At 36.2% G+C, this 72,089-nt stretch overlaps 1 protein-coding gene across 2 annotated transcripts; it reads right to left on the bottom strand.

Annotated features, from left to right (window-relative positions):
• Window positions 1-28,301: 28,301 nt before the first annotated feature.
• Window positions 28,302-71,264, bottom strand: LOC140168478 (uncharacterized). 2 transcript variants are annotated; one of them, XM_072191876.1, is made up of 20 exons: window positions 71,136-71,264; window positions 65,525-65,689; window positions 56,383-56,436; window positions 55,022-55,345; window positions 52,855-52,908; window positions 52,562-52,606; window positions 50,618-50,665; window positions 49,997-50,044; window positions 48,509-48,562; window positions 48,212-48,256; window positions 45,071-45,118; window positions 44,254-44,301; window positions 42,804-42,851; window positions 39,998-40,072; window positions 38,417-38,455; window positions 37,298-37,371; window positions 35,956-36,085; window positions 31,916-32,124; window positions 31,097-31,271; window positions 28,302-30,364 (listed from the first exon to the last, which is right to left on the bottom strand). In XM_072191876.1, the coding sequence occupies exons 1-20, from the start codon at window positions 71,146-71,148 to the stop codon at window positions 30,150-30,152; spliced, it is 1,911 nt and encodes a 636-aa protein (XP_072047977.1). In that variant the 5' UTR covers window positions 71,149-71,264; the 3' UTR covers window positions 28,302-30,149. The 2 variants fall into 2 exon arrangements, with proteins under 2 accessions (XP_072047977.1, XP_072047978.1); XM_072191877.1 differs by lacking the exons at window positions 45,071-45,118; window positions 48,212-48,256; window positions 48,509-48,562; window positions 49,997-50,044.
• Between the last annotated feature and the right edge of the window lie 825 nt (window positions 71,265-72,089).

The raw sequence follows: 72,089 nt of genomic DNA, 5'->3' as shown, positions 1-72,089 counted from the left end.
TATCCTTAACGTTTAACTGGCCTACGCGTAAAACTAGCATTAGTATAAGTATCATAATCTCTCATTAATAAGCAAAAGAATCCTGTGATGATCATGATGATGACTTTTTTTCAATGCATCCACTAAAGCCATTTTTTTTTCGAATGCCCGTTGGTGGATTTCTATGTTTTTCCCCGCGCGTCTATGCCATACAGTCATGTTATATTTTTGGAGGAAGAAAGAGTGCAAAACGTATTTAGTTTGAATTGTGAAATTAAGTAGGAGTTGCTTTTAATGTTGCTTACTTGATATTCTTTACCTCATTAATGAACGCAATACGTGCGATCCAATTACATTTAGTTATTTGTGAAAACTCGAACGCAAATCGAGGTCATTAATGTCTCACAGTTGACCGCAAAATGCGTAATTGTTCCAATGTCGCACACAATTGACAGGCGTTGGCGTGTTGTTGTGCGTCGAACAAACTGCGCGCGCCCTGGCTGCCGTATTTGGATTGAGCGCTATCATATTTGCACGGATTGTGATACGCACTTTTGTTATTGGTCGTCCTGTTTTAGCCTGATTGATTTTTGGAAAGGGAAGATGTAAAAATCATCTATTTTTATAAACTTTTGAACAAATTTTTGATTATTTTGTAAGGTGAAGAGATTAAAGTGACGGTTATGAATGAGGTTAATAACTGTGCATCGGTAATATGTCGGGCATTGTATAACGGGAATATTCCTCTTGGGCTACGCCCCTCGGGATATTCCTCTGTTCCAAAAGCAAACTGTTTAGATTTTTCACAATGCCCTCCAAATACTCGATGCGCAGTTATTAGCCTCTAAATGTAATGGTTATGGAATGTGTATATTAAAAAAGAAATGACTTACAAACTATCTAACAATATGAGGCTTTCAAACGCGTCCTTTTGTAAAGACGTCAAATTCACGTTGTACGATAAATCACTGAAAAACAATCATAGCATTAAAAGGTTAGAATAAGAAAAAAAAAATATGAAACATATTCTGCACCCATTATTTTAAGTATCACTTAAAACGACAGCCATATCCTATAAAGGCTTATGGATAAACGTCTAGGCGTTGTGCCTGTGCGTAGCGCACTATAAATCACTGCACCTTTCTTAAGACAATAAAATCTAACTTGCAAAATAAAGTAATGTGATGAATTTTGATCTGCGTACTCTGACACCTTATATAACACGACTTTATCCCACTATAAGCTATACTCATTTGAATAACAAATGGTCGTGTTTCAAACGTGATAAATTTAGATACTTTCTCCTTCAAGGCAAGTATTTACTACTACTCTTTGTTACGGGTTCAATAAAGGCTTTCGGATAAACGCTTACTCCGTTGTGAACAATACCTGCGTGCTTCGAGGGGAAAATAAATGCAAAATGGTTGTCACTTTCGAAAAGCTCTCTTTTTTATTCAATTGCTTTAAGCATATATTAATTTTTGATAATTTTAAATGAAATTTTTGACATTCAGAATGTAATTTAATGTATCGGATGTGCTTTGATATCCGGTCCGTTAAGGTAATAACCTATTTGTGAATGCAAAACAAAGGTACATATTAAATTGAACAATATACTATAGCTATAGATATTGATTATAATTATTATAATATATTTTAATAACTTACAGCCAGGTTAAGTTTGTGGGCGTATCAAAAGCACCAGTCTCAATAAGAAAGAAGGCATTACGTATCAATGATCTGTCAAAATAATAGCAATAATATGATTGGCTGAATTAAAATAGCTTTAATCTCGTCCAACATGTTTAATAAAAAACACCCAAAACCCCAAAACAAACAAACAGGTAAAACTATTGATATATCCGGAAAACAGTTGTTTGGCAAATCGGAAAGTGACATTTTAAATACATGTACAAGTACCCCGTTCTTAGTTAAGTAATGAGTAACCCCAGATATGTGACAATTTAGATGACATTATAATCAGGAAATTTGGAGGAACTGATAAAGTGACAGTGACATCGACACTGAAAAAAGCAAACATATATTTCTATATTCATCATAATACTTTGAGAAAACTCTTATTGATAAAAGACATACAACTTACAGTGTTCTTAAATCTGGTACCCCTTTGAATGTACCTGTTTGCAGAGTAGGCTCCTGACCACCGGAAAGAGTCCTGTAAATGAAAAAAACAAAAAACAAAAAACAAACACGGCATCATATCTTATTACTTTCTAAACGGTACTTGTATCTTGAGATTTTCCGCTACCTGCTTGGCGTGATCTGCAGGAACGTTTTTAAAGGACGTGCATAGTCTAGAAAATATATATATATTAGTATTAGCAAGCTCAGGTTAATGAGTCTACTATGGTGGGTTGAGCGCATTATTCCCGGGAACTTTATATTCTCTTATGACATCAAAAAAGTTTTTGATATCTCTGGTAGTTTTAGGTTGCGCTTTGTTGTCAACTTTTGTTGATTTTTTAAACATTTTTTGAAGCAGTATGAATAAAAAAAAGGAAATAAAATAAAAATAAAAGCAAATGAATAAAATAAAAATAAAAGCAAACGAACAACAATAAATTGAAATAACGCCTGGATGCAAAACATTATAACCAAGCGCATCTTTGTTCAACTACCAGGGAAATGGAGGGGCATGAGGGGCGGGGGGGGGGCAGAGTAGCCCGCTGACAAAAATGAAAGAAAAAAGTGCCCCTCTGACAGATAATCTGGAGGGCAAAGGAAAAGAAAAAGGGCAAAAGGAGGCCTTTTTCTACCAAAATTCACCCCAATCATGGGCCAAAATAGTGTAAAATACAAACAAATTTCGCGCTGCGAGCGCACATTGTTGTAATAGAGCCCCTTTTATCCTGATAATGGGCAAAATAGTGTCAAATGCAAAGTTTTGCGCGCAACGCGCGGACATTACCCAATACAACCTTTTGGGAAGCTCGAAGACACGTACAGTCTTTATCAAAAACAAAACCGACATATATATTGTATGATGCAACTACATATTTTTTGGTCTGTGACCCCGACATTTTATTTTGCCACCCCTGACCAAGAAAGCTGGCTACGCCTCTGAGTGATACCAAAAACCATCGTTATGTGTAATTCGTCCATGTTTGTAATTCACTTCGGTTAGAACATAATTATCAAGTTTAAAATCTTACATTGACGTTGTTATTCGAGACACATCAAGTAGTGCAGCTTTCGTCCATGGTATGTCGCATCTAAGCTGAGCAATTGCATCCACAAATGTGCATCGACATCCTTCAGGACACTTTTTCAAGTCTGTGAATAGGTGTAGATTAAGGAGACAGAGTGGACAAAAGCTCAAGAACGGGCATGTAGATTATCTTCGTCGTTATGAATCATTTTCGAATAAGCCCCAGAAATATTGACTGATGGAAACCATTCATAATAGGGGTTAAAAAGTTCACATGGATGGGGTTAACTGATTAAAATGTATTTCTTAGGTCACAGGGGCTCAGACAGAAAAAAGTATAGTTTAACCAGAGCCATGTTCTGACCTCCATGGTGGTACTAGTTGAAATATCCTCCAATGTTTACCAAAACTGGTTCAAGTTGCTTCTCTTAACATAACAACGAAGATCCTATTAAAGTTTATTTGACCATGACCTATTCTGTGATATTAAGTTAGAATAACGTACCCTAGATATCTAATGAATAGTTAATACGTTAAGAATATTTCGCAATTTTCGATACCTGTTGAGTCCAAATTCCCGGGAATCATGGGATAACACTGTCTGTCATTGAATGATTTGCCCAGAGTTGATAAAGAAATTTAAAAAGAATAATAACCAAATGCAATTTGTCATAGTGATCACCCTTTAGCCAATGACCTTTGTGGAATGAGTAGGATTTTAAGTGAAAACCACGTTTTTGGTCCCTAAATGACCCCAATTCTGTGTACAACTTTCAGACACTGGCTATAAATGACGGATGTGTGCAAATAACGTCACGCTGCTCTGTATTATGTGGAAGGATTAGTATTTTTAGTGAAAATCCCGTTTTTGGCCATTAACCGGAGGTCGATACCCTTTGACCAGAATTTGGACATTTGTCCCCCACCTAATGGTCTTAGTGACCAGATATTGGCACAATGGCTTGAAGCATATGCCTACGATGGCTCATTTTGCGGTTGTCAAAAGAAGAAGAACGCGGCAAAAACAGACCTTAGCAAAGACCTTCTCAAATACTGTGCATTGGCTAAGGAATACAAAAAAGTCACGTCATAAGACTAGTATGCTTACGACAGTCAACCTCGTCATCACCAGCTGGGCATTGAATACTGCCATCACATACTTGATAGAGTCGAACACATGATCTGATGGCCACTCCTGGTTTATCATCACATGTGTAGGATCCAGGACAAGAAACAGAGTCTATAAGGATTAGCAATAGTTAAGAAGATGTGTTAGGGTAACTAGCATTTGAAATCCACACATGACCTATGGAATACATGACTTTAGTATTCTCCCACACAGGGCTTGTACATTTCGAATGGCCTCACCCTTCCAGGTAGCCCCATTTAAAAGTTACACTCCCTGTGTGGTAGACTTAATGCAGTGTCTTCTATGGGAGTTTATGGATTTCAAACAGAATACCTCATTGATTGCATGTTGATGTTTCATGTTGATATTAAGTAAAAATACAACATTTCCATGAAACAAGTTCCCACAAAATGTTGGTTTTGATATTCCTTAAATGCAAGTCAAACTAATAAGGTAAAAGAAACAAAATACACCAATGCGTTTATCCGACCGTCGATCGGAGCATATTATTATGAACATGACGTAGATTCACATGGATGTATAGACAAGTTGTACAGTATAGCATATGAACCAACTATGTAATATATATAGAGTATTCCCAGCAAACACAAAAACTGTTTTAAAAACGTTTTAGATAAGTTATATGTTGGCTTTTGGTTTAGGTAAAAACGTTTTAATAACATTAAAATGTCGGGTTATATAAAGGGCATGATAACGTTTGAAAACGTTTTGTATGAAAACACACTACAACAATATTTTTAAATGTTTTCAAAAATGTTATTGTATACTATTTTTGCAAACATTTTTTTGCCAAATATTGTGTCAATACTTAAATAACATTGTGTTAAAATATTTGAACCCAGCAAACACAGAAATGTTCTTAAAATGTTTTTTCAAAACCTTTTAATAACATTTAAATATCGGGTTATATAAAGGTCATGAAAACGTTTTTAAAACGTTATTGAAAATATTTTGGGCAAACATTTTTCGCAAAATATTTTGTCAACGCCAAAATAACATTTTGTTTAGAATGTTTTGTATCAAGTTTTCAAGAATGTTTTTGGGATGTCATTAAAACGTTTTTATACCCTTTATATAACCCGACATTTAAACGGTTTCTGTAAAACATTTTTTTTTTTGCTGAGCAGCAGATTATCAAAAATGTTTTTTAAGGTTATGAAAACGGTTTATACTCTTAATATACCCTTTATATAACCCGACATTTAAACGTTTTCTGATAACCTTTTATAACCTTTAGCGAATGATGTCAAAAACGTTTTGTGTTTGCTGGGTTATTACATAAATGATTCGTACAAAAAAAGAGATTGTTCAAGTTCGACTAATACTATTAATCATGTAATTAATGAATCAATGTGTTCTGTCGTTTGATTAAACATCTCAGACATGCGGCACCTAAGGCCTTCATTCTTGCAGGATGTTAGGTCATCGAAGTACTTCAAACAAAATGAAGGCGCCCTCCTCAGCAAAGTTCACATTATTACTCTAAGACTTATTTAGATGGAGGGTGAGATCATACTTCGATCCATTAAAAAATTGTACAATTAACGTGTGAAGAGTATATGAAATAAAGCATCATGCTTTTAAAGCTATGGCTATAGTAATTCTAAAAAAAAATATATATACGAAGTCGTACCACATTCCATCTCATCAGCTAAATTAAGACAGTCGTCAAATCCATTGCAAAGTGCTTCCACAGCTACGCAGACTCCAATACCGCAGTCGTAATCAGTTGCTCGGCAAATATCTACAAAAACAAGCGAAAGGTGTGGATTAGAGCGACCACGATTATGCACACTAGGTTGAGTGCGACTCATTTTCATGCAAAATCAATCGTTACAGCGGCGGCATTTGGTATACATACCTTGAAGTTGTACATTGTCTCCTGTGTTATCTCAATGTTAAAACCAGTACCATATCCAGAAGAATCCGTCGTAAAGGTAACCCACATACTGGACAACCTTGATGCTAAGTTCCTTATCATAATATCTCCAGTGAGTCTTGCGATTGTTGTTCTTTCAATAGCCGAGTTTGTTCCCTCGCCGAATTTTAGGAAATCAAACCCCTCTTCTATATACGAATTAGAGTCAATTTTCATAATGATTATCTCGTTGGTAGATCCGTAAATATTCCAGACGCATGTCAGATCGTTAGGATATTCGTACGGATAATACGGAGACACCAAGGTGAAGACTTCTAAACTATGTCCGAGGTTTATATTCCTGGATTGACATATTCCTAGAATAAAAATATAGAAAAAAATAAAGCATTTCAATAGGACCCTGTGCTCAATCTCGCCGACTAACTCGTCGACGTGCCCGGCACCCAAGACGCTGACATAAGCCGATGCACTATGTTGAGAAGCAAAAAAATATACTGTTGCGATATGCACAAAATGTGTATCTGCCCGATTAAAACCACATTCAGTCACTCGTTCAATGGCTTCATCCGTTGACAATCAGCGATTAACGACAGCTGTTCACATCAACGGTAGCATTGAGAAAGATAGCTGGTAGCTATCGAAATATCTGCACGTGAATGTGCTTAATCTGGACTATGAAAAAATATACAGTTTTATGGAACAGACCTGATGAATTTGTTCAAGAGACTAGAAATTATATTCAAATGGTTTAAGCTACAATTAGTTAATCATATATCCTTCCCTTGCGATTATTTTAGTGAGCAGTCCAACACCATACACGGGGTAAAGGCCCACAGTCAGATATTGGAGACATTGGGAGATTTGTAAAAGCCCATTTCTAAAGTAAAATCAATAGCTTGTTTTTTATAATTAGCAGAAAATCTGGTGAAAATTGCATAAAATCAGATGAAATTTTGATCATTTGGGAAGTCAACCTTCTACTCTGAAATGATAATAATGTGTGAACTTTATGTGTCAACTTTTAACCAATCCATGAACAAGAATAATAATAAAAAGGCTACGTCTTGGCGTTCGTCGGGCGTAAGTGTAAAATTATCTCTTGATTCATATCCCTTCCCCGGTCTGCATTTTGATGCCTCTGCCTGAGAATTAAACCTACCACAGTTTTCTTCGTCAGAGTGATCAGTACACAGAGGAGTGTCATCGCAGATGTGTTTTGCATGGAGACAAACGTAGGCATACTTTGAATCTTCACATTGAAATTGTCCTGTTTCACACCAATCTGAAACTAGAAATATAGCGCGAGAATGTCATAGTCTTTTTATATTACTTAAAATGTTTCCAAACTGAATCTTTAAGGAGACTTGGATGGTAGAAACCACATCTTTCTAAAATAAACAAAGAATAGTTTACCAACCCAATATATTCCAATCACTAGTGTGTATTGTGTGGGTATACAATGTACACAAAACAAATCTTACTCAAGTACACAAGTACAGGAGATCGTTACTGATGCTTACACAAATCCCGACAGGCACACAACCCACCTTAAAATAGCAAAGGAGAGGAATATACCCACGCGGAATTCGAACTCACGACCTGCCTATCACTAGACGGATGCCCTCACCATTTGGCCATCAGCTCCCACTGATAAACAGTGATTTGAAACTGGGCGCTAATGTAGGCAGTCGAGGTATATAATATACCCAATATATATTTGAACTGACTGAACCCCCGGAAGGCGCAGTGGTGTGGTGCATGTATTTCATGGTCATATTTTGTACAGACAGTTTTGGTGAAATTGGTGGGCAAACTTCAAATTCTAGCTAAAGCCCTGCAAATAATTTTCTTCTAATTCACATAAACGAGTGCAATTAGAAACAATGCCATTTTGACATTGATAATCATAACTTACCTTCGTTATTTACCCATGACACAGCCACGAGTAGCCTTCTCCGTCCAGTAACCGTCTCCGCGTGAGCTGGTACGTAAACAAGGTGTGTATAATTGTATTTGGACGTAATCGAAATTGGAATGTTTGTCCCGGTCAAGTATTGATTCTCGCCATAAAATCTGACCGCTGGTTCTGCATGGGTCAACGTATTCAACAAAAGCACGTAGATGTAATCATAGGAGAGAAGGTTAGTTCGTAGTCCAGGAATTCGATACGTACGTGTCCTCCTGGTTCTGCGCTGAAAATCCAAGAGCATTGGTCGTTTGATACTTGAGGATAATTCGCAGTAGATACATTATAGGAGATGCTTTCAGACACCAGATATAACATTTCTTCATCACAAACTTCAAGGAAAAAAATACACATACATTTAAAAACAGTCTCTAAGCGTTATGGTTTTAAGAGATAGAACACATCATTACAGATTAATTTCTGTAAAATTGCCTTATTTTGCTCAAATAGTATAATCAACATCTAATTGCTTGCAGATGGTACAGTTTTACTGGGCGTCGTGTCTTTTGCTCACCAAAACCGATACATGTTCAGATTAGCCTTCATCATATTTACCATTTTCCATAGGTTGGTGATTTCGATCGGGTGAGCACTTGTTGGTTCAAGTCGTTGTAATTGGGTCATAAGTTAAAATTAATTAAGTCGTTTTCACGTTATTTGTATTTTGTAAGTATGTACCAGGTTATTAACAAATTGTTCATCTTTTTTCTACGTCAAGTTGCTTCCATTGCTTGTGATCTAGTGGAAATTTCACTGACATTTGTGTGTTTGTTGAACCTTTCAATGTTTTCTTCTCATTTAAAAGGTGTTTTATTTTGCTTTGAAGTCCCCCAGGCAATTCTCGCTATTCGCAATAAGGGCGCCGCCAGCGGTTTGCGATGTAATCGTGATGTATCATGGGAAAGGTCGACATCCAAGTCCGCGCAATACGAATATTACCATGCTATTACATAGGAACACGTGACAATATTTTTTAGTTTGTCAAAATAAAGGTGTTACACGCGAATCGATACTCATTAATACTTAATAATGTGATTTGAAATGTGCACAATTAATTTTTTCTCTATCGATTTGCGTGTAATACCGTTATATTGACAAACTAAAAATATTGTCACGTGTTCCTATGTAATAGCATGGTAATATTCGTATTGCGCGGACTTGATGTCGACCTTTCCCATGATACATCACGATTTTCCCATGATACATCACGATTACATCGCAAACCGCTGGCGGCGCCCTTATTGCGAATAGCGAGAATTCATGGAATTCTAAAAGGAACAAAATGTTTATCCTCAGTAAGCAGTTGGTCAACAGCATCTTACAACATTTTTGTGGATATCCAAAGCTACAATAGGATGCTTACTAAACTTTTGGCTTCGGTTTTTAACCGTTTCCGACGTACCAAATCTGAATTAGTTTTAACAAAATATATCTAAACAACCAACAATCATAATTTCATCATCATTTAAGAGTAGAGTCATGGGCAATTTCAATATCCTGACACGTAAGATTAGAGATGTGATAAATATTATTGATCAACTTCACCAAAATATTTAGAAATTGGGTAAAAATCAGGTTTTTTATGTTTTTGACCATTTGAAAACCATTTTTGGTGAAATTTCTCTAAGTTTTTTTTAATTAATACTAAAAACTGTGTTTTTGTCGACGTTGCCCGAAAAAATGGCTCAAAAAACGGTTTTGTTTGAGATTTTCTCCAAAGCTGAGCATTTTGCCCAAATTTAACCTCACAGATGGATTTGAAAACCCTTTGCAAATCTAAACATGTATACTTCTATAATTATACTTTAGACCAACAATTTAGCAGTTATTAGGCCAAACATTTCTATATTTTCAAGGGTTAAGACAACGCTCAGAAATTTACAAAATGCTAAATACGTTCATAATTAATATTATTGTAATCTAAGTTGATGAGATTCAACAATGAGCCTCACTTTCAACTTAATTAAATGCAGTAAGAATTTCACAATTATTAGCTTGTGATCAGGTTTTCCCGAAAATACAAATCGGCGTTCCTAGTGTATGGCAAGTACCATGATCAATAGAAGTGAGGAAAGAAATTTGTTGAAACAACGTTTTTTTGGACAAATAGGGGCTTTTTAACCGTTACCTTCTTGATTGCAATTTTCCTCATCCGTGTCATCTAAACACTGACGAATGGTATCACATAACACAGACAAATCATCGAAACAGCCATAACCTGAGGCGCACACAAATTCCCCCGACACACATCCCGCCGCCCAACGAGAAATTAATACAAATATAAAAAGAAATGAACGTACAACCTATGATGGTACTACAGTGAAGGTGACAAAAATAACGTTTACACCCCCTCCCCCCGCAAAAAAAAACAGAAATTACAAAATGCAACGCCAACTTTGGTAAAATAAAACCTATTGACAGCCTTACATATCGCTTAAGGCGTAAATTTCATAACAACTTTTTGGGGTTTAACACCAGTTATACGAAGGATTTGTGTCCAGCTAAAGTGTGTGTTGCCCGGGTGTGTTACACAAATGGCTCAGTAGGACGATGGTATATGAGAAAAGAAATCAGTGTTTTCATTATTCTTTTTGGACAGGTGAGTCCGTCTCCTTTTGTAAATGTATTTTGTTTGCCAATCGATTGTCGAATTGATTCTGAAGATAACACTCACCAAAAGTTTCTTGGAATGTCACTTCTATTACATAGCCCCACCATCGAGTAAAATCATCAGAGACAAAAGTGGCCCAAGCTTCCGAAGAGTTGAGAGTCAAAACACGAGGTGCTTTTTTCCAATCCAAATGGAGGACACGTGACTCATCATTATCGACGTCACTTCCGTAACCAATAGTAAAAAAGTCATAGCCAGGTTCAAGATGAAATTTGATGAATTTAAACTCTATGAAGCCGTCACTTGGTGCCTTGATATGCCAAATACAGTGTTGCAAATTTTGATAATTGTATGGATAAGGTGGTATTGAATTAATGTGTTGCACATCGTTAAGCTGAAGTTCAATATCAGAAGGACCGCAGAAATCTAGACAAGGAGAATGTGAAAACGGACTACTTAAAAATCCATACACATCTTATGGAAGATATGACTTGACCCCATTCATAGCGCCGGCAAGATGATTTATTACGTAAGAAAATGCATTACATGTGATTTTTTGAAATATCGTTATGAATTAGGCATAGTGCCGAATACGCAAAAGTACTGTTCTGATTAAACTACGTTTGTTAATATTGGTACCATTCCATTTCTCAATTAAAAATTTGAGAACATTTTATTATTTGATCAAATATGTTTATAAAATTTCAATTAATGGCAGTAATAATCACATACCCCTTACAAATAAAGAAATATGATTTAGAATAATAGCGCCATCTATAGTTTGCATTTAGTTAATACTGAAGCCAATTCTATATACATCAAACAACTGTGCAGTTGTACGGCCGAATTCATAACGGTATTACGTATAATAAATTTAGACATACCACATTGTTCTTCATCTGAAAAGTCGAAGCATTGAGGGATAGCAGAGCAGTGAAGACTAGCATCGACACAATCATAATCAGAATGACACTGGAAGTCGGACGCGTGGCAGGCCACTGCGTGAAGTAGAATAGAAAAAATGAATATGAATGAACAAATTTAACAGGATCGGTAGAGTAAACTCTGTTAGTTGTATCTGATTTACGTTCTACCGTGTGTGCTGGTACATATTTTGCGCACGCGTTTGCAGGGATAAACTCGTTTTTGTACCAAGATGGCGGATCCGTAAAAAGGGAGAATTGCCCTTTTCGGTAAATCCCATAAGACTTTTCAAGTACACCTGAGATCTCGTTAGTTGACGACACGCCGACTTGCAATGCGCAGTTACGATGTTCGATAAACGATGTTCACTTTGGCGCAGATCGACGTGACATCAAATGACGAGCTCTCACGTGTACTCGCAAAGGCTTATGGGATTTACCGAAAAAGTGAATAGCATACTGCATGTATATTTCGGATTTTCGGTTTTTGAACGGTTTACGACCAAAACTGATTAATTATTTTTTAGTTTGTGCTAGGTTTAACAGGACTAACCTTTAGCGCTTGAGCGTTCTATCTGAAGGAAAAAGCCATCACCTTCATACCAGATATCAGTAACAAATTTAACCCATATCAGCCGTTCTCTTATAACGATCAAATTTGGTTGCACAAACCATTGATAATAACCAATTAGTGTAGAATTTGCAGCATTCCCTATTCCAAATGCTATGACGTCCCGGTTGCCATTTGGAATATCAAGTCGGAGAAGATTGATGATGTATGATCCCGCCTCATCATCTGATGATATGTACCAGAGACAGTAGAGATTCTTGGCGTATAGTTGGGGATAGTTTGGCGATGTAATGTAAGTTGTTTCATTTTGGTTTAGATGAAGCCATTGTGTACCACACGTTTCTGTTAAAAATAGTTTCAAAACAGGTTTTGAATGTTTAAGGTTAGTCCGAGAGGAGCATGACATAGCAGTAATTGCACTCAACAAATAAAACTGATATACAAAGCAGTGTGGATTCCATAAATGACATCACAAGGCTTGATTTAAGGGTAACCATTTCTGACACATAAGATTTTTTCTCGGAAGGGGAAACACTATTTGATTTAATGTTGCCTTTAATATATTTTGTTAGATGTGAAATCAGTGACTTGGATTTAAACGTGTTACTATACCTGTTGGCTTCTTACAGACAATAGCAGCATCTAAATCACAAGCGATGTCTTCCCATTCGTAGTCCAACTCTGCGTTAATTGCAACGCAATCTTCATTATTGTCATTGTTTGGTTCTCCGTCATGCCAGTTTAAATAGTTAACCTACACAGAGACCAGGGAATAGAAAACTTATGTTATGGTACAATGGAAGAGAATATTAAAAGAGGTTCTGAAATCATCCAAAATCCTGCCACAAATAAAATAGCAAAATTATTTTTAAAAAATCAATCAATAAAAATCAGGATTTTTAATACTTTGTGATACTTTCCTTAGATAAAAGCAGTAATTTAACTTCGACTGCACTTGGACAGATGTGTAATATGTCTTATTATTATTATCAATAAAAGCAAATCAGTTCGATATTTCGATCTATTGTTAGAATCTTTGCATATCAGAGCTATTTAGTAGAGCAGATGGAGATAAGCTTAACTTTTCTAAGAGCTCCATTTTGATTGGTTACTTAGATGATTATATCACCTGAATAGCCAATTAGGGACACTATAAGAACGAATGTACTGACCATGGGGTTTTAAACTTACCACAGTGGCATCCAACCATCTATAGACGCCTTCTCTAAATTTGTCATTTAAGCCAATCATGTATCTCATTTCATCTGTCATCAAGTGATTTTCCATAAGAGCTTAAATAAATACGTTAATCGTAAAAATGGAACTTTAAAGGAAGGGGTGATAAAAGGAATAATGTCAAAATAACTATAAATTTAAGTTTATTTTCCGATCTACTGGATTACGTTTTATGAGTGACAATATTTCACATCCTTTCCAGGCTCATCTTTGACACAACTACATCCGCTTCACAGGTCAACGAACTTTTCCCGCCATTCCATCAGTTAGCCTGATAATGCACACGTGATAGGATGTGAAATATTGCCACTATTAAAACGCAGGGCCAGTAGATCAGATTATAACCTTAAATAATTAATAATACAGGGATGAATGATAATCTTTACAATAGTATCAATTATATGATGCAATTATGGTCATGGTAAGAGGTTAATATCCATACATTATAAATGTGATATCGACTTTAAAATGAACTGAGCGAGTACATCAAATTAACAATGATATATTTCCTTACATTGGACGAAGTTATTTTCATCTTGGCTGTGAATACTGGCAAGATCAGCTTCCATGCTTTGGCAATATTCTGCAGCGTTTGATTCCGTCATCAGCGTGTTATTTACCAAATAACACGACTCCTCAAAATTGTACCATCCATCCGTACACGTCTTATCTGTATGATAAACACAAGCCGAAAACACAATTTACTACGGACCACCAGGTTGGACTAAGTTGGCAAGATTTCCTCGCATTCGCTTTACCTTCGGCAGTTCACCACGATATCGGTCGAGTTTGACTATTTGTATAGCTTCACTTCACTTCACGACGAGTTAACCAACCTACATGTTGATAAATAGAGTGTTGCATACCTAGAAAAATATTGTTGGTCAGTTTTCATTTGACAAGGAAAAAAGTGCTGGCCAGAGTTTCAGTTGAAGAAGATTATGTTGCCGGGCAACAGTCTCCTCCGCAGTCAGTTTGATTCTGATTCGTCTACCTACCTTGATATGGATGACGAGCGGTTCATAGTCACGCAATTTTGATTTTGGTTGAGCGAGAGAAATAGTGAAATGACTGACAAAGCACATAAGGTAATTTAACTTCTTTCCAACCTCATTCGTGATAATAACCCGAACACGTAGCAGTGCTCGTTTATTAAATTTACCATCAGCATCATCAATACCAGAACTAATACTCACGGCAGTCGAATTCATCTGATCCGTCCAAGCAATCGAGATGACCATCGCAAACCATTGATTGGTTAACGCAACCAATGCCGGATAAACAGAAAAAGTCATCGTTGCCGCAACTTACTAATGAAAAAAAAAATAATAAAAAAATAAAAAATCACCAACTGCTATTAATATCATAAACAGGTGCTGGTCATAGTTTTTAACATTAAAAGTCCAAGTCTTGATATACCGGTAGTCTCTCAAAATATCTAGATCTCAAATACCAATGAACCAATAGTGGGCTTATTACTGTTAAATTAAATCTAATACTGGCACTGAATTTTTACAACTCACTTGGCTATAATTTGTCTACGTCATCGGTTAGTCAGAGACGCATCTGACGAAAGCTCGACCACTCTCACAGTGACCGGCTGCACCGGTCGGTTTGTGATAACCAACGGCGTACTCATAGAAATAATATTCGTTGATGCAATTAAAGAAGGACTCTGACTCACTGTTGGTGATGATAATGACTGTGCCGGGAACAAAACGTGGTATCAAACATATGCCTGATCACGTCCGATGGTTTCGGATCCAACGTAGCAAAATGAGTTCCAGTATTAGATTTTAATTAAATTAAATTTCAAAAAATGTTGTAAGCTACTGGGTGATCTCAATATCATTCCAAATATAAATGTGGGCAACGTGATATCCGTGTACATTTGTGTTTTATTTTGGGTACCCCAGAGATCTCTGGATCCATAGAGAGATTATGACAGAGAGTATGCTGTATCAATTGAGATATTCAATGAAACCATTTAGAAAGAAAGCTTACCACACAAATCTTCAACACTGCTGAGAAGGCAATTAGACTTCTTGTTACATATTAGGGCGCCTTTGCTACACCATTTTCCGGAGCTGCACAATTTAGAGCCATCACACATTTTACCTGTGTAGGACCATAGAAACAAACAATGCAGATCATTGGGAGCCCGCAGGCTGATGGCATATACCCCTTCCATCCCGAAGATCTACAGTAAACATATAGTATCGGTTCCTTGTATAGTTTGTGAATTGCTTAGTTGTATTTCTCATGCAAGAAAACATATAATTAGACACCAACATTACCAAAATCAGACGTTGTTAACTATGGTCAGAATTCAAAAAGGTCGTTGACCTATGAACATTGTTCGTCATAGCGCCCTCCTGAAAGGTCTGACACATAACAAACGATATATTTTTGGAATTCTAATGACCATACGAGTAATTTGATATATTACTTGACATAATTGGAGCATTCTGAAAATTTGACCCCCATGTGACCTTGATTGACCTCTCCCAGGAATGCCCGGATATGATATTTCAGGAGGTGAGCCCAAGCTAAATTTATTCAGAATCAATCAAAGATCCCAAAATGACTATCAAACTTTTGTTCTATGATTTGGTCTCGGATTCCACAGGCTGGTCCTGTACTAATAGCGACTCTGTTTGCATTAGAAACCAAGTTTATGCAAATGTTTCCTAGACTTTTCCGAATATTGAATTGGGGCCCGAGCACTAGCCTGTTGAAGACCTCATAAGAATACCTTTGTACTGAGTGAGTGGGCAATATAATTAGATATAAGCGCTCTTTCTATCAGTGGTCTTCCGCCTGCTAATAAATATGTTTTTATTGGATTTGGCTTTCTTAAAAAATGTATATGAGTTGTAAAGCTGTAAATGTGATCTCATTATACCTTTGCGTTCGATCCGTGAAACCTGAATAGCGAACCCTGTGAAGCGATACTTTACATCGGAATTGAAATGCATCCATATGTAGTGATCATCCACGATAAAAGTAGTCCCGGGAGCCAAGAAAACGGTTTCCTCAATAATGCTTGTGCGATTGCCAAACCCGAGTGTAAAGTAGTCTACATTGTTTTGGTGTAGTAGCAGATTAAACTCAAGTATCAATACAGCATAGCTACCATCATCCGTAGACGTAAATGACCAGAAACAGTCTGCGTTGTCGGGATAAAAAGTCGGATAGTTTGGAGACTGGATAGTGAATGTATCACCGATGACAACGTTTGTAAAGTTTTGTGTACATTCTGTAAGAACAAAATACAATTTTATAAACATGTGCTAAGAGAGCTCCTGCATACTAACGTACGCGTACATCGAAGATTACGAGGTACATAAGGCGCCAGAAACACATTTGCTCGATCTTTGGATCGACCGTCGATGCTGCTTCGATGCTTGCTATTAATGAACTATCAACTAATTAATCAGAATTAACGCTAAATTTATATTGGAAAATATCAATACGGGCACAAATTACTATTTTATCACAAGTATTAATAGTAAATTGATTGATTTCATAAATAATAAAGATCGACCAAGCATCGATAGTCAATCGAAAGATCGAACTAATTTGTTTATATTGCCTAAATCATATCGAAATGCGAGGGACAGTCAGTCAGTTACCGCAACTATGATGTATCTCCGCTCATGCATTGATGAATGTTACTCGCGATGAATACACGTTGGTACGTTTGGCTTTCAAAACCAATTACTTAACAGCATATTAAACAATTTTTATCAAAAAAGAAAGTCTCTTCTTTACATAAATACCCTGTCGATAAAGCTGTGTTGCGAAATAATTAAGTATGAAGCCAAATCCAGCAACAGATTGTTCAATCGCGATTTTCTCAAAAAGCGTGCTGCGTAGAATAGACCTGTATGTGATGCGACCGACGATATAGCAATGAATTTATGCAAATGAGGTTACGCAATTAAAGGTACTCTAATGCTAATGTGTGTCTTGAAAACATATATTTATCGTAAGTAACAGGTTATTCAAGTCATGCATGAGCGGAGATACATAATATATAGTTGCGGGATCTTATTGACCATCCCTTGTAGTCCGTAGGTACACTATCATATGAAAAGGTTTGGCCAAAATATGAGCAGAAAGTGGTAGCATGAAGAACACCATTTTTTAATTACTTGAAAGTTCATCAAACAAGCATAGAAACAGCATCGACAGTCGATCCAAATATCGAACCAATTTGTTGTTGGCACTTTAGCTTGTGTGAGACCTAAAAGAGTTACTTTGGGAACCAAAGTTGTCACGAGATATTAATAGATAAGAAGTTTATTGGTTATTATTTTTTTAATATTACCTACCCGTCTCAGCAGTTACAACACGATCAACGCCGACAATAAGAAAGAGGGAAGCAACAATCACGTTGTTGATACCACACATCACCATCGTTCCCTTTGTAACAAAAGTGCAGGTAGATTTAATAAATATTTTGAAGTTGAACGTGCCACTAACTAGAACATATCTGAGTATTATATTATTACAAGAGACGAAAATAATAATTGTTGTCATTTGTTACACTATTATAAAAATCATATGTCTCGATATTTATAAGAAGGAAGGAATGTATATATATGTAATTCGCGCTTGATTATTAGTTTCCTGTTTACCGCCCGTGTCCAAAATTGAAAATCTCAAAATAATTAATTATTTTTGTTTTATTTCTAATTTTCTCCTTTATAATAACTTTTAACTACTTCTACTTGCCATTTTCTGAGTTTAATAATATCAACAATAATGACGAATGAACAAAGAGTACAACTCCACCTTCACTTATTTATAAAATCAAATATTGTTGTGAAATAATTAAATGCCCGCTCTAGTCAAAATGAGTCAATAGTTGCCTGTAATAGTTCAAACTAAATAAAGAAAATAAAAGATAATTAATAATTAATAATTAAAAGTCACTTCATCCCTTTTTCAAAATCTTCAACAGGAAACTAATAATAAGTGCGAAGGGCAAAGATACAATTTACTACTTTATGAATATTTGACATATTATCACAGTATCATAGCAAGCAGGTAATGCGCCTGCCTAAATGCATTACTTACTGTTTGTATTGCTACGCCTTGTTTATTTTATATACACCCTTACCTTGCAATACATGATATCACACGCAGCATAGCATTTTAACACGCACTGGCATAATGTGCAATCGCTGAGTAGGAATGATATCTGAAACATATTCTACGTCGGTTTTTTATCATGTGCGAGTCACCCGGTCACATTATTCATCAAAATGTTTAATATTGGAATGACTTGAAGTAACATGTTCTGTACTTTTCGTTTGACAACATTTTGAGGGAAAAAAGCAATTACGCAGTATGTTATATTAAGGGGGTATAATACCATGATTTTCATCAGGATCCCTCTTCTTTTTTGTGTTGCAAATTTATGAAGTATATAAATATGTTCATCATCTCATGTCCTGAACTTATAAAATATCTCTACATACAAAATGCTTTTAAACCATGCTAACTGCAGTACCGCCTTAAGTTGAGACATTCATGTTGTACTTTGTTGATAATTTAACAATGGGATACAACACGCCATGATACACATATTAAAACTTAGCTTGACGTTAAGAGTCTCATTGCCAAGTTCAATAAGCTCCATTCAACAACCATAACTTCAAAGACTACCTCTAATAGTGGAGTATGAGTTTATGTACTTAATATATACAAAGTTCATTATATGAGTGCACAAGCAGATGGGGACATAGAACAAACGTTTACACAAACATCTCAAAAAAGTAACTAACACCCCTTAAATAATGGCCATTATTCAAAAAGGGGCTATTGTATTACAAATCTGTAAAATGCGTTGGAAGCAGAATGCATTTCAGTGCATTTTGACACCTCATTTGATACAATAGCCCAGAAAACAATAAAAAAAACCGGTCAGATTAATGTAGTGAGGTCTAGATTTGAAAGTTGCAATTACATACAATTTTTTACGATACAAAAACAATTAGATATCATTAGACATAATTTCCTTCCATTATCATGATTATACTGAATACAAAATCAATACAATTTACTGCACCGTTCAAATATTGGGTTACGCTGTCAATTGCTACAAATGAGGTGTCAAAATGTACGGAAATAAATTCTGTAACACAAGCATCCGTTTTTCGAATAATTGTCATTATATAAGGACGGTTAGTTTTTTGAGATGTTTATTTCTTTAATACGTCATTGTAACTTTTTGAAAGTAGTAATTCTCATATCTTCACATTTCGTCGGGAGTATTACATAGTGACGTTTGTTGTTTTTTGTCATTTTTATGAAAATTGGCCAATGTATTTTAAATAGTGAGTAGTATAATATTACCAAGATTTGAAGCTCAAGTTTGCATAATTAATTAGTTAATTAATTATGCAAATGACGATTGTTGATATATTACATTACCCGACGTTTTACATAGTGGCGTATTTAAACATCCGTCACTATGTAAAACGCCGTTTACTCGGAAAAACAACTCAATTGTATGGCGTATCTGTCACATCCGTCACTATGTAAAAACATTATTTTTCAATTTGAACGTACGTAATTCAATATTGTTCATTGAAACCTACATGATTTCTTGACGGATATTGATAACTGGGTATAAACCAAAAACTTTTACGTAGAGCAGATATTCAATGGATCATTATTTTAGTTGAATATCACTTTTAATAAATTTTTAATGGTTCGAGTTGATTCGACAATTATTTAGAGACATTATTTCAAAGCTTTACAATATAAAAGGGATGATTAAGTAATAAAAATGAAAATATGATCCTTTTTAATGAGTAGGTTATTGAAAGATGATCAAAATATGTTCAGAGGCGTTCAGAGGCGGCTCAAAATTTACAGATAATACAGTGTAAATTGGTAAAAACTGAATACAATCATTGGCATTTTGTAAAAAGAAGTTACAGTTATTAGCTATATCATGAGAGCGATTGCCAACGCGAGGTCGATCTGCTTCTCATCTCCGACAGAGAAAAGCAGCATTATTGCGTCGTCATAAATCTGAGCAGATTAATGAGCACTCAAGTGTCAAAAAAGGGACACACTCGCTACTTTTGCTGGAGATGTTACGCGTCCAACACCTCTAAGAAGAGGATAAAAGAAATTGAAAAATTGAATATCTCATTTCATTTAGCAAATATGTGATTACTATACAATACAAGAGACGAAAATAATTTCTACCTTTGCAATTGTTGTAATTTTTTACACTATTATAAGTAAATAAATCATATTTCTCGATAATTATCAGAACATAAACGTAAAAACACATCACCTTCGGAATGAATGTATATGTTATATTTTGATACTTTAATATGCATAATTGATATACTATTACATCGTTATGAACACGTCAGAGTGTTGAATACGCAAAATTGCTGTTTTGAGTAAACGGCGTTTGAAAATATTGGTACCATTTCATTGTTCCTTCTAAAAATTGAGAACATTCTTGAGCACTCATTTGAAATGTATTATAGAAGTGAATGTACACGGATTATTTGCAATAATTAGATGTTTTGAAACAATCAATATCATCCCTCCAAACGGGTATTTACAGCTATTCGGCTTTATGCTGAATCCAAAATGTCTCTACCGCTGCGCAAATAGTTGTATACGAGCTCGAATACGAATTAAACTACGTGAAAACCATAGCACACATTCTTGATTTGGGGCTTTCATGTAGAAATTAATGGTTGTACTTTACATTTGATATATAAGTTGTAAACTGGTCATCCATGTAATATTTAGCAAAACCACCGGATTTTAAACCAGAAATAACAACATTGGCCTATATTTTGCATATAATTTTGGGGCTTTTACGAGGGCGCACTCACATTGTTAAGCCATAGCGATATCATTTGGGGAATGTTTGTACTTATATTGGTATCACTGGATAGAAGACACCTATAGCTATCCATTGGTATCAAATATAATAGTATAGGACTTTTAATATAGAAAATTCGGGGTTTTCAGCTATACAATACTACAGATCATCCTGATTTGTACAGCTAAGTATACGATTCGTCTTTTTGTCGAATTCATTAATTACACTTAGGCGCGATTCGTCCAAATCAAAATTTCGATATCTACGTCAGAGAGTAACATTTAACATTAATTTTTGGTGGAAATAAAAGATCACATGAAACATAATCACAAGCATACAATAACTCAATTTACTCCAAATTCTCGATTCGTCACTCTGCCGAATTCATAACGATATATTGGTTATTGCTTTTATTGCTACCAATCGTGTTTGTTTTACATACATCCTTACCTTGAATGGCAGAATCACATGCAGCATACCATTTTAACACGCACTTGCATCACGTGTAATCGCTGAGTGTGAATGGTTTCTAAAAGTTACCCCAGGTCGGTTGTTATCAAGTGCGAGTAGATTATCCAACCCTGGTCACGTGACTAGTCAATATATACAATCTTAATGACAGTAACTGTTCTGTACTTTTCCATTTACAATATTTTGAGAAAGAAGGCATATACGGAGTATACTATAAAATAAGTTGCTTAGTTCAATAAGCTCCATTCATCAACCATAACTTCAACGATGACCTCTAATAGTGGAGTATGAGGTTTTGTACCGAACACTTACACTGTTTATTCCATGTGTGTACAAGCATATAGGGGTCATATAACTTAGACATGGCAGATGAGAATTTTTAATATTCTAGTGATGGTATAACGTTGTAAAGAAAGTTCACTCATACATACACAACACAAACTTTTAAATATTTCTTTACGTCATTGTAACTTCTAAAACGTTTTGAAGTTACTTTTCAAATCTTCACTTTTTCTTTAAATAACGGAACAATTCTATTATACTGTACACAGTAATTGACAATGCTTAGAGGTGCCTACATTCAAGATTACATATTAAATATACCCACGTTGTCTTTGTGGGGTGGTAAACCACCCAGTGGCGTAACAAGGACTGGTAGCGCCCGGGGCAAGAAAAAACATTGGCGCCCCTACACCCCCACTCGAGAATATCTTAGACGCGAGGATGTGGGAATGGCATGATATTTTTTCAAGTGAGGCCGATTTGGCGCCCCTAGTGGTAGCGCCCGGGGCACATTTCCCTCCAGCCCGCCCCCTAGTTACGCCACAGAAACCACCCCCAAATTAGTCGGTTTGCTAACTAAACCCCACGATTAATTTGAAGAGAACGATTTTTTTAAAGCGCCATTGACATGACTAATTTAATGGCAAACAACGCAAATTGTTAAGTGCAATTTTAATTCCAAATTGCATTCCAAGAAATTCTTTCTCACGTTTCTAAGTTTACGAAGAATTAATTACATTTCGCCTCTTAACGACGGGTGAATGACCGCATGCAATTGTATTGTTATACATTTTGATTAAAATATTTTTAATATTAGACATATTATGAAAATGAATAGTTTGTTTCCAAAAGCAATTGAATCCAACTTGTACAGTTCTGAGAAAATCAAAGTATTTTGCACTTTTTTGATTAAGTTCATTTTCTGAGATACCATAAAGTTAAAGCTTAAGGAAAGGTTTGATTTTTTTTTTAAATTTTTAATGTATATTTTTTTTCTAACACAAGTGGATTTAATTGCAAGTGAATTTTTAGAAAAGCACTTCACCAAAATGTTTTTAATTAAAAACAAGGTGCAGGCGAAGCGTCCAAATACCACTGCTGCGTAAGGTGAATCCCGAAGTCAAATTCCTACTGCGTTAGAGACATCCAGAGGATGTTTAAAGGCATCCCCATAACACAATGGGGTTTCTGACCTCGGTATGTCTGGCTTTTGTACATGTGTGGCACAATTGACTATACCTTGCATTGGCATTGTGTGCAAATAGTTGGTGTTTTCATCCTTTTATTTGACATTCAAAACATTGAGACTTATGAGTAAAATTAATGCAGTGGGACAATATTAATGTTTCCTGTAAGAAATTCAAATATAAGTTATAAGTCTCAACTATTAGCTTGTTGGCTGCAGTTTTAAAATCACAATTTTGTGTGTGTGGCAATGGGGACTTTGCCTTTAAAATTTGGTTATATTGATCAAATTTCCCAATCATAGTGCATTGTAGGAATGCCTTTAAGCCTCCTCTGAGAGACACCGGAACAACGGATTGCAGCGGCTATTCATCTATGTCCGATTTGAGCGCTCATATATGTTATGCGATCAAGCAAAATCAGTCGGAACTCGAAACCCAAATAAAATTGAACAGCCAGTTCCAAAGATGAGAGCAATTAAAAAGTTTTCAAAACAACAGGAAACAAAAGGAAATGTTTCCTTTGTTTGACTATATATCAAAATCAATGTTTCCGAGTTCCGACTGATTTTGCTTGATTGCATCACATATTAGAAAATGGTGTTGATAAATATTCATAAGATTGTACAATGCAGGCAGAACGGAGCAAATGACCTTGCCATACAATAAAGCGTGAAAAGTCACACAAAATGTACACGTGGTGTCATCTCAGGCAATTCCAAAGAAATCAGTAAAAACTAAATAATAGTCAGAGCGACTGGAATGTTCCTAGAGTGCTCTAAAAATAATAATTTTACGTATGCCTATTGTCTATTCAGTATAAGATGGCACATAACCCTGTTCTTATTCCACTTTAATAATTATATATCACAAGAAGATTATTTTAAAGTTGTGGCAACATTCACTTAAGCTACCACACATTTTCCAAAAGTTTTGTATACATTAGACCCTTGTCTCCCCTAGGGACCCTGTGTACTTTCTAAAGGTCAAGTGCCATCTTATAGTGAATACGAGAAAAAAAACAATACCACAAACAGCGCCTTCTAATGCGTTTGAAATTTGAGTATCTTTGTTTCTTTTATCTATTGGTAGCACAATAGGATATGGAGAGTCTCCCGAAAAGCACTCGGCAGTCTCGCATTATAACACCCGCCACGTCACACAATCACGGCGTGGAGATGTACCACAGCGTCACCATCAGGTCAGTAATTACATTTGTACAGGCGGCATCACGTGGAAATGTAAACGCACCATCAAGCAAGCGCTAGATTACAACTAAACCGAATTAATAAAATAAAGTTCACCTCTAGAGATATATATCCCATTATATTTAATTAAAAGAGTAATAATCATATTGACCAGGATAATTGAAGCTTGCACTCTCGCTTTGTGTCTATAGAATTGCTTTGTGTCTATAGAATTAACAGACCGCACACAGTTAAATTCATACAATACATACAACCCAGGCAAAAATTTAGGCATGAGTCATGCCCATGAACATGCCAAGATCTTGCCAAGAACATGCCATGAACATGCCCTATTTTCCCTAGCAACGTGCATGAATTTTCGCGAATTTGGGAATCTTTGGCTGAAATTTTACCCTCGCCCATGAAATTTCATGCTTATTTGTGTCGCACTTTTTGTCAGAGCCTTGACATATTCAGGGCATGTTCATGGGTATTTCATGGGCATGAATTGCGGTCAATGTCAAATTCTCGCTACTTTCATGCCATGAATTCCTTAGTCAAGGGCGACAATTTAGTGGGTGGAGCTATCAACATACATTTATAATTATCACAGCTCCCTCTATTCTGCATGGTTGTGAATGGTTTTGGTATTTGAGCAAATCATACAATAAGCAAGCCGGATGATGTATGGGCATACCGATATTACTAGTAAACATTTTAAATATCATTAGAATCACCACATATTCATACACATGTGATGATGAGACATCCACGTGGAAGGGCTGCTTAAATGCTACTAATAATAGTGTGATTATTTATATTATTTATGATTGATTTTTTTAAACATCTATGATCATGGTGCACATTTTTCAATGTTTGAGCAACGTAACATAATTTTTGGTGGAAGTTTGACTTCAAGTGTATAGGCCAACATGTAGTCATGTTCTAGACTTAGGGCTAGGCTACTTAGTATTTGGTAGAAATAGAGATGATCAACCCGGATGATCGAAATCATTTCAAAAAGTATACCATGTTAGTCCAAAGGTATAATTAAATTTTACATTTTTGAAAATGGAAACAGTTACAAATTGCTATGGTTTACAGTCCCTCAGGCTAGTAGTAGGCCTATAATACTAAACAAATATTTTTGATTTTACCTCTATCATGTCTATGGGTACAAACTTATGTTTGTTTTCAAGGAAATAAAGTTAGTGTCAGGCACTCGAATAACAACTTCGTATTATTAGATGCAGAATTGCATCACGAGCCCATGCTTGTCGGATCATGGAACCCCGGCATGGAACACGTTATAAGATGGTACCGGGGGGGACGGCCAACAAGATTGACTGAATTTTGACGTTGTCATTGGTTTTACACGTAAACACGAAAATGTCTCAAATAATCACATAGGGCTTAAGTGTACGCATGTTTAGATGTTATCACTTATCAAGCACTATTTTATCAGTCTAAATCCGTTGCAGTTCGACAGTGAACCTCATTGTAAGTGCCGTTTTTGATTTTTTTTTGTATGAATAACGCACCAGGTGGTGGTCGCAGTGCATTCTCAAATTCAGTAAATTTCCATCGTCAACCGTGTAATTGAATGGGTTTATTTTGAAATTTTAAAACGCTTGATATATCACAAACAAAGAGGCCTATGTTAATAAATAATATAAATACAAGCTAAAATCGTTGGGGTTCGACAATGAACCCCACAAAACTAACCGATATGTTTATGATGTATTATACATCATAAACATAATCGTGTTTTAAACTTGTATAATACAAGTTTAAAATTTCTCTCAACGTGTACCAATGATTGCGTGGTGTATATGTAGTGGTAAAAACTTCGCCTGCCACGATGCAGAGTGCCCGGCAGAGGGTCACAAGATATCGATTCCCACTCCCGGCTAAAATAATAATTATTATTTTCTTCACACTCATTTTGTATCCAAAAATATTCACTGATTATTTGATTTTCATGTGAAAATGTATACATTGCACTGGGAAATTTATTTGTGCATTTTCTGTAATGGGGCCAATAGAGCTAAAAACGTCCAACGTCAGGCAGTGTTGCCGGTTTGCCGTCATATTGTCTGTTAGTCGTTTACGCTGTTTAAGCTTACCAATATTGTCTATACTAAACTCGTGATCAAAACCTCAAAGACTTGGCTTCGAGTCCTCCTCGAATCCAGCAAAATTGGATGTTTTTTAGGTATTTTATTTTAAATATAGAGATATTTTGCTCCGCAACGCCGTTTTCCCCAATGAAATTGGACATTCCAAAGTGAAGATATTGAGTTCGTAAGTTATGGTATAATAAAATTAGAAATTGAGATATCGGCCTTTAAAAATAATATTTGACAATGTTGAGAGTAGGAATTGCCTTCAAGAATGTCTCAAAAATACAAGATGCCAGTTATATTCTGGTTTGAAACTATCAGACAATATTTTAAACATTAATAACATCCCAAATTGTGAAAAAATCACCCCGGGCAGATTTTTGGCTATTTCTCCATTTACGATCCAGCCCAAAAGTGTCTCCTTTTGACATGACACGTCATATACCCTGTCTCATTTTAGCTGAAATCAGTTAAGTAATAACAATAAACTACTTCTTCATAGCTTGATCAATGATCACATCACATGATTAATTTAAGTAATTTTGCATGCAAGTGCAAGGCACTCTTATCAAATGTGGTGAGTTTCTTGTCATTTTGATGAGAATATCCAAGTCCTTTTAAAGAGAAATCTATTTTGTTCCCATGCCAAGTTTCTGTTTGCCAAGTTTTGCCAAAAGCGAGTAGATTGCTTTAGGAGTGTTGGTGCATTTCCCTGACTGACAGACAAGTGGGGGTTGTGCCCTCCCCCTGCACACACCTGTGACCCCACCCTTATCATCTGAACTTTAAAGTGACGTATGATTATATTTTGATTGTCATACCGTAAAACCCCGTCTACAAGCATATAGTGTGCTTCTGATGAAAGCTACATTAATCCAGTCGCCATTATGGAGTTTGAGCAAATAAATTACGGATCCAAGCATATACAAACAAGTATTATTTTAAGACTGATCTATTGTATTGGTATATTAACGCTTGCTTCGAATTAATTAAGCTTTTATAAAAAAAAACACTATATATGCTTGTAGACGGGGTTTTACGGTATTGCATCTTTTGCCCCTTCAAAACACAAACCTAATAACTTTATTGTGATTATACTTGGATTCCAAGATATGCTATAACTAAACATTACTAGGTGGGACAGTGGTATTTACGAGAAAACATTACATGTATATAAGAACTAAAATTCTGGTTAACTATACGTTGATATGGGCCCCTTGATGAAAACCATGGGACTTGAATTTGACACAAGGATTCTGAATCGGATATTGAGGACTCGTACTCGGACATGAGAAATTATCAGGGACTCGGACACATCTTGTGCTTAAAATAATGTGACGCGATCAAACAAAATCCATCGGAACTCGTAAGTAGACGTATTGATTTTGAGATATAGCCAAACAAAGAAATTTCCTTTTGTTTCCAGTTGTTTTGGAAACTCGTTAATTGCACATAAATCTTTGGAACTGGTTGCTCATGGGGTTTTCTGCAAAATCCAGATTTGTAAATGCTTTTTATCCTATAAGAAACAGAAAATTTACTATTTCCGAGTTCCGACTGATTTTGCTTAGTCGCATCACATATTATATGAAATAATTGATAACAAAGTCAAAATAACAAGTCAAACATTTATGTTTATTTAAATAGTTGCAAGTCTTAATCAGGAAACAAAACTTAGAAATAAACCGACTTGCCCGGCCGACTTGGTCTTTTTAAGATTTTATCCGTAAGACTAGTCACTTAAAGCATATAAATTAACAAAACTATATGTACTATAAAGCTTTTCTCTACAAACTATATCACAACTACACATGATTTGACCACATTATGACCATCATCAAATAAACTATGTACATGCACAACATTCTTATATATCTTAAGGGCTTACGTAAATCTTTTGATTGAAAAAAACCAACTACTGCTGTACATGTGACGTGTATACTACCATGACTACCGGTTTCTTTTTTTTTTTCGGGGGGTATATCTACATGTGACGGATACTATTTTTATGGTTTAAAAACCCTTTAAAAGCCATAAAATTAATAATATACATTGTATATGTGGCAGATATTCCGCATGAATTAATTCAGTAAATTTATGATTCGTAAAGCCGTGAAACCTCATAAAGCTGCCAGAAAATAAGTGCACACCCCCTATAGAGGAGTAAATCTTCAATCAAAGAAATATCTGGATTTCCATGTCTGCTTTCTGAAAACGACTGGAATTCCAGTGGTAAATGTCGCTTGAAAAAGCCTGGAAATCCAATTAAATGAAGGAAAATCACGGAAATGTCTACTATGATCTCTCAAATTGAGGATTTCTGATTTCTGATTCAGTTGAACTATTTTTCTGCTGGATTTTTTCGCATTTGGACACTTTAAAAGTCTGGATTTCCAACAGCCACGATAAAAAGTCTGGATATCCGAACTCCTCTATAGGGGGTGTGCATCTATTTTCTGGAATAGCCCAATGAACGTGAGGAGGAGAAGGAAATCATGTGCATGACATGTAGTGGAGCTCCCCGAATCTCTTTTCAATTCAGGTTGCCATGAAACGTCCATAACGTAAGTGCGCCCCACCCAGCAAACACAAAAACGTTTTAAAAACGTTTTAAATAAGTTATATTTTGGCTTTTGGTTTAGGTAAAACGTTTTAATAACATTAAAATGTCGGGTTATATAAAGGTCATGATAACGTTTTACAACGTTTTGTATGAAAACACATTACAACAATATTTTTTAATGTTTTCAAAAAATGTTATTGTAAACTATTTTTGCAAACATTTTTTGCCAAATATTTTGTCAATACTTAAATAACATTATGTTAAAATATTTGAACCCATCAAACACAGTAATGTTCTTAAAATGTTTTTTTTTTTCAAAACCTTTTAATAACATTTAAATGTCGGGTTATATAAAGGTCATGAAAACGTTTTTAAAACGTTATTGCAAACATTGTGGGCAAACATTTTCGCAAAATATTTTTTCAACCCCAAAATAACATTCTGTTTAGAATGTTTTGTATCAAGTGTCCAAGAATGTTTTTGGAATGTTATTAAAACGTTTTTATACCCTTTATATAACCCGACATTTAAACGTTTTCTGTAAAACATTTTTGTTTGCTGAGTAGTAGATTACCAAAAAATGTTTTTTAAGGTTATGAAAACGTTTTATACTCTTAATATACCCTTGATATAACCCGACATTTAAACGTTTTCTGACAACCTTTTATAGCCTTTTTCTCCTATGTATGATCATGATGATGTGTCATAATAAAACAAATCACCCCATGCATGGTATTTCAGAGAAATATGGTCACTATTTTCCCCTTGGTACTGGCCCACCCCTCATACTTTGGGCATTGTAGGCCGGTAGCCAGTACCTCGGGAAAACTAGTTTCCCCTATTTCCATTGTAGTATTTGTATAATACCATGATGCAGTCAACCTCAAATGAAAATAACTACATAACGACAGGGCCTGAAAACGGTGATTAAACCATTTAAACGGCTTTTGTTGCATGATGGTCCTGAACTTTTGTTGACGCCTCACTACAGCATGTCTAGGGATGCATAAATGCTAGAACCTAGCATGGTCGTAGGCTGTGATATTTCAGCATTCGTGGCATTGAACATTGCCTTTGGGGCTGGCGCCCTCAGCCTCTGCCGTTGTTCTCGGCAAATCTGCCCTACAACCCTCCTTACGAAGACCTTCACTTGTAGTCCGTGGTATTTTGTCGATGGACCAAACTTAATCTTCAAAATTTCTGAAAATATAAAAAAATACATTATTACAGTCTGAAGATTGGGCTATTTCAGAAAATAAGTGCACACCTTTTAAATAAAAGAAATGTATGGATTTCCAAATTTGCTTCATGAAAACAACCCGGGTCACATCAAACAATTTTGGTGGTTTTTGTTGAGGTGTTGGGTCTCTGGGTGTTGATGGCGTACCGGTAAAAGGGGGTCTTTTGGAGCTGCGAACCGGGCTGCGAACAAGTAAAATTGGGGCTTTTGGAGCTGCGAACAGTCAAAATCAAGGGTCTTCTTGGCTTTTGTGGTTGAAAATCGCCTGAAAGAAACAGAAATAAGGAATGAGCAATTTTGGGGTCTTTTAGAGCTGAAATTATCAAAATTAAGGGCCTTTCGGAGCTCTATGTTGGTGGCAAATATCGGGGGTCTTTCGGAGCTGCGAAATCCAAAAAGGGGGGTCTTTCCGGCAATTCCGGGAGGGCATACCCGTAAGGTCATTTGTGTTAAGTCCCCCCCCCCCCCCGGGAAAACAACTGAATTCCAGTTGCCCAATTTTACTGGGAAAAAGCTTGGAAGTGCAATAGTTAATGAAAAATCACGGATTTATCCAAAATGAATGTCTGATTTTGGACTATGGATGACGTAAGGCCTATTTCCAGTAAAATTTGTAAAAGTGTATTACAACATGCATGATTATAATCATAAAGTTTATAAGATGAGTTAAATGACAAATTAAAAACACTCACCTTCTATCTTTATGAGTGATTCTTGATCCAGAACCTGTCTCATTTGGTTCTGAACCCCACTCTCCCCCGTTACGGAGCTGGTGGTGAGTTCCTGTTTTGTGAAGAGAACGTGTGCTAAAGAACGCACCACTTGAGACGGAACTTCCTTGCCCTCAACTATTTTTTGAAGTCTGATCTAAAATACAATGAAAAAATGTTACGTCGTAATTTGAACCACACCACTGATCACTGCTGATGAACAAATCACTAAATTAATGAACATGGTGAACGAAGTTTATAGGGTGTTTTATAACTGTCTTTCAAAAAAGACGTTTTCGGTTCTTTAGAGAACCTTAAAGGGTTCTCCAAAATTAAAGAACTTTTTTTAGAGGTAGGTCAAACACAGATAGGTCAAACTATACTTTTTCTGAATCCTTGTGACCAGGGGAACACTTTGGCATGGTTTATAACTCAATTTGAACAACTTTGAATTTTTCCCTGTATAAAGTTCGATGACCTCTATGGCGGCCATATTGGACAAAATATTTTTGCACCCCCCTAGAATTGTTCACCAGACTAAATACTACATCTGAGCCAAATTTCACAAAAAAATTAACACTTGTTTTGCTATGATTCACCATTTAAAAATGCAGCACTAATGCCTCTAATTTAGGTCCAACCAATCCGTTTTTAACCTCCCAAAAATTATCCCGTATTTTTATTTTTTGCCCTCACCGAATCCCCATCTGTGAAAGTGTCAGCCTATAAACACCTAAATCCATGTCCCCAGGGTGTTTGCTGAAGTTTTTTGTCATCATGGTATGTGTATTGTAAACTTACCAGTTCTGGACTGCTCTCTTGCGACTGGGGTTGCAGTTGTTGCAGGGGTGTTCTTGCCGATTCAGAAATGCGCTGCTGTGGTTGCGGGTGGGTTGGTGAGTGATAAGGTCTTGACCATGACTGAGGTTGAGGAGGAGGACTTTGCTGCTCCTCTGCCACGGCACCAATACCGAAGTGCTTTGTTATGGCCTCCAGCTGACAACCAAATTCTAATTAAAAAAAAGAAGGTATTGTTTAATTATAGGCCCTCGAAAACAGTCATGTCCGATATTTTGAGCAGTGGCTGCATATGCGCAGCCGGTGTCGAGTGTCCACTGCGAATATTGGACCTGCCTGTCGTCCCAGCCAGACTATGGTGGACGTCATTATTCATGTGGCAACAGCCAATATCGTAAACAAAACAGACAATATGACGGCAACACTGCCTGGACATTGGACGCCCCGTGCCGAGGTTTGTTTTAGCTCTATTGGTCCCGTTACCATGGTTACAGAAAAAAAATGCACAAAATATATTTCTCAGTGAATGTATACATTTTCACATAAAAAAAAAAAATTTTGGATTCAAAATGAATGTGAAGAAAAAAAAATTGTTATAGCCGGGAGTGAGTGGGACTCGATCTCGGGACCCTCTGCGTCACAGGCGAAAATTCTACCATTAGCCTACACCACGCTAACCGTGATGTTCAGTGGAGGAAATTTTAAGTGTATATAATAAACATACCGTGCGTTATTCATACCAAAACATTCAAAAAACAGTACTTATAATGAGGTTCACTGTCGAACCTCAACGGATTTAGACTGATAAAGTAATGCTTAATAACATGCGTACAGTTTTGGAATAATTAATAATAAGCAAAAAGCTTTTATCATGTTTACATGTATGAGTATAGAGTAGGGTGCATCATGCCCCCCTTTTGTCAACCAGATTTAATGTAGCTTGTCTTAAAATGTGCCAAATGCAACTAGAGTCAACAGACGCTGAATACAAGCCGCAATTTGACCCCTATAAATTGACCCCTGGGTTACGGATGGGGTCAACTGCTCTTGCATTGTGCTTAGGATGTCATAAGAAATATTCCTGGTCAATTTCAGCTTAATCGGAACTTATTCATGGATTTTGATTTTTTTAAATTTTTGATTGACCTTTTGACCCCCTTAATGACCTTTGACCTCAATGAAAAAAAAACACCTTATGTACACCGACAAAATGCATTGTTCCAATTTTAATTAAAAAATTCTAACATGTTTAGTTCTTTAGATAAAAATTCTTAAAATTATTCAGCTAAAAACAGGAAGTGACCCCTTAATGACCTTTGACCCCAAAATAAAAATACCATGCATACATCAAGGAACACTTATTCATGTATGTTGGTTATATTATTCTGGTCTGTTTACATTTTGAGATAAAAATTTTTTGAACATTTTTGATAATTTTGGTTTTGACCGGAAGTAACCCCTTAATGACCTTTGACCCCAAAACTGTAGGCATCCTAAAGACCCTAGCTAGTAGTGATGCATGTGTGCTATTGGCGACTTTCTGCTATGTAATTTGTAAAGACAGTGATTTTTTGAATATTTTTTAGACTTTGACCGGAAATGACCCCTTAATGACCTTTGACCCCTTATCTGAGCACACCATATAGACACCGACTAAAGCCGAGTCACATGGCATAACCATGTCATCATCGCATGAAATTTGTGGAAGGAGTAGCATATTTTGTGAAATCACATTTTTGACCATTATAGCTAGGTCAAAGGTCACAGCAAGATCAAAGTCAAATGGAAGCTTTGGCCTAGCCCATTGGTCTTTTGGGTCAAGTTTGGTTGAAATCTGTCAATCCCTTGCGGAGCTACATGCAGTTGATTGCGGTTGCCAGAAGAAAGAAAGAAACTAGAGTCAACAGACGCTGAATACAAGCCGCAATTTGACCCTATAACTTGACCCCTGGGTTACGGATGGGGTCAACTGCTCTTGCATTGTGCTTAGGATGTCATAAGAAATATTCCTGGTCAATTTCAGCTTAATCGGAACTTATACATGGATTTTGATTTTTTTAAATTTTTGATTGACCTTTTGACCCCCTTAATGACCTTTGACCTCAATGAAAAAAAACCCTTATGTACACCGACAAAATGCATTGTTCCGATTTTAATTAAAAAATTCTAACATGTTCACTTCTTGAGATAAAAATTCTTGAAGTTATTCAGCTAAAAACAGGAAGTGACCCTTAATGACCTTTGACCCCCCAAATAAAAAATACCATGCATACATCAGGTAACACTAATTCATGTATGATGGTTATATTACTCTGGTCTGTTTACATTTTGAGATAAAAATGTTTTGAACATTTTTGATAATTTTGGTTTTTGACCGGAAGTAACCCCTTAATGACCTTTGACCCCAAAACTGTAGGCATCCTAAAGACCCTGGCTAGTAACAATGCATGTGTGCTAATGGTGACTCTCTGCTATGTAATTTGTAAAGACAGTGATTTTTTGAATATTTTTTAGACTTTGACCGGAAATGACCCCTTAATGATCTTTGTCCCCTTATCTGAGCACACCCTATAGACACCGACTAAAGTCGAGTCACATGATATAACCATGTTCTCATCGCATGAAATTTGTGGAAGGAGTAGCATTTTTTGTGAAATCACATTTTTGACCATTATAGCTAGGTCAAAGGTCACAGTCAGGTCAAAGTCAAATGAAACGTTTGGCCTAGTCCAGTGGTCATTTGGCTCAAGTATGGTTGAAATCTGTCAAAGCATAAGAGAGCTAGGGCGAAACGTGGCAAGTCACGCAAAATGTCACGAGTTGCCAGAAGAAGAAGAATTGGGAAGAGACAGAACAAGCCGACGTTCGTCGTCGGCTTGTAAGAAGAAGAAGAAGAAGAATTGAGAAGAGACAGCACAAGCCGACGTTTGACGTCGGCTTGTAATGATGAAATAATAAGATTCCCAACATTTGAATTCATTCCGAGTTCGTCTCAAGGGTCCTCTGAAAGTTTGAATGAATAACCCATGTGAACATGACGCAATAGGCATATTCAAAGTAGTCATCTCTCTTCATTTCTGCCTTAGAATTTCAGATCTCAAAAAATATTAATTCGTATACCAAAGATACTGTCTAATAGTTCTGCATCTGAATCTTTGCTGGGGGAAACCCAGCTTTCTGAGAATAGCGCCCAGAGATACAATGGAATTCCATGCACTATTTTATCTCATTGACTCCATATTATTAGCCTATGACCAATCATCAATTACATTGTTAGCCAACTTTGTTTTTACATGACTTTTCCCACTAGAAATACACATTTCAATGTGTTAAGTGTCAGATACAAGAAATGTATATGGCAGCTATTTGTTTACATGACTAATTATGGGTTTTGAACAGCTGCTTCATGTTAAAATGTAATGGTTTTGGATTGCCTGTATTATTTACACGCCACAAGTACTTGGTTACTTAGAGCAGCCAATTTTATGATTGAAAATCCATGTTTTGTGAATAGCGGCCATATGCCTCTTGCGTAATGTTCATATGGGTTATTCGTTCAATCTTCCGGGCCACGGAGGGCCCATAAGACGAACTCGGAATGAATTCAAATCTTGGGAATCTTATTATTTTATCATTTGGCACATTTTAAGACAAAAAGGGGGGCATGCTGCACCCTAGTATAGAGTGTCCTATTCTCTTCCCTTTCTCTCCCTTTTTCTTCTCTCGTGCACTTAACACATGAAATTTAATAGTGATTCTATTGTCCAACCGTCAATAAAATAAAACTAGATTAGATCTCTTCAATATTGAAGAAAAATATTATTTTGTATCCAATCCTGCATCTAGGGTCCCCAATATTGATCAATCAAATTGATCGTGTATTCGCCGCATTTAGATATTAGAGAGCTTGCGTTTTCTAAACCTACGTATCAATCGCCCGTGCATCTATTCAAAATCCCGAGAGTGAGAGTTTGATCCCGAGTTTGATACGTAGGCCTACCTTTGGAAATCTAAAGCGCTATGTTATTAAAAAGTACACTTACTTGTGAAAGCTAGTTTCGTCTCTTGTTCCCCACGTGTGGTTCTATTTCTTAATTTAGTTAGCTCGCTAGATATCCTTCTTAATTCAGCGTCATGGCTGTCCTGGGTGATCTTTAGCTGTTCAATGCAAACCTAATATTTAAGTAACAGGAAATAAAGAAAGATAGTTTGTTGATGGGGGTGATGGAAAAATAATGTGACAATTTCATCATGCTCGACGTGCGTGAGTTCGATTCCCCGTCCCACCACCGTGTTGCGCCCTTGGGCAAGGCGCTTTGCCTCGCTTGCCTCACCCCACCCAGGTACAATGGGAAGCTGTTAGGGGTAGTCACAGTCGTTGTACTGATGGACCCTGCGCCACTTGTAGGCTGCAAACGTGGTTCCGACATTCTAATGACGGCGGAATAAATGTAAAGCGCTGTGAGGCTGTTTACGGCATAAAGCGCTATATATAAATATCTACATTTATTTTTTTATCATGTTTATGTCATGAATATTAGTAGCATGGTCAGTAGAACTGACATAATCAGTAGGCTTCTATAATGGCTTACTGATCCAACTGACCCGCGATACATCAGGTATAGAGACCATATTTAACTTTGTAATGGACCGTATTTACGCAGGGGGGGGGGGGGTGAAACGAAATTTTCCCCGCTCGCGTCCACTAAAAATTTTCTGATTCCCCCATTGTTTAAAAAAAACTTAAAACAAAAAACAGTAGACATTTTAATTTATATTTCGGATTCCCCCTCATCTACCGATCCCCGTCATAAATATTGAACGGTCCCAAGCAGATGACCTGTACCTGCTACAGGCTTTGGCTATACTGTTTACCCTAAAAATAGAGCAGTTTCGTCTTTTCGAAACATCACAGTTTGAACAATATCTATTTGGTAATTGTTAGGCCCTGTTTTGTTTCTGCTCCATTTGTCTCAGTTTTACCTACTAGGCCTACCTACAGTTTGATTACATGCATATCCAAAGATAATTTAGTAAAACTGGAGATGCATGACCGTAGACGTAACCAGCCCAGCTGAAATATGAATATTAATAAACCAAAAAATGTACGACAAGAATATACCAATATATATGCCGTATACAGGCCTACGTCCGTCGGGGCTTCCAAATTTTGGCCTGGCCCAGGGCCCCCAAAAAGGTAAATCCGGCCCTGGTTCTTTGGTTTTTGAATATTCAAGTTTCAGCCGGGGCATGCAGCGGTTATCTTCAACCCATTTATCAGTATGCGTATCATCATTGCCGTTATATTGAATTGTGTGGATGAGACAATTCTATATAATTTTGGAAACTTAAAGTAGCATAATTATTTTACTTTGAAATACTGACCATTTCTTCTCCACTGATCTTGTTCTCAATCTGTTTCATGACGTTTGTTGACTGGGTTTGTCGAAAGGCAATTTCTATATGGTAGGAGCAAAAGGTACCAAATTGATCAAGATTTCGAGAAATATTGATGATCATTATGATATAGGGTCAACGACTACTGAAATCATGCACACAGAAAAATTTGTACACAGGTTATGTAAAAAATATACATAACATTAGGTAGCATATGAACTCCCAAACAAATAGGTATTTTTTACATAACCATGAATTATGTAAAAATAAAAAGTACTCTCTGAAATTCTAGAAAATATAGTTTTGTAACATGTACTAAATTTTTAGCTAATATAAGGGTTTGGAAATATTCGCAGTTTGGTGTTTTAGGAAGGAAGGGCACGGCACGGCCTGCAAAATGTTCTGTGTATATCGAATGCATCTTTTACTGACTATCACTCACTTGTGTACCGCTTTCTTGCAAAGGGCATTAAAGCTAAACCACTTGACGGATACTTTTAAACTTGGATGTCAATCACAAATAATGAACACATTACATGTAGGCTAAAAACTGAGTATGTTGGGCATCTGCAAATGGTCGTACCTACATTATGTGAATGACAGATAACACCAAAAAAATTAAGAAATTATTTCCAAACCGTATTAAGGCTACAACCATTATGTTTCTCATCATTCAAGAATGCTGGTTAACAATATGCAGACTATTGTCTCATATGGTAAACAAAGGCCCACACAGTATTGTTTATTTGTTATCTTGCGTTTGCTTTATAATCGTTCATCTAACTGAAACTATAATACTAGCTCATTGCAATATCGCACAGGTAAAACAGAAACATGTACAGTGTGGATTTAACCAGAGAAGGTCTGATTTAGCGTAGCTGAGCTGTTTTCAATGAGTGTTATCTTGGTTTAATAGCTTTTAATGGGGTTTAAGTCCTGCAAAGGTCGTGGTGAATTCTACGGTGGAGATAACTGCATCATGATTGGCTCTACTAGGCCTAGTTATAATTGGTATTGAGCACTGTGAAGCAATAATACCGAGTGATTATTCATGTTAAAGCTTAGACAATATTTATTGTTTTTACATTTCCACAAAATAATACTCACCACTGACCATGCTGACCCGGCTACCACTTGCATCTGTAGCTAAGGGTATGAGTAAAGAGGAAAGATAGATTTCATTACAAGTATGTCACACATGTACATGCAGGCATAGGCCTACTGCTCCATTGATTTTAGTGGATTACCAAAGAAATTGATAATGGGTGACCCGACCCGAGAACGGGATCCGCATCAATTCGATCTACATAGCACTTTCTTGATGGCCCATTCTCCGATAAAGTGTTCAAGTTTGGTCTCAGGAATGACAAAATGCCAACCACGAAGAATTCATGAAATTCATTCAGAATCGTAAACTTTAGTTTAAGAACACAAAACAATGCATGTGTGATTTTTCAACAACACTTCATTTTTGAGCAATATTACCGGTAGGCCTACTTGTACGTATTGGGGGTAACGTATCAGTGGTAACGTATCTGTGAAGCCATTTTCCACCTTTGTCTTAATCGTGCAAGTGTAAAAACTTACCGACTTAATACCCATACTGAACAGTCATCACCCAATGTACTAAAGTCTGGTATGATATTTAGCTTCATTTATCACAGCGTTTTTTTTTCCGAGGGGAATAGAATTTAGGTAACGTATCTGTGACGACATGAAGGTAACGTCAGGACTTTTTGCCAGTAATAGTGCACTACATGTAAACAAACTTCACTTAATAATCAAAAGGCTTATAATTATTATAAGAATAAATTACATGTATAAGAAGCGGGAGAAGAATGTGAATGAAGATTATTCTGAAACATGTGAAGCGGACCCGATTTATGCAGCTCGTGTAACTGCACAAACCAGCCACAGCCCGATACTGGAGCGGCATGGAAGATACTAGCGACCAGCCCATTTGAATTTTTGAAAGAAAGGACGGGAATGAACAGAACCTGCTAAAAGATCCAGAGAATAAGGTCTTTTTTGGTATTTTCATACCTTTTTAGGGGGTTTTAAACATAGGCCTATCGGCTGCCTTTATCTGAGACGAATATACCCGTCTCATATTTTCGTCTCAGGCCTTTATATTTAAAATGCTTTCTCAGAAATTTATTAAAATGCATTTATTCCGTGTTGAAATATTTTCTGATGTAGGAAAAATAGTTAGGGTACACTCCACTCTTAGTACCAACTTTATTCCACAGTGGAATATATTTTATTTCGTCCTGGAATAAAAAAACATTTAAACTTTATTCTTTCTTCGGAAATGAAAAGGGAAAAGAAATTCATTTTCAAAAAGATGAATAAAGTTCCTATAAAAGGGAAAGTCCCATTTTCGATTTCCCGAATTTGGGCAAAATGAATGGAAGGCCTACTGAGTTATCTGTTTCAATTTCTTCGAAAAAGAGGGGGGGGGGTAGGCATGAAGGATAATTATGGTATTTTCACACCTTAAATCGAAAATGAACTTTCCCTTTTTTTTATATGGTTAATTTTATTCGGATATTTCCAAAATATGGATATAAAGGTATGTAAATACCAAAATAAACCTGATACCTGTCCCCCTTTTTTCTGAGAAATTGAAACAGACATCTCATGAAACCAATTAGTCAGAATTTCGACCCAAATTAGTCTGATGCTTACCTTTCGCTGATCTCTTCCGCTTGGATTTTGGTCCAGCAAACTGTTCAATGTCATCAGAACTTTGTGAACATTGTCCTAAAAACACCAACCAATAGTTTGTAAGAAATGGTTATCATTGTTTTGGCTGATCTTCATTTTTATGCATATTGATATGCTCATGCAACCCGTGCAAGTACCTCAGGCGGTATATCCCTATCAAATTCATTCATTATTTAAAGTGGTACTACACCCCGTGATAAATCTGTGACTATTTTTTCATTTTTCTCAAAAAATAATAAAACACTGGTAACAAACGTTATGTATATTATAGGGACAAGGAATCCAGTTATTATACTGTAATTTCAGTGACTCAAGACAAGTAGGCCCCTAGTTATTGATTTATTGATCAAATATTGGTTTCCCTCATTTTTGATTGTAACTCCACAACTGTTGCCTGTGCTGAAATAAAATTTTAAGTGCAGAAGTTGAAGTCCTTGCCCGTATAATATACACCCGGGGGGGTGGGGGGGGGCACATCAAACAATTTTGGTGGGTATGCTCCCTCGGAAATTTGAGGTGGTGGGTCTTTGGGAGCTGACGGCGTGCCGGTAAAAGGGGGTCTTTCGGAGCTGCGAACCGGGCTGTGAACAAGTAAAATGGGGTCTTTTGGAAGTGCGAAAAGTCAAAATCAAGGGTCTTTCTTGGCTTTATTTTGGTCAAATATAGGGGGTCTTTCGGAGCTGCGAAACCCAAAAAGGGGGGTCTTTCCGGGGGAGCATACCCGTATGGTCATTTGTGTTTAATGTTTTACAGAAAACGTTTAAGTATCGGGTTAAAAGGGTATACAAAGGGTTTAAAACGTGTTAATAACATGAAAAACATTTTAAAACTTGTTTCAAAACATTTTAAAATCATTTTACAGTGCCATTTTGACAACATTCTTTTAATTAACATGTCGTTGTAGTGTGTTTTTGTATTAAACGTTTTAAAAAACGTTTTATGACCTTTATCTATATAACCCGACATTTAAATTTTATTGAAAGGATTTAACCGAAATTGAAACATGCTTTTAACCTATTTATAATGTTCAAAAAAGAGTTTTGTGTTTAGGGGGTAGCTAACAATTTTTCCAAAACCACGACACTGAGAGGGAACCTCTCAGTGCAAATTGATAACTATGACTTTCGTTGTACAAATGTTTTAACATGTTAACACTGCTTTATAACATGGACATATCCAGCTAACACTAAAATGTTCATTCAAAACGTCTTAATTACATTTAGATGTCATGAATGTCGGAATATATAAAGGTTACAGGTGTGTTTTTAAAACGTTATTGTAAAATATTTAGGGTAAATACTTGCGCAAAATATTTTGTCAATAGTTAAATAACATTTTGTTAGAATGTTTTTACACCACGTGTTCAAAAATGTTTTTTTGTATGTTATTAAAACGTGATGGTGGTCAGCAGTGAGGGTCTTCCAGCCTACTGCTACTCACCAAGCACCAAATCATTTTATATATAATCTGAAATCTTAAATTTCTTTCTTGAAAAATTGCCCAGGTTTTGTTGGGCTTTTTGCTTGCAAATTCTGAATTCTTAATTTTATATTTGATAAAAGTACGTTGTATTTAATTTTGATGCGCTGTGTTGGTTATGTATTTTATAATATGGGTTAGTTTCCCCATCATACTGCAGTTACTGTCCGTTTTCCTATACACAATACACAGTGCTCTCACCATTGACGCGTGACCTCTAAAAATGATGTACGTTGGAAGAACGGGCACTTGCCTAGTTAACATCACTGTGTGAAAAACAACCAGCCAATATTTTAGCTATTCTCCAAACTTCTAGCAAATATATTTCTCTAACATGACCTAAAATTACAGCTAGGTTAGATGTTCAGAAATAGTCGCACTTTTGTAAAATATGAGTGAGGGCAAGGCATAGCTAGCCAACTCCCCGTGTTAATTGAATGGAGATTTGACCGAAAATATTGGTATCGGACCGCTCACTTCTGAAGGATGCCACAAAAAAACGGTACAAGCTACATTTTAACTATTCTAAATAGGTTCTAGAAAATATAGTTTTGTAACATCTCCTAAATTTTTAGCTAATTTAGATGTTTGGAGAGGGTCACACTTTTGTGTTTTAGGAAGGATTTGTAAACGACAGATAACACCAAAAATATGAAGAAATTATTTCCAAACCGTGTTAAGTCAACAATCATTATGTTGCTCATTTTGAAGAATGCTGGTTAACAAAAAGCAGGTCTTTGTCTCATTTCGTGAACAAAGCTACACATACCATTGTTTCCTTTCGTTTCCTTTATAATCGGTTAACCAACTGAAGCTATAATACCAGCTTTATTGCGATGTCGCACATTGAAAACAGACACTTGTGCACAACCAGAGAATATCTGATTTATTCAGTTGAGCTGCTTCAATGAGTGTTATCTTGGTTTAATAGCTTTTAATGGGGTTTAAGTCCTGCAAAGGTCGAGATGAATTCTACTGTAGACATTCAACTGCATCATGTTTTAAGTTCATGATTGTGTATGCTTATATATTCATGTATCCTATGTATTTAAATTTTTTGTTTCATTATTTTGATGTATTATGATGTATATTTTAACGTGACCTCTGGACCTCATGAAAAGAACAGAGGATACCTTAAAGCATCCACTGAATGAGTGAACCAGGCAAAAGAAGAAATAAAACAAAACAAACAAACAAACAAAGTAAATAAAAAAAAAATTACAAGTTTATCCATATCTTTTTGTGATCAGTTTGATATAGGTTTTAAGGTTTTTAGTAAAGTTCTTACCAGTTACTTCCTTCTCTATAGCATGTTCCTGGTGAATCCCGGTGTCTTCTATATAAATGAATTACAAAGTACGTGTAACATTATTGTTAAATAAACGCCTTCCAAAAAGTAATTACTCTCCTTTATTACCAGATAAAACTCAAAATCTATGCATCAAATTTAAAAACTAAAATAACAACAACAAACCCAGGTTAATTATGCAAATTTTGATAACCCGTTTGTCTGGATAGCTTTCAAAGATACATTTTCAAAAGTTGCACTAAAAAGCAACTCAAGTAAGCGTTCCATAGGATAACCTGCAGTGACCAGTGATGACCAAGCACTATATCAACAAAAGCAACATTTGCAAAGTACCATGTCGAGAAATGTTGGGCTATTAAGGGAACTGGAATGAGCGTTTTGACCTATCGAATTGCATTCTGAATACGAATGTCTTTCTGGTGTCAAATAATTTTCATTTTATGAAATTCACGATAGAATACAAATTTATGACAAATTATTAAAATTTGATATTTTTCACATTTTTGAGATATAACAATCCTCGAAGTAAATTTTATTAATTTAATGATATAGTCTTAAAGTGTATATAGCTGGGAGGAAAAGCCGACGATCAATTGAACATTTTGACCTTTCATATTGAAGATATGGATTTTTTTCCCCAAAAAGACCTTTTTTTTTTGGTGTTTTGGGGAAAAAAATTCATATCTTCAATATACGAACGGTTAATATTTTCAATTGATCGTCGGCTTTTCATCCCACCTACATACACTTCAAATATAAAGCATTAGATTTATAAAGTTTACTTCGAGTACTGTTAAATATCAAAATATCAATTTTAATGATTTGCCATAAAATGTGTATTACATTGCGAATTTGAAAAAATCAAAATTATTTGATATCAGAAGGATATTCTTCGTATTCAGAATGCAATCGATATGTCTGATGTGCTCTAATGTCCCACAATAAATAATATCCAAACGTTCATACCCCGTCCCATAAGCAGCTAAGACAAATTTGTGAAACAAAACTGGATTTCCTTTTGTCATTTCAGTTTGAATTTTGATGTGTAGATTTTGAGTTATTGTCTCATAATAAAGGGATGTAATTTAACAATTTGTAAACTTTTTCGGCAATATACTTCTCATGTATGTATGTTTATGCAATCCGAAATAGGTCACTATTATAGACCTGTCAGATGATATGGTTTTAATACAATCGAAAACGTATCATACGAATATCATTCACCGGACATGATGAAGTAATGAATTTCCTGAAAGAATCAAGTTGTGTCTTCATATTTGTTGGATCACTCAATAACTAAAGGCTGCTCGGGATCGATCAACATGACCAAACCCCCTGAGTACTCCACAAATACAACCATTCTCTACATCTATACATGTATCTGTATCCAATCTTTATTTAAATAATAATCATAATCAATATTTCTTACTTGTTGATTTCTTGACTTTCTGTGGCTTCTTTGCTGTGGCTGTTTTGCCTGTCAGGTACGAAAATAGTATAAACGCAATATTAGCCGGGGTCTGATGGCTATCATGTCACACCATCTTCTCTGATCACCCAGCGCACATTCAGATTTTGTAAAAACACCTGAGCTTTTTCGACAATCATACTTCTGTTTGGCCTGTCAGGTACGAAAATAGTTGATATTTTTCACATTTTTGATATAAAACAGTCCTCGAAGTAAATTTTATAAAATTTTATAAATTATTCTTAAAGTGTATGTAGCTGGGAGGAAAAGCCGACGATCAATTGAAAAGTTTGACATTTCATATTGAAGATATGGATTTTTCCCCAAAAGACCTATTTTTAGGGAAAAAATCCATATCTTCAATACGAAAGGTCAAAATTTTCAATTGACGTCGGCTTTTTATCCCACTTACACACACTCTAAGTATAAATCATCAGATTTATAATGTTTACTCCGAGTACTATTAAATTCCAAAAATATCAATTTTTAATAATTTGCAATAAAATGTGTATTACATTGCGAATTTCAAAAATCAAAATTATTTGATATCAGAAAGACATTCTTCGTATTCAGAATGCAATTCGATATGTCTGATGTGCTCTAATGTGCCACAATATATACTGTCCAAACGTTCATATCCCACCCCGTAAGTCTGAGCAGGAACGATCAGCATGACCAAACCCCCTGAGTATTCCGTAAATGCAACCATTCTCTACATCTATACATGTATCTGTATCTAAACATTATTTAAATAATAATCATAATCAATATTTCTTACTTGTTGATTTCTTGACTTTCTGTGGCTTCTTTGCTGTGGCTGTTTTGCCTGTCAGGTACGAAAATAGTATATAAACGCAATATTAGCCGGGGTCTGGTGGCTATCATGTCACACCATCTTCTCTGATCACCCAGCGCACTGACATTCAGATTTTGCAAAAACACCTATCGAATTTGCCCACTTGTCACAAGTTAATTTTTCGCACACCAGCCGCACACTATAGCCAAGTTTTGCAGCACACACCTACATAATTATTATGTTTGTCGCACGCTGTAAAAATGTTGACCGCCAACATTTCACGTAGGCCTATGCATGATTATGGAGACCTAAAATAACCATATCACCTGTAGAATTATGACTAAGGCAACAAACCAAAAGATAGATGACGTCCGTTCGTTTGAGGGAGGGTAAAAACACTCGATTACGTTTGTAAAAGACACCAGTCTGAAGAATTTGTCATTATAATATTTTGTATAAGCTTTTCTTCATCGACATGGTTTTTGTATCAAAACAAACATTGGAAAACCGTTTAAACCGTTAGCTACTAATACCGTAATAAATATATGCAAAAAAAATCGTATCTGCGGTGATACGACTTTCTTGCACCATTCTTCATAAGTTAATGCAAGAAAGGTGAATCTGCGCAGATACAACTTTCTTGCGGAAGAAAACATCATTTGATAGCGGGTTCGCCGTCGCACAAGTTTGGAACTGTCAAGCTTTCGTAAGGAGTAGCTAAGTAGGCCTACCGAAAATGAGATGCGCCCTTTGCTTACTGATTGACGGCTCAACCGAGGACTGCCCCTTGTCAACAGAGAACACGCCGACCCCGCCTATCTGCTAAAGTAAACGGTCTGGTGGCTCTGAAAAAGCCGTTCACTGAACACTGTTCCTGTCAACAGAGAACAAGCAGACCTCGCCTATAAGGTTTGGTGGCTCTAAAAAGAACCGTTCACTGAAGACTGCCCCTGTCAACAGAGAAAAAGCAGACATCGCCTATCTGCTAAAGTATAAGGTTTGGTATATCTGAAAATAGAAAAGAGCTGTTCAATGAAGACTGTCCCTTGTCAACACAACAAGCAGACCTCGCCTATCATACCAAAATAAAATGCTTGGTGGTTCTGAAAAGAGCCGTTGACTTTTTTATGTCCCTTGTCAATAGAGAACAAACAGACCTCGCCTATCTGCTAAAGTAAAGGTATGGTGGCTCTGTAAAATGCCGTTCACTGATGACAGGCCCTTGTCAACAGAGAACAAGCATACCGGGGGTACCTCGCCTATCCGCTAAAGTAAAATGTTGGTAGCCCTAAAAGAGCAAAGAGCCGTTCACTGAAAACTTTCCCTTATTAACAGAAAACAAGTAGACCTCGTCTATCTGCTGATGCAATTGCAGATAGTTTGAAACAAAGTAGATTTCCCCCCACCTCTTTGTGTCATGTTAAATAAATAGGCTGCTTCTTGCCTATGAGGTCAGTTATCATGGTTAACATACAGACCATGCAGACTGCCGTCAGTTAATTATTTGACAACGATTGGATGCGAGATGAGCGCATATATCACTTCACTGATTGGGGATGTGGTAGAGATTAGCGGCGTTAGGATTCTAGACTACCCCGTAGTCCACTTGCCCATTGTGCATACTCTGGATATTGTATTTAAGCTTAAAACTCTGATTTAATTAATGTGTGCACAAATGATAGATTTCCACATCTGATCAGTCACCCTACTCCCTCTGTTTGTTAGCTTCCCAAGTGGACTACTGACATTGCCTTGCGGTTAAGATTTTTAACACGGGACTCTATGGAGAGTTAGGCCACTCTGGCCTAACTAAAATTGGCCATGATGTAATGCATCTTTAAATGGATCTGCCTTGTGATTGGTCGCCCATACATCGCTATGGTTTCAATCGTCTGGGCCCGCGCCATTACCATTAACTTCACCGTATACAACTGTCTGTGGTATTTGCGGAGCTTTTGTGTTGACGCGAAAGTTAATCTCTCATCAAACATCTAGCGCGTACTTGTGGTTAATGGACTGATAAACAAGTATGCTTGACAGTGTGTTTTTAGAGAGCAAAGTCCAGGGGGTAAAGTTCTGCTTACAATTCAAAGTTCATAGTCGAAATTTCGGGGTTCGCTATCAATAAATTGGTAGATTCCAAAATCAGAATTGTTCAGTATTTAATAAAGTGAGCCGTTATAATTATGCAAGATAATGTTGCATTCAATTATTTTTATTGTCACTAATCGTCTGATATTTTTAACTCTTTATGACCATTTTACTATTGAATACTTTAATTTTAATAAACATCAGTATAATTTTGAGTTCAACGAAATGGGTTCATCATGAATAATAATAACATATTTTTAATAAAATTCGCCTATGGCATAGTCTATTAGGATTCCAAAACTGGAACCACAAATGACATGTGCAACATGTAGCTATACGTTTATTCGGGGTAGTTCATACGATTTCTTTTTACCGTGTATTTTCAAGATTGTACCCTGAGGGTAATCTTGAAAACGGGACCCAAAAGAACATCTTACATGTATAATAGCGGATGAATGTTTTGGGTCCCTGTATTTAAGCCCTATAGGGGGACCTCCAAAACGGGACTGAAATGGGAGCCTCAATTCCCCTAATAGCAACACCTTGCCTGCATAGTATGTATTTTCATCATTAGCCTAGTATTCTTTTATGTTTTAATGTTTCTGTTTAGTGATGTTTTATAGGTTATCAAGTTTGAGAGAGTGTTTAGAAATTAGTAGATGTACTTGTGTCACAAGTTTTGTGAACATGCCGGCTTTATTTATCCATCAACAGTTCATTATTAATTTTCAGGCAGGTAGGGGGAAGGGGGTCGACCGAGAAACGAAACTAGTTACGTTTATAGGACGTCATCAATCTTTTGGTTTGTTCCCTAAGATCTACGAATATATACACAACCCATTCGCCCGACCTCCTCCATAACCCCCTACCTTCCCAACAACTGCGCTAAATGTTTCAAATTGAACTGGTGCCGTGAAAAAAATCAATCAATCAATCAATCAATCAATCAATCAATCAATCAATCAATCAATCAATAAATAAATAAATAAAATAAAAATATCTAAATATCTTATACAAGAGTGTAATCCTTACCAACTTTTGCTGTCACTGATACATCTTCTTGAGATTCTCCACTCTCTGTAAATGAAATAAATCACGACAAATTGTTAAGTAACAATAAATGGATAAGTAACAACGAAATAACAATAAATGTTGTATTTTTACTGATCATGCCACCGTTAATGTCATGAAGAAAAGCGTATTATCGAAATTATTCTATTCCAATGAAAAAATTGCTTTATGGATAAAGCCATGCCCGCCGTCTAGAAATTCCTCTAAATTGCGTTTGCGAGGCTTGCACAAATTTAATACATGTCCTTTACTCCTTACCAAATTCCGCTGCCACTTGTTGTACATGCACATCCTCTTGAGATTCTCTCCTCTCTGCAAATTGAAAAATCCAAATACGTGTCAAATCAATATTGTGTCACCACCAGGTGCAGGTGGAAGCCTTTCATTGTCTGATTAATATATTATTGAAAAATAACACTTCGGTGTTTTGTTTAGTTCATTCTACGAATCATATACTTTGAACACTTGCTTAATTTATTCTTGTTTAATAATGAGTTATGTAAGTGTTGTTGCTTCAGCCCTCTTTACAACATAACTCAAGAACCACCGTGATATTTGAATTCTTCTACACGCTCGCTATGAATTGAGCAATGCAATTTTTGCTAAAGCTCACTACCATTCGCAAGATGCTGTGAACTACATTTTTCGTTGCTTCGCCCAACAATACATCGCATACCCTTAAGGACTCATTTCTCTCATTCATATATAGCGCCCATACTAAGTTATAATAAAATCACGCACAATTGGGCGCTAAATCATTCTGATCCACTTAGGCAAACTACGGGAGTTTTGCAGTTTTTACACTTAAGTTATATAACTATTTTAACATTAGCCAGAGACTAAACTTCCTAATGATGAAACCCGCATCAATCTAGCAAACCTATAGTTGGAGAGTTTTGTCATTTCAATTTTTTTTCTTCTTCTCCCTATTTTTTCCTATAATTTGCCTATAAAATATTACTGGCATGTTGTTGAAAATAGTATAAACGCGATATTAGCCGGGGTCTGATGGCTATCATGCCACACAATCTTTTCTGATCACCCAGCGCACATTCAGATTTTGTAAAAACACTTGAGCTTTTTCGACAATCATACTTCTGTTTGCCCTGTCAGGTACGAAAATAGTTGATATTTTTCACATTTTTTAATATAAAACAGTCCTCGAAGTAAATTTTATAAAAATTTAAAATTATTCTTAAAGTGTATGTAGCTGGGAGGAAAAGCCGACGATCAATTGAAAATTTTGACCTTTCATATTGAAGATATGGATTTTTTCCCAAAAAGACCTAATTTTGTGTGTGTTTGTTTTGGGAAAAAATTCATATCTTCAATACGAAAGGTTAAAATTTTCAATTGATCGTTGGCTTTTTATCCCACTTACACACACTCTAAGTATAAATCATCAGTTTTAAAAAGTTTGCTCCGAGTACTGTTAAATACATAAAATATCAATTTTTAATAATTTGCCATAAAATGTGTATTACATTGCGAATTTCAAAAAATCAAAATCATTTGATATCAGAAGGACATTCATCGTATTCAAAATACAATTCGATATGTCTGATGTGCTAATGTCCCACAATATATACTGTCCAAACGTTCATATCCCACCCCGTAAGTCTGAGCAGGAACGATCAGCATGACCAAACCCCCTGAGTACTCCGTAAATGCAACCATTCTCTACATCTATACATGTATCTGTATCTAAACGTTATTTAAATAATAATCATAATCAATATTTCTTACTTGTTGATTTCTTGACTTTCTGTGGCTTCTTTGCTGTGGCTGTTTTGCCTGTCAGGTACGAAAATAGTATAAACGCAATATTAGCCGGGTCTGGTGGCTATCATGTCACACCATCTTCTCTGATCACCCAGATATGGATTTTTTCCCAAAAAGACCTAATTTTTTGTGTGTTTGTTTTGGGAAAAAATTCATATCTTCAATACGAAAGGTTAAAATTTTCAATTGATCGTTGGCTTTTTATCCCACTTACACACACTCTAAGTATAAATCATCAGTTTTAAAAAGTTTGCTCCGAGTAGGCCTACTGTTAAATACATAAAATATCAATTTTTAATAATTTGCCATAAAATGTGTATTACATTGCGAATTTCAAAATATCAAAATCATTTGATATCAGAAGGACATTCATCGTATTCAAAATACAATTCGATATGTCTGATGTGCTAATGTCCCACAATATATACTGTCCAAACGTTCATATCCCACCCCGTAAGTCTGAGCAGGAACGATCAGCATGACCAAACCCCCTGAGTACTCCGTAAATGCAACCATTCTCTACATCTATACATGTATCTGTATCTAAACATTATTTAAATAATAATCATAATCAATATTTCTTACTTGTTGATTTCTTGACTTTCTGTGGCTTCTTTGCTGTGGCTGTTTTGCCTGTCAGGTACGAAAATAGTATAAACGCAATATTAGCCGGGTCTGGTGGCTATCATGTCACACCATCTTCTCTGATCACCCAGCGCACTGACATTCAGATTTTGCAAAAACACCTATCGAGTTTGCCCACTTGTCACAAAGTTAATTTTCCGCACACCAGTCGAGTTTACCGCACACTATAGCCAAGTTTTGCAGCACACACCTACATAATTATTATGTTTGTCGCACGCTGTAAAAATTTTGACCGCCAACATTTCACGTAGGCCTATGCATGATTATGGAGACCTAAAATAACCATATCACCTGTAGAATTGTGACTAAGGCAACAAACCAAAAGATAGATGACGTCCTTTCGTTTGAGGGAGGGTAAAAACACTCGATTACGTTTGTAAAAGAGCCGTTCACTTATGACAGGCCCTTGTCAACAGAGAACAAGCATACCTTGCGCATCTGCTAGGGGGTTATACAGTGGCTCTAAAAAGAACCGTTCACTGAAGACTGCCCCTGTAAACAGAGAACAAGCAGACATCGCCTATCTGCTAAAGTACAAAGTTTGGTATATCTGAAAATAGGAAATAGCTGTTCAATGAAGACTGCCCCTTGTCAACACAACAAGCAGACCTCGCCTATCATACCAAAATAAAATGCTTGGTGGTTCTGAAAAGAGCCGTTGACTTTTTTTCTGTCCCTTGTCAATAGAGAACAAACAGACCTCGCCTATCTGCTAAAGTAAAAGGTATGGTGGCTCTGAAAAGAGCCGTTCACTGATGACAGGCCCTTGTCAACAGAGAACAAGCATAGCTCGCCTATCTGCTAAAGTAAAATGTTTGGTGGCTCTGAAAATAGCAAAGAGCCGTTCACTGAAAACTTTCCCTTATTAACAGAAAACAAGTAGACCTCGTCTATCTGCTGATGCAATTGCAGATAGTTTGAAACAAAGTAGATTTCCTCCACCTCTTTGTGTCATGTTAAATAAATAGGCTGCCTCTTGCCTATGAGGTCAGTTATCATGGTTACCATACAGACCATGCAGACTGCCGTCAGTTAATTATTTCACAACATTTGGATGCGCGATGAGCGCATGTATCACTTCATTGGGGATGTGGTAGAGATTAGCAATTAGCGGCGTTAGGATTCCAAAACTGGAACTACAAAAATTAATGACATGTACAACATGTAGCTATACGTTTATTCGGGGTAGTTCATACGATCCCTTTTTACCGTGTATTTTCAAGATTGTACTATAGGGTAATCTTGAAAACGGGACCCAAAAGAACATCTTATAATATATGTATAATAGCGGATGAATGTTTTGGGTCCCTGTATTTAAGCCCTATAGGGGGATCTCCAAAACGGGACTGAAATGGGAGCCTCAATTCCCCTAATAGCAACACCTTGCCTGCATAGTATGTATTTTCATCATTAGCCTAGTATTCTTTTATGTTTTAATGTTTCTGTTTAGTGATGTTTTATAGGTTATCAAGTTTGAGAGAGTGTTTAGAAATTAGTAGATGCACTTGTGTCACAAGTTTTGTGAACATGCCGGCTTTATTTATCCATCAACAGTTCATTATTAATTTTCAGGCAGGTAGGGGGAAGGGGGTCGACCGAGAAACGAAACTAGTTACGTTTATAGGACGTCACAATCTTTTGGTTTGTTCCCTAACATCTACGTATATACACACACCCCATTCGCCCCACCTCCTCCATAACACCCTACCTTCCAAACAACTGCGCTAAATGTTTCAACTGTTTTCACTGAACTGGTGCCGTGAAAAAAATATAAATAAATATACAAATAAATAAATAAATAAATAAATAAATAAATAAATAAATAAATAAATAAATAAATAAAATAAAATATCTAAATATCTTATACAAGAGTGTAATCCTTACCAACTTTTGCTGTCACTGATACATCTTCTTGAGATTCTCCACTCTCTGTGAATGAAATAAATCACGACAAATTGTTAACAATAAATGGTTAAGTAACAACGAAATAACAATAAATGTTGTATTTTTACTGATCATGCCACCGTTAATGTCATGAAGAAAAGCGTATTATCGAAATTATTCTATTCCAATGAAAAAATTGCTTTATGGATAAAGCCATGCCCGCCGTCTAGAAATTCCTCTAAATTGCGTTTGCGAGGCTTGCACAAATTTAATACATGTCCTTTACTCCTTACCAAATTCCGCTGCCACTTGTTGTACATGCACATCCTCTTGAGATTCTCTCCTCTCTGCAAATTGAAAAATCCAAATACGTGTCAAATCAATATTGTGTCACCACACTCAGAGAAATATTTACAAAACATTATGTAAGTATAGAACCTCATAATAATTAAGTAAAATTTACCTCAGAACTATGTAATAATTACCAAAATTATGTAAAATTTTAATTAATTTTACCCAAATTAATTAAAATTTTACATAATTCGGTTAATATTACATAGTTCTGAGGTAAATTTTACTTAATTATTATGAGGTTCTATACTTACATAATGTTTTGTAAATATTTCTCTGAGTGCCACCAGGTGCAGGTGGAAGCCTTTCATTGTCTGATTAATATATTATTGAAAAATAACACTTCGGTGTTTTGTTTAGTTCATTCTACGAATCATATACTTTGAACACTTGCTTAATTTATTGTTGTTAATGAGTTATGTACGTTTAACAAAAGTGTTGTTGCTTCAGCCCTCTTTACAACATAACTCAAGAACCACAGTGATATTTGAATTCTTCTACAAGCTCGCTATGAATTGAGCAATGCAATTTTTCTAAAGCTCACTACCATTCGCAAGATGCTGTGAACTACATTTTTTTTTGTTGCTTCGGCCAACAATACATCGTATACACTTAAGGGCTTTAATTTCTCTCATTCATATATATAGCGCCTATACTTATAATAAAATCACGCACAGTTGGGCGCTAAATCATTCTGATCCACTTAGGCAAACCATGGGAGATTTGCGGTTTTTAAAACTTAAGTTATATTAGCCAGAGACTAAACTTCCTACTGATGAAACCCGCATCAATCTAGCAAACCTATAGTTGGAAAGCTTTGTCATTTCAAATGTATTTTATTGTTTTCTTCTCCCTATTTTTTCCTATAATTTGCCTATAAAATATTACTTGGGTGTTGCGTAATGTGGTGATGGAAAGAAAATGAATATAAAAATTGTGAATTCTGCTTCTTGTAGCCATTATTTATTATACGTTGATCCCTCCTCGGACATTGCTCGTATATCGCCCAAGTTTCTTTGATCCGGGACAATGTATAGCAACGTGGCGCGAGGCGCCATCCTGAACGTCTTTGATCTGGTAAACTTGTTCGATTCCCGGGTTCAATTGCCTGAATTAAGTTCGGGATGGGCCTCAGTCGCAAACTTGACCAAGATCCCACCAGAAAAGGCTATGTCCACGTCCACGCGGTGGTGTTCCAACATATATAGATTCTAACCCTCGGAGGGGTTGTGACCGTGCGAACGCATTCACAGGTTTAGGACATCTCAACCCCCTAAAATGCCATAAACTTCAGAAAAGTGAGCAATTGTACATGTGCAGATTTACATTGTATTTGAAAATACTCACTCGCAATTTGTATAGAATACATATTCTTCAATCAAAAATGTGGATTAAATTTTTTTATTTTTTGCGTCAGTGAATTGACGTTACGCATCATCATGATTATTTTCATTCACACAACCATAGGGCTATAATCTAAACTTCTCCAAAAATTATCCGAACACTTAAAAGCTATTTATATTAATCAGTCAAATTTCTCATGGCTCTGAAGATGGCACTCGCTAGAGTTCCGAAAACTGAGCCCTCTGAAAAAAGCTTGAAAACGACTTCTCTAGGGAAAGGTTAAATCTTACTCACGACCTAGAGTACCAAGTAATTTAAAATCAGTCCATTTTCTAGTTTACCACGTGATTAGCAGCATTTGCCTGTTTTTGTTTTATCATGTTTACGTACATGCTTAATTCTCGCCTTGTCATGCGCTTGTCTTTGATGTAATGTATAAATGGGGTGCAACATTTACTGGCTCTGCCTTTCGTCCAATCCATCGTATAGAGGGTATCCGTGTTCTATAAGCTGCATATCCTATCAACGACTGTTATACCTTGTTTATAAGAAGTACCTGCATGTGCAATCATGACTGTTTCAAACTAACCCGCCAAAGTCATGCAGGTAACTCCGAGGTCGTGCTTTGAATTTGATTGAATGAGGAATACTACGGGAATCAGCGTCTTTTGTTAGAAGTCACACATGAGTGAAGTGGATAACCTCTATTTATATATTTGTTATCATTTTGATGGAAAATTAAAAGGATTGAAAAAATATATATACCTTTCTGTATCTGCTTGATTGCAGCTATTACTTCCAACATAACATTAAGGCCATCTTTCCCATGACCATGCTGCCTATCCAACATGAGTTGACTGAAACTTTTACCGCGTCCTGTGTTTACTGACATGAGTGCAGAGATAATATCAGAATCCTCACTGTCTTCCTCAGAAAGGTTCTCAAGGGTACCATTCCGAAGAAAACCTACTGGGTCAACCCCTGGAATCGGTCTCCTTGGCCCTAGTTTAGAACTGTCTTCCAATATATCTTGTATTATCTTCTGCAGGACACCACTTCTGTTAAGCTCTTGTATGAGATTGGATGGCTCTGAAATTATTATGTAAGAGTTCTTTTTTTTCTTCTTCTTCTTTTCCTTAGTTTTCCTTCTTCTTCTTTCTTTCTTTCTTTTACTGTTTGTTTTTATTATTGTTATCATTAAGTTGTTGCTTTACTCTTTGTCTTTCCTTTACCATGTTTACTCTTTGTTTATCTTTCTTTCTTTAACTCTTTCTTTCTCTAACTCTTTCTTTCTCTTACTCCTTAACTCTTTCTTTCTGTTTCCTTTCTTTCTTAAAATCTTTTTTTTTACATTAAGTTTGTCGTTCTTTCTTAGTTTTACCAAAATCACTACATGGCAAAGACAATGAAAACACGGTACTCGCGCGCAACTTGAATTCTTACCGACGTGCACATTTAATTCCACGCAGTTTATAGTTTGACGCAAAGTTGGCGGCAATAATTTTGTTAATTTTATCAGAAATTTTTGGACCGGGCAGCTCTGAAAGACCCTTGAATTTCACCCAAACTAACCAAAACAGACAAATGAAAATCCAATGATTTTGAAAATTTCAGCTCGAAAAGACCCCTCAATTGCTCATTCCTCACATTTTAGTTCTTCTTAGGCCAATTTTCAACCTGAAAGCCATGAAAGACCCTTGATTTTTACTATCCGCAGCTCAAAAAGACCCCCTTTTACCGGTATTCCATCAGCTCCAAAAGATTCACCATGGGTAGGGGGCCCGACCCACGACAAAAATTGATAATATGCTCCCGGACTGGTAACCAAAATGGTAACACATGCTTTAGAACCACTATTTGAAACCAACCCTCTTGCATTCCACACAGCAGTACCATTTTTACAACATTGAAAGTGAAATATACATGTCTTGCATTTAATAATCTTTCTTTGCTTTAGGCCTACATCTAGTATTACATTTGTTTCATCGAAGAAAATTTCTTCCAATCGGTTACTTTCTCTGCACATCACATACAAATTCCCATTGTGCGCCCATTCATTTTTAAAAGTAATTTTTATTACAGTAGAGGATGGGTCGTATTGTATTATACCATAGCTATGATCATACCTGTCTCATTAGCTTCTTCATCATCAGATTCTTGATCGAAGTCACTTTTTCTATCTGTTTAAAAATCAAGAGAATCATTTGATTAATAAACGTATGGCTTACAGGCCAATATATAAAACGTCACCACAGCATCATCATTCAAAGTCTTTGTCCTACAATAGAGGTTATCTGTGTTCTATAAGCTGCATATCCTATCAGCGACTGCTATATCCTGTTTAGGATTTTCAAAAGGAGTACCTGCATGTGCAACCATGACTGTTTCAAAATAGCCCGCCAAAGTCATGCAAGTAACTCCGAGATGTGTGCATTGAATTGGTTTGAATGAGGAAATACTACAGGAAACCGCGCCTTTTGTTAGAAGTCACACATGAGTAACGTGGATAACCTCTATTTGTCTTTTTGGTGGTTTATCTTAAATCAGTAAACATGGTAAAGCTGGTAGGCTGACTAACATTATGCCTACATGTATTTTGCTTTTACGCTGATGTCTGGGGTGTCCAGTAGATATCCCGGATGAAAGTTATTCCTCAGCATAAGGATTCAGAAATGAATATAGTACGTATCAGTCTGAAGTTATTACCAAAAAGGGTCGGGATTTTCTGGCTTCACGTGAGTAAAAAACAGATACTTTCTAAAATTAATGTCGCCTGAAAACATTCGACTTATATATAATTGCAATTTCGATAATAGTTCGCAATAGGTTGCATACTTTATTTGGTCAACAATGGTCAATATCAAAAAAGTTCTATTGACTTTGACCTATTTTTCTGTGTTTCCTATAAAATATATCCAATATTAGTGCAAACTATTATTAAAGGATGTGTTTGTAGGTAAACAGAGCGAAGTTCGACATAAAGTCATAATTCAAGAATTATGACTTTATGCCCTCCTATAAAACTGCGTGTTAAACGGCCAAAATAACAAGCAGTGTTTACCTCGTTATTTCAGCTCAAAATGGACAGAAACCATTCCCGATAATTTATCGTAGGGAGGCTATCCTCCTACGATACTTGAATTTGTACGTGGCCACGAGCTTACTTCATTTTCAGTGAAATAGTGTGAGTGCTTGGGTACATGGTATTAGGTTTCGATAAATTGTGGTGTAGTAATTAATGGATATTGAATTGTTTTTTCAATTGCGATTTGTGTAGTGGAGCGTGACAGGGTAGAAAAATGTGTTTTGGGAGGAGTTGATGATTTAATGAATGTGGTGTTAATGAATGTTTGGACTGGTTTTTGTGGAGTTTCAAGGGTTAATATTAATTGGAATTTGCAGTGGAATTGGTAAGTTTGTTTAGCTGAACTTGGCCAAATTGTTTGTTTTCAGTTGATGGAGATTAATGGAGAGAGTATTAACATATGGATTGATAAGGTTGTGAATGCACAATGATCCCTAGGGAGTAGTGAAAGGTGTTTACCAGAAGTGAAATACCAGTAGGGATTTTAGGAGTTGTAAGTGCAGTAAGTAATGTGATATTGATTGAATGGACTTGAACCAAGTTCAAGGTTGTAGGAAGTTGTAACCAAATAATTTAGTTACTTTGAACTCAGAAAGTTTTGTAGATGACTTGTGTGATAGCTGCTGTAAGGTGAGTGGGTGCTGTTTGTGTTATTCTTAATTGTGCGTAATATGGGACGTTTGTTTTAAAGGAGCTGTTATATTAGTGGCAGGATTGGTGTGGCTGTTTTGTAATGAAGGGAGTGGTGTTCACACTAGCTAAGGGGTGTTCAGTTGTAAGTATGCGAAGGTACTTTCACACTAGCTGTATTGCGAGAGGGGGTATTTAACTCGAGTAAACTGGGTATTTATACCTCGAGTAAAGTGCCCAGTTGTTGTAAGCGTGTGGTACTGTTGGCTTACCCCATTGACTCATTACAAAACGTTTGTTTAAGAGCTTTAAAGACAGATATTACTAGTACTTGAGGAATATGTCACTAACCATTTGCTTGCCTCATCAGGGTATAGATAGTACCCGGGAGATAGTAAACCTTAGAGGAGAAGGCCCTGTAAGAATGGGTGACCATTGGGAGAGTCTGTTTAATATTCAGTAGTAACACTAACATCAATCCCCATCGCACCAGTTCTTTTGCCCAATATTTCTGTACGATAAATGAATGACCTTTGAATGTGCTAGGTACAAAAACTCATATTCCAAAAGATGAGGTCAAATTTGAGCAATGATTGGTATTATGCTGGTGAACGATAGCCTTTACGGAGATGGTGTCACTGTACATACCCACAGATTATAGGGACTGTGGTATTTATGAATATGAACTTGACCAGGTCAGTGACTTTCTCTGTCAAAACATCATAGTGCAATTATCTTGATTGTATCAAGCAGTCAAAAGTCTTTTTGAAACCAGTTTTATGATGTAAGTTGATGTAACAACTTAACCTTTGTTTGAGATAAAGAGGTATTGCAACAATGTTAATATGTCTTCACATCCGAACTGGATAATATTTTGATGGATTTGGACAGATTTGTTGGGTGATTTGTGTTTGTAATTTTGCTATTCGTGATGTGTATTTTGAGTTGTGTTGGTGGAAAAGGTAAGCTTCTGAACCAAGTTTGAACTGATGAATGCCAATGGAACATGTAGTATGAATTGAGGGAATCATTCTAAAATTGTCAATTGATCAGAATTTTCAGCAGTAGGCCTATTGATCAGAATGAAATGGGGAAATGATAAGTACAATCAAGATCGCTAGTTCTTATTGACAGAACGAACTCATAAGAGTCATAAGTTCTGAATATTGGGGAAAATATCTCAGGTTTGGGCATATAGCCACAAAAAAAAATGGTATTTATAAACAAGCAACAAGTTAATAATCATGATAATAGGTCATCACTGGAGTGATTGGTTTCTGGCCCCCAAGTAAACCATATAATAACAAAGCTATTGTGGCACTCGACTGCCTATCTATATGCTTGTTCAGACGATCGCTTGTAAAGTCGCTTGTAACTACATTCAAATGTAAACTTGCATGTAGTGCCTGTCTAAAACGCACTCGCATGTAGCTACATGCAAGTTACAAGTGACGATTTTACATGTAAGATATCTTACATGTAGCGAGCCCGGGGGGCACTCCCACTTTGGAGCTCACGCGTATGTAGGGCTGTTAAGACCCCCTTTTCAGCGTCGCTCTACCCAAAAACCCCATATTTTTTACGAACACATGTTCTGTCACCCGAAGGCCCCTTATTTTTCCATTTGATCTGTCACCCAAAGACCCTTATTTTTCAATTTGAACAGCAATTGGTCTGTACGCATGCGTGACCAAAAAAACAAGTAAAAGGGGGTGTTTTTTTAGGCAAGGCAAGTTAGGCGCGTGACGCGTTTAGGGTCTAAAAAACAGTGATTTTCAAGAATAAGGGTAGTTTTCTGAAACTGGACAACTTGTTTAGGGTACTTTTTCAAATTTTCGGTAAATTATGAGTCCAAAAAGGGTACAAATGTTGCATTTTCACCAGCCAAAAAGTAATTTAGGGGGTAAATTCTACACTAAATTACCTTATTAAGGGGCTAAATTTGAGGGAATCATTCTAAAAATTGTCAATTGATCAGAATTTTCAGCAGTAGGCCTATTGATCAGAATGAAATGGGGAAATGATAAGTACAATCAAGATCGCTAGTTCTTATTGACAGAACGAACTCATAAGAGTCATAAGTTCTGAATATTGGGGAAAATATCTCAGGTTTGGGCATATAGCCACAAAAAAAAATGGTATTTATAAACAAGCAACAAGTTAATAATAGGTCATCACTGGAGTGATTGGTTTCTGGCCCCAAGTAAACCATATAATAACAAAGCTATTGTGGCACTCGACTGCCTATCTATATGCTTGTTCAGACGATCGCTTGTAAGGTCACTTGTAACTACATTCAACTGTAAACTTGCATGTATTGCCCGTCTAACGCACTCGCATGTAGCTACATGCAAGTTACAAGTGACGATTTTACATGTAAGATATCTTACATGTAGCGAGCCCGGGGGCACTCCCACTTTGGAGCTCACGCGTATGTAGGGCTGTTAAGACCCCCTTTTTCAGCGTCGCTCTACCCAAAAACCCCATATTTTTTACGAACACATGTTCTGTCACCCGAAGGCCCCTTATTTTTCCATTTGATCTGTCACCCAAAGACCCTTATTTTTCAATTTGAACAGCAATTTTCATTTATCACTGATTTTGTTACCTATTATTTGACAAAACAAAGAAATTTGAAGCCTTTTTGAACTAAAAATTTGATTTTTGAGGTTTTTTGACACTGTTTCGGCTCTCACCCAAAGGTTCCAAAAGTCATGTTCTCACCCAATGACCCCATATTGTTTACATTTTGCTCTCACCGAATGGCCCTTACTGCGAAAGTGCCAGCCCCCGGGGGGATCACTCACATAAATGGTCTGTACGCATGCGTGACCAAAAAAACAAGTAAAAGGGGGTGTTTTTTTAGGCAAGGCAAGTTACGCGCGTGACGCGTTTAGGGTCTAAAAAACAGTGATTTTCAAGAATAAGGGTAGTTTTCTGAAACTGGACAACTTGTTTAGGGTACTTTTTCAAATTTTCGGTAAATTATGAGTCCAAAAAGGGTACAAATGTTGCATTTTCACCAGCCAAAAAGTAATTTAGGGGGTAAATTCTACACTAAATTACCTTATTAAGGGGCTAAATTTGCTGGTAGGGTAAAACTCGTTTAGGGGGTGTTTGAAAAAAATTGGTCACGCATGCGTACACTGTCATATCTGAGTGGCCCCCCGGTGCCAGCCCTACACCTATATCCATTTCATATTGAAGTGCCCCCCCAGGGGTAGCGAAGTACATTCGAATGTAAGGCCAGTGTGAACAAGACTTGCTTGTAAACTCGCATGTAAGCATGACCTTGATGACCCAATTCTATTCTGATTGTGCATAATCATGGCATAATTTACCAGTGAAGGTCACTCTTACTTTTGAGTTGGCTCATAGACCATGTTGGCTTACAAGTAAGTCCCGTGTGGACACACACTCCATTGCAGCCTAGTCTCACTTCCCTGGCATAATTTAATTGAGTTCTGAATATTGGGGAAAATATCTCAGGTTTGGGCATATAGCCACAAAAAAAATGGTATTTATAAACAAGCAACAAGTTAATAATAGGTCATCACTGGAGTGATTGGTTTCTGGCCCCCAAGTAAACCATATAATAACAAAGCTATTGTGGCACTCGACTGCCCATCTATATGCTTGTTCAGACGATCGCTTGTAAAGTCACTTGTAACTACATTCAAATGTAAACTTGCATGTAGTGCCCGTCTAAACGCACTCGCATGTAGCTACATGCAAGTTACAAGTGACGATTTTACATGTAAGATATCTTACATGTAGCGAGCCCGGGGGCACTCCCACTTTGGAGGTCACGCGTATGTATGGCTGTTAAGACCCCCTTTTTCAGCGTCGCTCTACCCAAAAACCCCATATTTTTTACGAACACATGTTCTGTCACCCGAAGGCCCCTTATTTTTCCATTTGATCTGTCACCCAAAGACCCTTATTTTTCAATTTGAACAGCAATTTTCATTTATCACTGATTTTGTTACCTATTATTTGACAAAACAAAGAAATTTGAAGCCTTTTTGAACTAAAAATTTGATTTTTGAGGTTTTTTTGAGCCAACTCTTACTTTTGAGTTGGCTCATAGACCATGTTGGCTTACAAGTAAGTCCCGTGTGGACACACACCCCTTGCAGCCTAGTCTCACTTCCCTGGCATAATTTAATTGCCGGCTTGCTTGTAAGTAGGCTACCGTCTAAACACACCTAATTTGCAGTTGGTGGTGCAATAGGAAAGGTTTTGGGAAGGATATCAGCCTTTGGTAGGGCATTAGGCACAACTAACCACCAACATCCTAACAACCAAGCCCCAACCCCACCTCATCCCCGCCCCCATCCAGAGTTACAACAGCCATCACAGAAAAAACCTACGATATATGTGGCTCGAGAGCCACAGCGGCTCTAGTTATTACTATATTATAGTATTATTTCAGCATTTTGAGTACAGGGTGTATCAAAATGATTGGTACCGAAGATTTCTCATTTTTTGCCGATTTTTTTTACTATTAGGCCTATTTGACCCAGTTTGGGGCAAATTGTTTAAATATTTGTAATTATATTAGTATTATCTTCTCTAAGAATTTTAGATCATAAAGATAGCACATTCTGTTCAGAAGTTACATGATTCTAAATGAAAGTATGGTGTTTTTTACACTATTCATCGCAACGCTGGATTATTAGCGCACCATTTTCAAAGCTCTATTTTACTGCAAATACCTTGTGAGAATGACATGTTGAAAATCATGGACCTGTTTAATATTTTCCTGGCCTATTTCTTCATTCATAATATATATAAATGTTCTGCATGTAATATATTTTTAATTCAAAGCAGAAGACAAGTAACTATGTATCAGTTGTTAACTTTATTTAAGTGCCTATTACCTAATAGAAAAAATAAAATATAGGTATTCTAATTTGCATAATAATTAACATTAATTAACTTATTTTCTGGTACCATATTTAATGTAGAATGCTTTAAATAAGGTTGCTACTTTTATAATACTTTTAGAAGTATTCATAATGCAATTAAAAGAACCTCCCCACAAATAATGGACTAAGTTTAGTATGAGAATAAGTCTCAAAGTACATTCAGTTTGTTTTGGAATCAAATGTTTACCGTTGGCCTATAAAACATGTTAGATCATTTTAATACAGAAATTATGTCATTGTCAGAATCTGTTTGTTTGGCATCAGAATGATGTATATATCTATAAAAGTAAGTCAAACGGGTGTAGAGGGCATTATCTGAAGTGAAAACAGGACTGGCAAGCATCGCTGATTATTGCATTATGAAGGTTTTTCCAGAGTTTGCATCTCATTATGCCTACTGGATTTGCCTGTGATGAAGACACACACGTGGGGTTGGTTCCTTGACCAAAGATTTATTAATTTAGTTCTTCCCAGTGTTTAGGGTAAAGATATAGAGCTGTCTGCATTTCCATTCCTGTTAAATACTTCTAAAATACTTGGATGATGTTCCATTCATGGCGCATGGACTCCGGAATCTCCAGTGGATCGGTTTTATGGTATGCTGCCTCAACAGCTTTCCCATTGTCTTCTTCACTTCTATTTGCCTTTCTTACAATCATTTTACATAACTAAATGGTTTAGAAAAAAATTCCACCCCAATAAATGCCCAAAATAGGGCAGAAAAATATGGGGGCCTGTTTTGCCCAGACGGTCTTGCCAGATTCAAGCATGTCCAGTGATAAGAGAGTATGGAATTTTGATGAAAAAAGTTTACTATTGAGATGCACAATAGTAAGTTACTAAAATAAACATAAATGGAAAATTACATCAAGTATTTGGTGGATACTACATCCTTCTTTCCAAAGTGGACTAGGTACTTTCCATGCGTTCATTTAGAGATGACTCTGGACATCAGATCTTCCTAGCCATATGCCTGAAGCCTCAAGTCAACCATATAGCCATATGTGCAAAGGAAGTGGCCTTAACATCACACAAACAGCAACATTACTGGCCTTGGTATACATTAGCAGTGAGCTCAAATCTGTTTGAGGGCCTGTTTTGCCCCGGGGCCTGTTTAGCCCAACACTTTCCAGGGCGGTAATTTAAATTGTAGTATTGAGATTACTAGATGGTGTGGCAGAATGGATATAGACTGTAAACAGTGTAGGTTGCTAAGTAGTTAAGACCTGGCTCCACACTTCAGTGTGCATTCATACTTAAGAATCACTGGTTGACACGAAGCTATGGAGTACACAAATGTAGTGCAGAGAAGATTTAAAAGACAGTTTCCCAGAGCAAGGCGTATCCCATGCAAACATGATATAAACTTGCAATACTTCAATATTTGAATTTTGATATGGGCAGTTACAGAATGGATCCATCACAGGTGTTAAGTTCTTTCAAGATAGGGCTCACACTGCCGTAAAGCAATTTTATGTTACGTAGACTGAGATGAGATATCGAAGAGCATGTATGCAATAAATAGTTCAAGCAGTAAACCTATTCATCTTGTGTTGTGTAAGTAAAACCATGATTACGTCGATCTTCAATTAAATAACGATAGCTCCCAGATGCACCAACCTATCAACTTCAAATTAATAGATCAATAAGTTAGCATATGCCCCTTTCTATTCATAGTACAAAAACTAAACACCGGGACTAAACACAGCCAAAAAAGAAGTCTCCACTAGTTTCATCCCCATTTAATCAGAGTCTGATGAGTTTATGGTAAAATAATTCGTATAATAATTTTCTATACACTTTCTTTCGAAGGTTGATACCAAATTTGATATGAAATGTTTAATTATCGTGAGCACAGCAACCGTTGTTTGGAAATTCGTGCAATTTAAAAAATGATATAGGGAATTGTATCACGTAGCGGAGCTGGGCGTGAGTGCCAAGAATTACGTCGCCTGAATAGGCGGGCAGGTTAAAGGTTTACCCATGCATGCATGACCCCGCTCTTTCAATTATGCGCAGGCAAGTGTACAATGATTTCTGTACGGGTTGCTTCAGGCCACATAATAAGCTGATACCATGCATTGGTTTTTGCGTGGTCAATTCGTAATTTGTCATTTCTTTTTCAAATTGCACGAATTTCCAAACAACGGCTCCTATAATCACGATGATTAAACTTTTGATATCAAATTTGGTATCAACCTTCGAAGAGTGTATAGAAAATTATTATATAAATTAATTTACCATAAGCTCATCAGACTCTGATTAAATTGGGATGGAACTATAGTGGAGACTTTTTATTTTGGCTGTGTTTATATTTATTAGCAATTTTATATTTTTGATATATTTTTGAAAGTGTCACATAGCCCGGTACCAATCATTTTGATACACCCTGTATATAATGACAAATTTAAAATTTGAAGGAAATCGTACATTAAGCCTTTAACATAATGTTTTAAAGTGTTGACAAAATATTTGCCAAACATATTTGTCAACACATATTTTGCAGATAGCCATGGCTTATTGATGGAATTTGTTAGCTCTCTTTTGGGCTTGTATAGAATAAAACAAGGTCACGAAAATATAATGAAAATGCAAAAAGAAGGCAGCAATATGTCTACTTACTTCGGCATTCCACTATCACCCCTTCGATGGTATCACTCCTATACTTGGTTTTTACTTTACTTCCTGAGCAAAGGGAATCTCCTTCAAGCAACCACGCAACTAATTGCTGGCCATAGTGGATCGATATTGTTGAGTCGCTATTCCACAGTACAGAGTACCATTTATCTGGAAATAGAAACAAACAAACAAAACAACAACAACATATTTTGAAGATTATAATTCTTCCAGGCAGTGGCATAACCATTACTAAACATTCAAGTAACTTGAATCAAGTTGAATAATTGGAATCGTAAAACTACATGTAGCCAACTGATTCATGAAGCCTCTCTACGATTCCAATTTATAACCATAACCCACAATTGATTCCTAGTTTACTGTTCAAGATTTTAAAAATAGGACGAGGTGACTTTTAATTATTAATTATCTTTTATTTTCCGTATTTAGTATTAGTTATCACAACCATTTATCAACCCGTTTTGACTGGAGCCGGCATTTAATTATTTTATTAGGACCTATATGCTTAGGCCTGCTTTACACATAGTATTTGGTGCAGTTATGCTGTTTGTTTATTCATCATTATTGTTCATATGATTCATGTTAGAAAGTAGCAAGTAAAAGTCATTAGAAGCAATTTTAAAGGACAAAATGCAAAATATAAATGATATAATTGAATATTTTGCAATTTTCAAGTTTGGACGCGGGCGGTTAACAGTAAACTGATGTGAAGAGCCTACAAACCACACTTAAGTCGTGTTCACACAGTCGGACATAAATCACTTATTACCGGACTTATGACGCGTGACGTAAATTACAATAAAGTCTGCACAAAAAGTAACGCAGCTGTTATAAATACATGTACGCCTATAGATTCAGAACTAATAATTGTTTTCACAATATTTCAACATAAAGAGAAGGATGAATTATTTACACACATTTTGATACCCCATTCGTTCAATATTAACAACACAGTAGTGCTTTTACAGAAAAATACCCGAATTTAAAAATTGCAGTTTACAGCGCTCAATGGTTATAATGCCAGCACTGTAAACACAAAGAGCCCGTCATTATCTTCGCGCTTCCTTCAAATCAATACAAATAGCTGCAACTTTTAAATTGGGGTATTTTTCGTTCAAAACACTGCTGTTCTCAATATTGATATAAAATTGGATCGATTGAGCGCATATTTATTTGTCGAGCTATGAGTTTTAAAATATTGGACGAGAGTAGTCGAGTCCAATATTTTAGGCCTACTATTTTAGGCCTACTATACGTGATATCATCATATCATCATAGGCCTACACTTAGAAGATGCATAGGCCTTTTACAACTTTTGATTAATTTGGTCCCGGCATTTTGATCCAGCTCATGTGTTTTATGGGTTTTTTTCGGGCATCAGGGGAATATTGCGAAGCGCGCGGCAGTTAAGCATTTAAATAAAGGTGCTAAAATGGGGTCAATTTTGGGTCTAAAATAGACCAAACGAAAAATGTAAATCGTAAATTTGTCAGAACTCTTCTGTCGACTGAGCAGGGGAGGAGACTGACTTGCCACCCTGTCCCATGTAGAGCCGGATTTATCTTTTTTTTTTTTTTGGGCCATGGACCAGCCAGGCCAAAAATTGGAGTCCCGATCTCACAGGGAGGAAGGCGCTAGCATGTGCACTCAAGTAGCCAAATTGAAATTTTGATTTACAAATAGGGGGCATACTATAAGATCAGCCGGAGGATATTTCGTTCCTACCTTACAGTGACATTTGCGCGCGAAGCGCGCGAAAAAATTTATATTTCAGACAATTGTAGCCCAATATGAAGGTGAATTTGCTATATGTATAAAGCAAGTGCAGGCGAAAAAAGCTGTATTTGCCAGCATAGAGTATTTTCACCATTTTGTTACGTAACAGCAGAGGTCACGCCGGTAAAAATTGCATAATTATTACAGCCCCCGAAATTCAGAATTGATACCATTTTTAATACACTATAAGCCATATTGATCTCATTTCCAATGGTATAGCTCATGACCCCCATTAAGGGATGGGGTATGAACGTTTGGACACTATTTATTGTGGGACATTAGAGCACATCAGACATATCGAATTGCATTCTGAATACGAAGAATGTCCTGATGATATCAAATAATTTTGATTTTTTGAAATTCGCAATGTAATACACAATATGGCTAATGATTAAAAATTGATATTTTTGATATTTAACAGTACTCGAAGTAAACTTTATAAATCTGATGATTTATACTTAAAGTGTATGCAGGTGGGATGAAAAGCCGACGATCAATTGAAAATTTTAATCTTTCGTATTGAAGATATGGATTTTTTCCCCAAAACACCAACAAAATTTAGGTCTTTTGGGGAAAAAATCCATATCTTCAATATGAAAGGTCGTCGGCTTTTCCTCCCAGCTGCATACACTTTAAGAATATATCATTAGATTTATAAAATTTACTTCGAGGACTGTTATATATCAAAATGTGAAAAATATCAAATTTTAATAATTTGTCATAAAATTTGTATTATATCGTGAATTTCAAAAATGAAAATTATTTGATATCATAAAGACATTCTTCGTATTCAGAGTGCAATTCAATATGTCTGAGGTGCTCTCATGTCCCAAAAAAATTATGTCGAAACGCTGAAAACGCTCATTCCAGATCCCTTGAACAAACAAAGCTCAAAATAATGTTGACCTTTTAGTTGTGAAAGTTTTGTACCATACATGCAAAGGACATTCTTTGAGTGTAGAAGCATATTAAGGGTTTAGGAACTGTGTCCTAGAGATTGTCATGTTTGAGATCCTAGTGATGATAACAGTCATTATTAAATAAAACATTTTATTCTACACATGACCTTAGATTTGGCCTTACAGATCCTGTTCTCATACAATTTATGTCCTAAAACCATAGAAAGTCTACTGTCTATATGATAAAACGTACAGATCTTATCCAGACTCAAATGACATCAAGAGACAGGGACAAGTTGAGGTCAAAACCAAATTGGGTGGTCAAGCAAAATAATGATTCAACGCTTTATTTAGGCACACGTCAAACACAAATTCCTGTTTCATCCCTCTCCCGCCATGTTCCTGAGCATTTTTGTTCAAAAAGCCCGGGCCAAAAAGAAGGTTTTTAATGCCTCTGTAAATCTTTCATGTTACTAAAATAAGTTTTAATTAGGGAATTACGTGAATCAGGTGGAAACCCAGCAAACACAAAACGTTTTCGACATCATTCGCAAAAGGTTATAAAAGGTTGTCAGAAAACGTTTAAATGTCGGGTTATATAAAGGTTATATTGAGAGTATAAAACGTTTTCATAACATTAAAAACATTTTTTGATAATATACTGCTCAGCAAACAAAAATGTACTTCAGAAAACGTTTAAATGTCGGGTTATATAAAGGGTATAAAAACGTTTTAATAACATTCCAGAAACATTCTTGAAATCTTGATACAAAACATTCAAAACAGAATGTTATTTTGGGGTTGAAAAAATATTTTGCGAAAAATGTTTGCCCAAAATATTTTCAATAACGTTTTAAAAACGTTTTCGTGACCTTTATATAACTCGACATTTAAATGTTATTAAAATGTTTGCAAAAATAGTTTACAATAACATTTTTTGAAAACATTTAAAAATATTGTTGTAGTGTGTTTTCATACAAAACGTTTTAAAACGTTATCATGACCTTTATATAACCCGACATTTTAATATTATTAAAACGTTTTTACCTAAACCAAAAGCCAAAATATAACTTATTTAAAATGTTTTAAAAATGTTTTTGTGTTTGCTGGGAAGTGAGTTTTTCTTTGGATACTCCTCACAAAATATAGACCCGGAATAGGCTTAGGTAGAGAAGATGGCTTTAGGCCTGCAGCTAATTTATATTTTGAACGCAGATGAAAATGTAAAACGCGGAATATGCCACCAAGAGGTAAGGCAGAGAAGGTTCCCCAGAGAGCTAGGGAAGGGGACTTTGGATTCAAAGATTTCAGGGAAGGGCACGGGAAAGGACCAATGGCATTCGTTCTCAAATTTGTCAAATTTGTGTGACTGCGATTTTAGGGCGGATTTGAAATGTCTTTTGTAGGCCTACGCTGTAAAATTTTGGATGCGTTTTCTGTCTTCTATAAGAGGTAACACCTTTTTATCGCCTGGTACGTGTTCTATTGAGTATTTGAACATCAGCGTTCAAGAAAAAAATATACTTTGAATATTTTACAAGTCATTTCGGTTTTAAACTTTTGCAACATCACAGAATAGTGAAATAAAGCAAGAATTATGGCGTAATTCTCCAAATTAAGTATGACACAGTTGACATTTAGTTTTTGAACACCAACGTTCTATTTTACAATATTTAAAGTTGTTCTAAATATGAACACTAATGTTCTGCTCTACCCAACATCGGGAACACCACGAACTCATCTGAACGTTCAAGTTCAAGTTCTAGATGTTCAAATTTATTCAAACGCGTCAGAAAGTGTTCAATTTGTGAACTTCAGTGCTAAACTCTGGAATGTTGGTGATCTTTTGGCTAGTAAAAAGTACTTTATGGAAAGAAAAAACTAATCATTTAGGTATAATTTATTTGCTTTCACTTTGGACGTTATATTCTTCCACTTCCATATGTAATTTATGTGAATTCTTGTTAATTATTCTTAAAAAAGAATGATGCACAGTGCAATTTTGGGGCCCCAGAATTTGGGGCTCTGGGCCCGGGCCCATCTGGCCCTATGGTAAATCCGGCCCTGATTCGCCGTAGAAGTGACGTAATAATCGGATTAACTACCATAGCAATAGATGAATACAATTTTTGAATAGATCTCCCTACACTACAAGCAGATTGCAGGTGCGAGTGCACTGTAAAAACAGTGTTTAGCGATTAAACACTTTTCTAAACACAACTTTGCCACCACTTTGTAAACACGTTTAAAAGCTAAACATCGTGTGTCAAATTTCTTAACATTGGTCAGCAGTGATGTTTAATTTCTAAACATCTGACATCCATATTATAATGTTTCTAAACACATTCTTGCCACCCCTTACTAAACACTGTTTTTACAGTGTGATCAGCATAATATGCATATTCTATAGAATTACAATACAGGTCTTTATCCCTGTTCTTTGAAATCTATGGTTCAATGCATACACCCCGGGGGTACATATACTTATTGCACAACCCCTAACATCTACATCATGATTTCTGGGTAGACCAATCAAGACTGGTATCGCGCCAGTAACACTCGGCTACACCCGATTGCTCAATCATGCAATGAGCATAACGCGTAGGCTCTTATGGTGAAAGTATCAGCAGAAGGATAAACGTATTTAAAAACTTCATACTTAGGGACCGATCGTTATTTACGGCAAGGGGGGGAATGGGCGTTTTGGCAAAAATATCGACAAAAAAATTCGCGTTCCCCCTCGCGTCCGCTCAAAATTTTCGCGTTCCCCTTGTTTTCCTAATTTTCTCCATTTAAAATTTAACAATCCCCCTCCTGGTTCAACTAAAATTTCAGGTTCCCCCCTCAAGACCACAAAAAATTTCGTGTTCCCCCTAAATTTACCCATTCCCCCCTGCCATAAATAACGATCGCTCCCTTACTGGTTCCTTTCATAGTGAAAACGGGTACGTTGCTTCGTTGTGAACAAATATGATGGTTTATCCACTACAGAAAATATTCCTTGTGTAGCTTGAGTCTCACCACTTTGATATTGGATGTCAGATCCCCAACTCACGATGTCCGAGTCAACCTTTCACTTTGAATCATCAGGTCATACACTAACTGCTGGGCGCTGTTTACTACTTCGAATTTGGCGCGACATTCGGCGCAATTTACTCTCGCGCCATGCTCAAGTTCAAATCATATCCTTTGTTTCAAGTATACAAACCAGCCGTGTGACTGCTGAAATTTTATAATCATGATTCATGATGAGAGTTGACATTTGAAGGTAATTTCATGCAGTATAATTTGCTGAGAAAACTTGATGTGTTATTTTGTTTATGACCAACCCACTAAGGCAATTTACAGACCCAAGGGAAGCACTCTGCCGGCCCAGAGAACTTGATAAAAAAATCCTACATATTTCTTTCCTGTCTTGTATTTTACAGTTTTAGATTTAGATTGATTGAGTAAACATTTAGAAATTAACAAAATCTAAACGCCATATCCAAGACCAGTAACCAATACTTGCAACAACTATTATTTGCTATAAAGGAAATGCCAAACAATAAAAGTCCTGGTTCCGATCCCGGATTCCGGTGTATTCACTGCTGAATTTTGGAAGTGTTTTTTTAGGTGAATTTTTATTAAATTCTCTTAATTATTCCTATGAATCAGGGGAGCTATCAGTGACTCAGAGATTGGGGATTATTATTCTCCTTCCAAAATGAAATAAACCAAAATAAATAAATAAATACAAAATTGGCGTCCGATTAGTCTTTTAAACATTAGCTTCGTCGTGTATTGCTGAAAGATTGAAATATATCTTACGGAATTTAATTAATGATGACCAAAAAGGGTTTATGAAGGGACGATACATTGGAGAAAACATACGG

Source organism: Amphiura filiformis, chromosome 13 (assembly GCF_039555335.1).
Source record: "Amphiura filiformis chromosome 13, Afil_fr2py, whole genome shotgun sequence".
Taxonomy (NCBI): Eukaryota; Metazoa; Echinodermata; class Ophiuroidea; order Amphilepidida; family Amphiuridae; genus Amphiura; species Amphiura filiformis.
Note: the sequence above shows the minus strand (reverse complement) of the source record. Positions and strands in the feature narration are given on the sequence as shown.

Coding starts and splice junctions, on each gene's coding strand:
- LOC140168478 (XM_072191876.1), bottom strand. Junction 55,346..56,382: donor TGAAGAAGCTAATGAGACAG/GTATGATCATAG, acceptor TAATAATTTCAG/AGCCATCCAATCTCATACAA. Junction 52,909..55,021: donor AATCAAGCAGATACAGAAAG/GTATATATATTT, acceptor TTCAATTTGCAG/AGAGGAGAGAATCTCAAGAG.